Source organism: Moschus berezovskii, chromosome 8 (assembly GCF_049115385.1).
Source record: "Moschus berezovskii isolate FMDL1 chromosome 8, NW_MosBer_1.0, whole genome shotgun sequence".
Classification (NCBI taxonomy): Eukaryota; Metazoa; Chordata; class Mammalia; order Artiodactyla; family Moschidae; genus Moschus; species Moschus berezovskii.
Window position 1 is genome coordinate 101,823,223 of NC_142467.1, and position 67,801 is coordinate 101,891,023.

Below are 67,801 nucleotides of genomic sequence, written 5' to 3' on the forward strand. Positions count from 1 at the left end.
GTGTTCTGGGAAGATCTCTCAGAGGAGATGACATACAAACAGAGAACTAAATGATCAGAAGAGGCCAGCCTTGGGGAGATGTGAGGGAAGGGCATTACAGACTGGGGAACAGCCAGTGCAAAGGCCCTGTGATTGGAAGTAAGTTGAGAATATTTGCGGAACGGAGAGAAGGCCAGTTTTGTTAGATGGGGCTGAGGGAAGTGGAGAGGGATGTGGCTGGACCGGTGGGCAGAGGCTGGACTGGACTACCTTGTAGGCCAGATGAGGAGTGGTGTTTTTCCTAAGAGCTCCAGAGTGCCAGAAACAGGTTTTCCAGCAGGCAGAGGTGGGGTGTGGTGGGGGTGATTTAGGGCTTCCAAGGCCCTGGAGAGGACTGGAAAGAGGCCAGAGGAGGCACAGGGAGGTGTTGGTGTAGTTATCATATTTGGCTGAGTTTATACAGTAAGTCCTTGGTGTCCCTATTTCAAGCCCAGAGTGAAATTTTGTTTCCAGTGCTACCGAAGTCCCCAGTGGATGCCGATAAATACTTACTGAGTAAATGAATGCTGGAAGGTTGGAGTGAGACTTTGGCAGGGTTCCCCAGCTCTATCCAGGGAAGCAGCCTGGAAACCTGGCAGGCAGCAGAGGGCCCTTCCCTGGATAAGGTGGTGGACTGGCTCTCAGCCTTGCTTGGCCCCATCATCCCCATCTGTAAAATGGGTGGGCTGGAGAATTAGAGGAAGATGCAGCAAGGATCATATACATCCAGACTTTATAATTGGTGCTAAGTCGCTTCAGTCATATCTGATTCTTCATGACCTTGTGGACTGTAGTCCCCTCTCCCCACTCTTCTGTCCTTGGGATTCTCCAGGCAAGGATACTGGAATGGGTGGCTATGCCCTCCTCCAGGGGATCTTTCCGATCTGGGCATGGAACCTGCTTCTCTTGTGTATCCTGCATTGACAGTAGGGTTCTTTCCCACTAGCAACACCTGGGAAGCTCATTGAGGGTGATGGGCCTGAGTTTCCTCATATTTAAATCAAAAGCAAAAGAGCTGGTTCAAAGGTTTCTTTAATTCAATGGATAAATATTTGAGGAATTGCCAGGAAACAAGTGTGGCTGCAAAGAGTGAGCAAGGGGAAGAGGTGGGAGAAGAGGCAAGAAGGAAGGTGAAGGGCTTTGTGGGTTGCCGGTAGGACTTTGGCTTTTCCTCTAGGGAAGCTGGGAGTCAAAGAAGGATCTAGGCAGAGGTGGGACATTACCTGACTTAGACATTCCTAGACATCCCTGGGTTGTTGTCGGGAAAAGAGACTATGAGGTCAAGGAAGGAACCCAGGGAACTGACAGGAGGCGACTGCACTGGTCCAGGTGAACGATGATGAAGATGGATTCGGTGGAGATCGTGGAGGGGGGAAGTGGGTGGATTGTAGATAGGTATAATTTCTTTTCCTCCTTTTCCTCTTTCCACCACCACCACCACCGCCGCCGCCGCCTCTGCTGCTGCTGCTAAGTCGCTCCAATCGTGTCCGACTCTGTGCGACCCAATAGACTGCAGCCCACCAGGCTCTCCCGTCCCTAGGATTCTCCAGGCAAGAACACTGGAGTGGGTTGCCATTTCCTTCTCCAATGCATGAAAGTGAAAAACGAAAGTGAAGTCGCTCAGTCGTGTCCGACTCTTAGCGACCCCATGGACTGCAGCCTACCAGGCTCCTCCATCCGTGGGATTTTCCAGGCAAGAGTACTGGAGTGGGGTGCCATTGCCTTCTCCACCACTACCCAGCCCCAAAGAATTGCCCAAAGGGGAAGAGAAAACACCCCGCCCCGATCTCTGGGACCGCGTATACCATGCAAAGCTGCGGGTAACCAAGGTAGCCCTCCCGCGCTCTGGCGGGTCCCAGGAGGGCGCCAAGGCGGAGGAGCGCTCTCTGCCCCGCGCCCAAGGGACCGCAGCTTGGCACAGTCACCGTGTTTGAAAGGGAGTGCCCGTTCTGCCACGAGCCAGGCTGCATGCTCCAGGGACTCCGGAGACCCTGGAGAAGCTCCTCAGAGGTCTCCACCTTCTGCCTCCGACCGGGCACGAGTCTGCACGGTGGAGCGCCACCTGCACGCAGCAGCCCCGAAGAAGAGGCGTGTCCCCATCTTACGGAGGCGAAAACTGAGGATCAGACGCTACAGGGCCCACAGCGAGTCCACGGCAGATTTAGGGTTCAAATCTCTTTACATAACAATGGCAAAAACACTAAAAATCACAGCAGCTAACCTTTGTCCAGAGCTTACTGCGTTCACAGCACTTGGCATGCATTGTCTCATTTCATTTTGTTAACACCTCCAAGGGGTGGGTAGGTCAATCCTGTTTTTTGTTTTTTTTTTTTTACAGATAAGGGGATGTTAGGTTTGGGAGACTCCCCCAAGGCATAGGGTACTGGAATTTGAACCCAAGTCTGCTCAGAGCTTGTCTCCAGCCTGTGGGGGAAGCTCCGGTGCCCTTGAATGACAGTCCATTCCAAGAAAGCCTGAACTTGCAAACACAGGGAGAAAATGAGTTGTTTGTGTTTTTTTGAGAGGAGGTCCCGGGAGGCCCAAAGGCCTCCACCGCTCCCCACTTTAACGTGGCTCGCTCTTTTCCTTTGGGTTCCCGCGCGCTCAATCGGGGGACCCGTAGGAAAAGGGAGAATTCCGAAAGAAGGAAAGGCGAGCGAAGCCGACGGGTCAGCTTCCGCTCGGGAGGGGGGCGCACGGCGGCAGGACCCCGCAGCCCCGGGGGCCGCCGGGAGCCCCGCCCCTCGGCCCCGCCCCCTCCCCGGGCGCCGACCTCGGCGGTCACGTGACCCGGCCCGGCGGCCGCTGGGGCCGGAGGGCGCGGCGCGTGGACTCGGCGGCCAGGCCAGGCGCGGCCCGAGCCGAGCAGGCCGGAGCCGGCCCTGCGCCTTGGGGGGGGGCGCCGCTCCGCGCCCGCCCCCCTCCCCGCCCCTCGCGGGGCGCACGCGCGCTCCTCTCACCGCCCCTCCCTCCGCCCGGGGACCCCTGGCGGGCTGCGTGTGGACATGGCCAGCGACGCTGTGCAGGTAGGCGCACCTGCGTTCGCAGCCGCCCAGCGGCCAGCCGGCGCTGCGGACCCCCGCCCGCGCGCCGCCGGAGCTCCCGGGATCGGGGCAGCCAGGGCGGGCCCCCACCTCCCCCGAGCGCTAGGCGCCCCCTCCCTGGCCGGCGCCGTGGAGCCAGCGCCGTCTCCTCGACAGGTGGAGGGACGCACGGGGGAGGGTAGGGGAACGAGGGGGGTCCTATAGCATCCCCCACTCCGCCCTTCCCTGAGAATTAGCGGGGGCTCAGCGGAGGCTCGACTTCGGGTGTCTGTGGCTAGCTGGGCATCCCGGTGCCAGTCGACCCTGCCGCTTGCTCCGTCTCCCCAGCGTTCGGTTCTCTGGCAGGTGCCGCTCCACCTGAGCAGGTGCCTGGCGCGATGCCCCGGGAAGGGCGCAGGCCACCCGCCCCGTTCCCACTACCCTCCCCCACGCACACAAAGCTCCGGCGGCACCCCCACCTCCGGACTGAGCTTTACGATGGTCGCGACGCTGCAGATTGGCACCTGTTGGCGGAAGTGCCAGAGTCACCTCTTTAGGTCTGGGGACCAGGGACCCACACAGCCACTCGGCTGCCAGGTGGAACCTTATCCCAGGATTCCAGGTGGGGAGTGTCCATGTCAATGAATTGGGGATTCTTTTTTACCTGGAATCCTGCCTGGACTGGGTCACCCCACAACCCACACATCAACACACACAGAGGCACAGGTGACTGACACTGACGTGCCGCCTTGTGGACATCACAGGCTGGGACTCACCTTCCCTGCCTGTGGTGAGCAGGGCCAGAGTGACTGCTGAAACCTCTTGGGGTCAGTGACCCGAATCTGAGACGTGTCCTGTGCCTCTGGTGCCCCCACAGTGCCTCATCAGCCCTCCATCGTCCTGTGGTTGCTGTGTAACTGGGTTCTCATCTCCTTCTGCACCTGCCCCCACATCCCTTTTGTGTCTCCCCGGTGACCCCCTGTCCCCCGCCCCAGTCCTGCTGATGGCCTGCCAGCCTTGCCGAGGAGCTGGGCGTATCTGGTGTTGCCGATCACACAAGGTCAGACCTTGGGGGCTGGGGAGGGCCTGGGTCCCTGCCTCTACCCCTGGGAGGACAGTGTAGGACTCCCCTGGCACATGCATGCATTTGGCATGTAGCAGACATGGCCCGGACGGAGACTGTGATTCCTGGAACGAGGCTGGACCTGCGCCCTGGTCCCCTTTCCCGTCCCCTGCCTGCTCTCTTCCCCCTACGCCCCCACCCCATCCTGGTCATTCCTCTCTCGTGGCTGCTTGGGTCTGCTACCCCTGTCCCTCTGTCTGTCCCAGTGTGTGTGCCTGTCTGTTCTGTGTCCGGCAAACGGATGTCCTGTCCGGATTCCAGAAACGCCCAACGCATTGAAATCTCCGGACATGGGGTCTAGATCCCTCGTCACTCTAGGAAGAGGGAATTTCTGGGAGGTGGACCCTCTGGACCTGGGGTGGGGGAGGCATCTTCTGTTTCTTGGAGGGTGTCGGGGATTCCCCAAGGCCAGGCCAGGCTCCTGATTCATGGGTTCATCTCGTTGGCCCTCAGGTGACCCCTGCCCTGGATAGGAGTGAGTCACCCAAGGAAGGAGAACCTGGGAGGCCCAGCCTCCCTCTCTCCCTTCTCTGCATATTCTCAGCCCTCAGCTGCTGGAGGGGGTGGGGCTGAGGGATCTGGCTCCTCCCCTCCCCTGCCCCCTCCCCTCTTCCCAACCCCGACTCCCCTCATTTGAGCTAGTCCTGCTCCTGGCTGTACCTCTGCTCTGCCTGCTGGGGACAGGGTGGGGCTGGGTGGCCGGTGGGACCTGGTTGATAGCGGGTGGTAGTAGGTGACCCTGGGTGTCAATTCCAGAGCTGTCACTTTCTCACGGTGTGTCCTAGGCCCAGCGCCGTTCCCTCTTTGAGCCTTGGTTTCTGCCATCAAATAAAAAAAAAAAAAAATGTAGCCAAGAGGGTTTTCACGGTGAGGAAGGACGTAGACCAGCTCAGCCCCTTGCAGGTGGGGCTGCTGTGAAATCCTTACCAGTGGTCGTGGTCAGCAGTTCAGGGTGTGAGTCTGTGTCCTTTAATCCAGGGTTTCTAAAGCTCAGCACTATTGACATTTGGGGCTGAATCATTCTTGGAGGTGGAGGCTCTTGTGTTTACAGTGGAATGTCAAGCAGTTTCCATGAACTCAACCCCACAGAGCCTAGTAGCAGCCCCAGTTATGGCAACCAACCCAGAAAGGCTCTGGATATTGCCAACTGCCCTCAGCAGTGAGGTGGGAGTGGTGGCAATCCCCTCTGCCATTGAGAACTGCTGCTGCCATCCCTCTGAGCCTCAGTCTTTTCACCTGTAAAGAGGGAGGGGAAATATGGCAGCTGCTCAGGGTAAAATTGAGGGGTCAGTAGGATCATGGGAGTGATACTTTAGGCCTGAAGTAAATCTTCCCTGGGGGCAGCTGCCCTTGAAGTTGATCGAGAGTGAACCCTGACTTTCCTCATCTCTGAAATGGGGTCTCACTGTGGCGGCAGATAATATACGCGGGACTCTTCTTGCCTGGCTGACAACTAGCTCCGATTCTGGGCACTCTTGTTGGAAACCTCAGTTCTGTCTCCTGCTGGTTGTGGGAGTTTGGGCAAGTTAAGTCACCGCCCCAGGCCTCGGTTTCCTCATCTGGAAAACAGAGTGATAATAGCACCTCCTGGAATGGCATTAGTTGACCTGGAGTGCAGCTTGTAGTAATCACCATGGTTCTTAATAATCATGCCTGAGTGGAGACACTCGCACCCCAGCCCTGCAGAGCTGTCTCCTCATGATGTGGGCCTCAGGGAGGTACCGCAGGGCTGGCCGGGCCCCCAGGTCTCCAAGCTGTGGTCAGCAGCAGCAGGCAGCCGAGCTGAGAAGAAGCCGGAAGTTGGGACAGGAAGGGGGCTGGGCCATTCATGTAAGCACTGTGGGTGTTGGTATATAAGTATATACGGGGGTGGGGGGTGGGCACCTACTGGCCAGCCTGTGGTACCTGCACATGGCTGTAGGTGTATAAGAGTGTGTTGTAGGGAAGCTGTATATGTGGGGAAGGCTGCTGTTCACGTCCACACTAGCGGGCCCGTGTGTGTGTGCGCCTGCTGTGGACACCTTGGGCATCCTCAGGACAGGGAGCAGAGGGGCCACCCCTAGGATGACCCCAGAGAAGCAGACTCAGCCCTCGAGTGGGGGCTGAGAGGAAGGTCCTCTTGATGCCCCAGAGCTGGCCTTCGCAGGGGTTGCTGGGAGTCAGCAGGAAAGAGGAAGTAGCAGGCAAGAGGCCCTGACAGGGCTGAGGTTCAGGAAGAGGGCGGGGCCCTCAGCCGGGACCCAGGATGGCGGAGGCTGATCCCCCTTTGGACCGGGAGCTGGAGGTGGGGGCTGGGGTCCTTGTGGGGGAGGGGCGGCAGAAGAGGACCCCAAGTGGCACAGGCCCTCTCGGTTTTGGACTGAGGGAAGGAGGTGGGGTGCTGGCTTTGGAGTTTTCTGTTTGAAAAATGAAACTGTTTGGGGCCCTTTGGGCTTCCAGGTTGGGGAAATAGAGGAGGAAGGGAACAGTGCTCTTCTCTTTAGGGTCCCAGTTGTAGACGACAAAAGGAGAGGAGATGGCGCTTGGCCCCAGGATCTCCAAGTTTGTGGGTATAGCAGGGAATAGACAGAACCTGTCTCCAGGCCCTCCTAGTTTAGGGGTACAGCAGGGAATAGATGAGGCCTGTCTCTGGGCCCTCTTAATTTGGAGGTACAGCAGGGAATAGAGAAAGCTTGTCTCCACACCCTCCTAGTTTTGGGGTACAGCAGGGAGTAGACGAGGCCTGTCCCTCGGTCCTCCCTAGTCCAAGGGTACAGCCATGAGGAGAAGGAACCTGCTCTTGGAACCCCAACCTTGTGGTTTGGGGGGCACCACAGGCCTGCCCTTGATACTTCCTCATTCGGGGAGCAGCAGAAGGAAGATGAAAGCTGCCCTCAGGCCCTCCTAATGTGGGGCATAAGGGAGCGGAGATGGGGCCTGCCTTTGGGACCTCCTAGTTTAGGGGGGCAGCAGAGGGGAGACGGGGTCTCCCCTCAAAACCTGGTCACTTGGGGGCAACAGAGGGAGACAAAGCCTGTTCTTGGGCCCCCCTAATTTGGGAGGACAGTGGAAGGAGACCTTGGGGACCCCGAGCTGTGGGGACCCAGTGATGGGGCAATGGAATCTGCCCTGCAGGATCCCACTGCATGAGGACAGAGTGGGGGAGACTGAACTGTACCTGTGGTCCTCTTGTCTGAGGGGACAGGCAAGGAGAAGGCCCTGCCCTTGGGACCTCACAGTTTGGAGGTGTCAGGAAGCAGGCACAGGGCCTTTTCTCACCTCCCAGTTTTGGGGGACCATCGGAGGACATGGAGCTGGCCCTGTGTCAGGAGTACCCCCCGCCAGGAGGAGGCTGGGCCAGGCTGGCTGAACGTGGTCTGTACCCCCAGAGTCGCCCTGGCCCCACTGACCCTGCTCCGTCCCCTGCAGAGTGAGCCGCGCAGCTGGTCCCTGCTGGAGCAGCTGGGCCTGGCGGGTGCCGATCTGGCAGCCCCTGGGGTACAGCAGCAGCTGGAGCTGGAGCGGGAGCGTCTGCGGCGGGAGATCCGCAAGGAGCTGAAGCTGAAGGAAGGGGCAGAGAATCTGCGGCGAGCCACCACCGACCTGGGCCGTAACCTGGGCCCCGTGGAGCTGGTGCTGCGTGGCTCCTCACGCAGGCTTGACCTGCTGCACCAGCAGCTGCAGGAGCTGCATGCCCACGTGGTGCTGCCCGACCCTGCGGTGGGCGTGCACGGTAAGCCAGGCTTCCCTGGGGTTGGGGGTGGGGGATGCGGGATTGGGGGCCTCCACTGCCCAGGGCTCACTGACTGTGTCCCAGAGTGAGGCCAGCCAGCCCCTTGCCACTGACCCCCAGGGAGACACACTTGGTCATGGCAGCTTCCAACCTGAAAATGCAGGCGGCTGCTATTACTGCTGACAAGTGCTCAGTCGTGACCAACTCTTTGTGACCCCATGGACTGTAGCCCACTAGGCTCCTCTGTCCAGTGGAATTCCCCAGGCAAGAATACTGGAGTGGGTTGCTGTTTCCTTCTCCAGGGGGGTCTTCACGACCCAGGGTTTGAACCTGCATCTCTTGTGTCTGCTGCATTGGCAGGCAGATTCTTTACCAGTAGTGCCACCTGGGAGGCCCAAATGCAGGTAAACCAAAGGCCAAAACCAACACCCAGGGAAAGGTACACACAGTCACACCCATGCTGGACACCACCAAAGGGCTTACACGGTATCACACAAATATCCAGACTCACAGTCACACCCACACCCAGACAACGCCTAAAGGCTCCAACTGATTAAAAAAAATTTTAATTGTGATTAAAAAAACACATAACAGCACCTGAAAGTATAACAGCATTGTTAGCTGGCTACTATTATTGCTTCTGTTTAGACCCCATGTTTGTGACCCCATGGACAGCAGCCTGCTAGGCCCCTCTGTCCATGGGATTTTTCAGCAAGAATACTGGAATAGGTTGCCATTTCTTTCTCCAGGGAATCTTCCTAACCCAGGGATTGAACCTGCATCTCCTGCTTTACAGGCAGATTCTTTACTACTGAGGCAGCAGGGAAGCCCCTTAATCACCTATATTCCAATATAAAATAAAAAGTTTTGGAAAAAAGCACATTACAGAAAATTTATCATTTTTAAGCATACAGCTCAGTGGTATTGAGTATTTTCACATTTTTGTGCAAGGAATCTATAGAACTTTTTCATCTTACAACTAAAAACGAAGATGTAACACACATCATATCAGTAGCCAGAGACCCTCACACACAGTCACGCCAGCACCCAGACAACTCTAAGGGCCTACCCTGTGGCTCAGCAGTAAAGAAACTGCCTGCAGTGCAGGAGATTTGGGTTCGATCCCTGGGTCGAGAATATTCCCTGGAGAAGGGAACGGTAACCCACTCCAGTATTCTTGGCCTGGGAAATCTCATGGACAGAGGAACCTGGCCATCTACACTCCATGGGTCACTAAAGAGTCGGACATGACTGAGTGACTAAACAACAGCAGCATTATTCTGTGGATACCCAGAGACTTCCATACTGCCAACCAGCACCCAGGTAAATGCACACTCAGTCACACCAACACATACACAAGACCTAAGGACTCACACATCCTCACACCAACCCCCAGAGATTCAGTCACACAGAGCTGCTGTCACAGGTGTTTACCAACCCATAAACAGCCTGAGACTTACACACACAACTGGACAAGACCTGAGACTCAGCACCGCTTAGCCCAACACCCACACACCACTTTGGTGTGTCAATATCTGGAGGCTAACACTATCAGACGGAGAAGGCAGTGGCACCCCACTCCAGTACTCTTGCCTGGAAAATCCCATGGATGGAGGAGCCTGGTAGGCTGCAGACCATGGGGTTGCTAAGAGTCGGAAACGACTGAGTGACTTCACTTTCACTTTTCACTTTCATGCATTGGAGAAGGAAATGGCAACCCACTCCAGTGTTCTTGCCTGGAGAATCCCAGGGATGGGGAGCCTGGTGGGCTGCCATCTATGGGGTCGCACAGAGTCCGACATGACTGGAGCGACTTAGTAGCAGCAGCAGGAGCAGCAGCACTGTCAGATCAACAGTTGGAGATAATGAAAAAGAGTTTAGCCAACACTCAAAAACCTCATCCTGTCACAGCTGTACCCAGAGTCCTTCTGATGGTCATGCCACTCTCTGGAGATTCACACAGAGCTGTGTCAACCTCCAGAGACACACATGGCCAGCTGTTCTCACACTCGGATGCTGTCACACCAGTGCCAGGAGATCTGAATGCACAGTTGTGCTGACAGTTGCAAACGTGCACAGAGTCATCCCCATCACCCAGAATCTCACAAAATCATTCTAACACCTCGCATCTCACAGTTACACTAGCACCTGCAGAGACACACACTCAGTTATGCCAACACCCTGAAGGTCACAGACTTAACCACAGCCACACCCACTGACGCCTATACAATCGTGTACATCGTCAGGGGTATATATACCCTCTCTACAAAGATATGTACAGTCACACCAAGGACTCACACACACCTGTGTTCATTCACACTGGTCCTGCCCCAGCCCTGAAAGGGTTTCCCTATGAGGGCTGGTGGGGAGTGGGCCCTGTGGCCCGTGGCCCCTGGCCCCCAGCTCTTCCTCCTCCCAGGCCCAGGGGTGGATCTTCTCAGCTGGTGCAAAAGCGCCTGGGCAGCTGGAGAGGAGGGCCATGGTGACTCTGCCCCATCCACCCCTCCAGATGCCCCCCAGTCCCCTGGCACAGGCGACTCTGCCTGCTCAGCCACCAACCTGAGCCGCGTAGCTGGTCTGGAGAAGCAGCTGGCCATTGAGCTGAAGGTGAAGCAGGGGGCAGAGAACATGATCCAGACGTACAGCAACGGCAGCACCAAGGTGGGAGCAGCGTTCGTGCACACCCCCCCATGTGCATGTACACCTGCAGGCGTATCACAGGCTGGAACGTGGGATGGGGGGCTGGGTGGTACCTCCATCTGCCCCCAGGAGGCTGGGGCGCTCTGGGTTGGGGACGGAGGGCTGTTGAGTGACTCTGCAGCAGGGTTGGAGTGTGGGCAGCTTGGGTGGGGTCAGATAGGAAACTGGATGACTGTGGGTGATGTCAGATAGACACATGGCAGAGACTGCCCCCCATACTCAGTTACCCCAGAGACAGGGCAGCATGCAGCCTCCCACTGCGGGTGGCATCTCTGACGTGTACACACAGATCAACGCCTGGATGCACACATGTTACTGGTTAGTGGCTCAGTCATGTCCGACTCTGTGCAACCCCATGGACTGTAGCCCAGCAGGCTCCTCTGTCCATAGGATTTTTTAGGCAAGAATACTGGAGTGGGTTGTCATTTCCTCCTCCAGGGGATCTTCCCACCCCAGGGATTGAACTCATGTCTCCTGCGTTGATAGGCGGGTTCTTTACCACTTTGAGCGACCGGGGAAGCCCAGATACACACATACTGTCATCATAATATCTTGACACACCCACGGTCATCACAGCATCTAGAGACATGCAGAGGCACATCCCCACAGAGACACACATGCACTGTCATAACATCTGGATTCACAGCAGTAACAACTCCCAGAAACTCTCAGAGACACACAGTGGCATATCCCCACGGAGACACACGCACACCGTCATAACATCTGGATTCACGGCAGTAACAACTCTCAGAAAAAACGTGGCGGATAACCACCACAGTCACCTCTAGACACGGAGAGACACGCACCATCATAGAACACCAGGACACACAGCACAGGCCAACAGGACACCTCGACGCACAGACACACACACCGTCAGTGTTTCACGCCCAGAGATCAGAGTTGTCACACAGACGTACCCCCAGTTGTACCAACACCAAGTACACAGTCACAAGTTGGCAGCAACACCCAGAGACACTTTACACCCACGGGCAGAGTTAGACCTACAGCTAGAGGCCCAGAGAGCATCCATGCCTGTGAGTGCACACACGAATGTGAATATCGCACAGGAGGACACCGACCAGGCAGGATTTTTCTTAACCTTTTCTTGAGGTGTAATAAATGGACATCAAGTGCGGAAAACCTGGGTACAGCCAGTGAAGTTTTATCTAGGTGCCCAGCGCCCTTACTGGACTGCAGAACCTTTCCTGTCACCCAGAAGTGCCCTCCTGACCCCTTCAGTCAGTACCCAGTCTTCTTTCATCACAGAGTGGCAGTGCCTGGCTTTTTTAACATTTATTTTATTTATTTTTGTTTTTGGCTGCTCTGGGATGTCATTACAGTGCTCAGGCTTTCTATAGTCGTGGAGCGTAGGGGGCCACTCTCTAGTTGCAGGGCATGGGCTTCCTATTGCAGTGGCTTCTCTTGTCATGGAGCACAGGCTCTAGGGTGCACAGGCTCAGTAGTTGTGGCACATGGGCTTAGTTGCCCTGCTGCATGTGGAATCTTCCCGGACAAGGGATTGAACCTGTGTCCCTTGCATTGGCAGCTGGATTCTTAACCACTGGACCACCAGGGAAGTCTAACAGTGCCTGGTTTTGAACATAGCACCAAGTCAATGGAAAAGTCCACCACCAGTTCCTGGCACTTGTACACACATAGGGTCCTTGGCTATGCCCAGTCAACCCTGTAGCTTGAACTGCACACACCAACATCAGGACCCTGCTTCCTGCAACTGCCTACAACTGTCTCACACCCAGTCTCCCTTAGACTCACCCACATGACTACAGGCAATGCTGCGCCCACTGCGGGGAACACTCACACATGCACACCATCCTAACAGCTGACTCAAATACAGTGCCTGCTGGTGCCAGGCACAGTTCTGAGCCCTGCACACAGATTACCTCCTTTAATCCTCAGCCCAGTGGTGGTTGGGGCTATTAGTACACTCCCCTTCCCACAGATGAGCAGACGGACCCAGAGCGGTTGAGCAGCTTGTCCAAAGTCACACAGCTGTTAGGTGGCAGCTGTCAAGATTCACATGCCACAGGCTCCATCTCCCTTCAACACCCAGGAACACATTCTGTCATATCCACACACGAATGCTCTGTCACCCAGAGCCTGCCTGGGGTGGACACCAGGACGGGTGGTCAGACCCCCACCTGCCCAGTCTTTCCCTCACGGCCTGTCTCTGCCATCAGGACCGGAAGCTGCTGCTGACAGCCCAGCAGATGCTGCAAGACAGTAAGACCAAGATAGATATCATCCGCATGCAACTGCGCCGGGCACTGCAGGCCTGCCAGTTGGAGAGCCAGGCGGCCCCCGACGAGGCTCAAGGTGAGTGCATCACCCTGAGACAGCCTCCCCTGCATTCCACCTTGCAGAGTTCAGCTCCCAGCCCCACAAGGGGTCCCTTTCTAAGGCAGGGAGGTAGATGCTGTGACTCACCATGCTAGAATGCATTCCTGACCCTCCCTAGGCCCCAGTTTCCTATTCTGTCCCACTCAAGATTTGCACGTGATCAGTTATTGGCAAACTACAGCTCTTGGACCAAATCTGCTGCTGCCTTTTGTTTGTTTGTTTGTTTTGGAAATACTGAAAGCCCAGCCATGCCTGTTCATTTACTGTCACCTACGGCTGCTTTTGCATTGTGACCGTGGAGCCAAGTAGTGGCAACAGAGCCTTTGGTCCACAAAGACAAAAATATTTACCCTTTGGCTCTTTTTTAAAAAAAACAATTTATTTATTCAAGTTTGGCTGTGCTGGGTCTTCGTTGTGTGAAGGCTTCTTATTGCAGTGGCTTCTTTTATTTTAGAGTTTGGGCTCTTGGACTTCAGTACTTGCAGCTCATGGGCTCTAGATCACAGGCTCAGTGGTTGTGCAGCAGGTGTTTAGTTGGCCTGCAGCATATGGAATCTCCCTGGACCAGGGGTTGAATCCACGTCCCCTGTATTGGCAGGCAGACTCTTAAGCACTAGACCACCAGGGAGGTCCTACCCTTTGGCTCTTGATGGAAAAAATGTGTGGATCCCTGGGCTAGGCAGTTGCCTTGCCGTGTTGGCCCCAGTCATATGAAACTGTGGGTGTCCACAGCATGTGTGTGTTTCCTATGTATCTCAGTGTCTGAATGCCTGAGGACATCTCAACCCAGTTGTCATCCTGAATTTGAGACAGGCTGTATTGTATGCATCAATTCTGCAGGTATCACGTGCAGGGGTGACTGTACTAGTGACGTTTGTCAGTGTTAATGTGGTATTTGCCGTGGGGACCAGAGTTTGTCCACATGCCCCATAACTATGAGAGTTCCTGTGTCACCACGAGAGCGTGTCAGCTGTTGGTAGGTGTTAGTGTGTTTGGGCTGCTCCACCACAGTACCTCAGACTGGGGATGAGAGGGCATGTAAGCAACAGACATTTATCTCACTGTGCTGGGGGCTGAAAGTCCAAGATCAAGGCGCTGGCAGATGCAGCGTCTGGTGAGAGCCCTCTTCCAGATTCATCAATGGCTGCCTCCTTACAGTGTCCTCGCAGTGTAACTTTCGGTGACAGCCTAATCTTGTCCCTGTAAGTGTAAAAGTCTTAACGACCATCTGGGCACATATGACAAACGCCTTGGTGGGCGCCACGCAGCTGTGGGTGAGTGTGACTGTAGGAATGCTTGCGTCTGAGACTAGGTCATCATATAGGACTGTAAGACTGTCCTTGAAATCTACAGCCATGGATAAGCATGACTGTGACCTTGTGTCTGTGGGTGACAGGTTTCCTGCACCTAGGTGACAGTGTATCCTTGTGCCTACCCCCTGTTCCATTGGGTGACTGTGGCTGTGTCCTCTGTTGCGCTGTGGCTGTATCCCTGGGACTTCACTCTGAGCATGAAGCCAGCCTGTTTCGCTGTGACGTGGGTTCTCTGTGTCTATGATTATTGCTCATGCTGCCCTGACTGTATGACATCGTGACAGCATTTCTTTTAAAGATTTTTTTTCAATGTGGACCATTTTTTTGTTCTTAAAAAAAAAATTATTTTTAATTGGAGGATAATTGCTTTACAATATTGTGTTGGTTTCTGCCATGCATCAGCATGAATCAGCCATAGGTATACATATGTCTTCTGCCTCTTGAACCTCCGTCCCACCCCATCCCAACCCCATCCCTCTATGTTGTCATGGAGCGCTGGTTTGAGCTACCTGCGTCATGCAGCAAATTCCCACTGGCTGTATGTGTTACACGTGGTGGTGTCTATACATCAGCGCAACTCTATTCGTCCCACCCTCTCCTTCCCCCACTGTGTCCACAAGTCCTCACTAAATTTGCTACAACACTGCCTCCATTCCATGCCTTGATTGCCCGGCTGTGAGGCCTGTGGGACCCTCACCCCTCAACCAGGGATCAAATCTGTACTGCCTGCACTGGAAGGTGAAGTCCTAACCACTGGACCACCAGGGAAGTCCCATGCTGGCATTTCTTTGCCTGTCCCTGTGCCTTATTTGTGTGGCAGTGTGACTGTGTTGCTGTGATCCTCCCTGGGCTGGAATTAGAGCCCTGTGAGTTTTACCATTGTGTGACTCTGTCCCGACTCAATGGACATGAGTTTGGGTGAACTCCAGGAGTTGGTGATGGACAGGGAGGGAGGCCTGGCGTGCTGCGGTTCATGGGGTCGCAAAGAGTCGGACACAACTGAGCGACTGAACTGACTGACTCTGTCCCATTAGGGTGTTTATGTTTTGTGACTTTCCCTCTGTCCCTGTGACATGTCCTTTTGCTGGGAGTTGACAAGGTGTATAGGGCTTCCCGGGTGGTGCTAGTGGTAAAGAACCTGCCTGCCAGTGTGGGAGATGGAAGAACTGCAGGTTCGATTCCTGGGTTGGGAAGCTCCCCTGGAGAAGGGAATGGCACCCCACTCTAGTATTCTTGCCTGGAGAATCCCATGGACAGAGGAACCTGGTGGGCTGCAGTCCATGGGGTCGCAAAGAGTCAGACACGCCTGAAATGATAGCATGCAGCACAGCACAGACAGGGTACGTCTGTGTCTGTAATATCAGTCTTCCCCATGTGTGGCAGTGTGATGGCATCTTTGTGAGAGTGTGTGGGTACGTGTGTTCCAAGGCCTACACTGGTGACAAAGTGACAATGCCATTGTCACCCTCGGAGTGACAGTCTGATGACATCTATCTGACACTGTTCCTGTTCCTCCAACTATGTTGTATTTCATGGTGTGGGTGGTCACCATTCATTTACTCAGACCCCCACTAGAGGAAATGAGGTATCTTCCAATTTTTTGCTCTTAAAAAAAAGGCTATGAATAACCACGGATAATACATATATCAAGGGAAATTTCCTGGCAGTCCAGTGGTTAGGACTCTGTACTTCCACTGCAGGGGAGAGGGGTGCAATTCAATTCCTAGTCAGGGAACTAAGATCCCACATGCTGCATGGTATGGCCAAACAAAAGCAAAAACAACATATATCAAGTGCAAAGTTGTTTCTATGGGATAAAGTACCTGAACTGGGATTGCTAAATCAAAAGGTAGATACATTTATAATTCTGACAAATCACCAAACTGCCTCCATTGGAAAGCAGCTTGTGTTCCCATCAGCAACGTATCTGTTCCTAAGTGTGTGTTTTATTGTCATTTATTTGGCTGCATCGAGTCTCAGTTGTGGCACACAGGATCTTCATTGCATCATGCGGGATCTTTCCTTGCGGGGCAGACTCTCTAGTTGTGGTGGGCAGGCTCAGTAGTTGCGGGGACATGGGCTTAGTTGCTCCGGAGCATGTGGGATCTTAGTTCCCTCACCAGGAATCGAACCTTCATCCACTGCAGTGAAAGGCAGATTCTTAACCGCTGGGCCACCGGGGAAGTTCCCTAAGTATGTGTTAATTGTGTGTCTGTATATAATACTGCCCCTGGGTGGCAGCTTAACTACATCCCTGGGACTGGCTCTGTGGGTGATGGTGTCTGGATAAAAGAGTGACAGCATCCGGGTGCATGTGTGGCTGTCTGCCCGTGGGTGACAGTGTGACTGTCCCCATGACCCCCTACCTTGGGAGGGAGTGATGCTTGTTGATGGCTATCTGTCTCTGGCCAGTGACTGTTCCTACAGATGGCTGCATGTCTCTAGAACCAGGATAGTTGGACCCGGGGCTCAGGCTGGCCTCACTGCCTCGTGTCTCACGCCCACAGGGAGTCCGGACCTGGGGGCAGTGGAGCTGCGCATCGAGGAGCTGCGTCACCACTTCCGAGTGGAGCACGCGGTGGCCGAGGGCGCCAAGAACGTGCTGCGCTTGCTCAGCGCCGCCAAGGCTCCGGACCGCAAAGCCGTCAGCGAGGTGAGGGGCGGGGCGTCGACCCGGAGAGGTGGGGCTTCAGCAAGGGGTGGGGGCTTATTTTTCATGTCGGACCCAGATGATTTGAGGGCTCGGGATTCCGGGGAGGAGCTCCGGCTTCCGGGGAGGAGCTCCAGGTGGGACTTAGCCTTAGTCGGGGAGGGGCGTGCCGGATCCCGCCCCCAGCCCGGCCAGGCTTCTCCCACCTCAGGCCCAGGAGAAGCTGACCGAGTCCAACCAGAAGCTGGGGCTGCTTCGGGAGGCGCTGGAGCGGCGGCTTGGGGAGCTGCCCGCTGACCACCCGAAGGGGCGGCTGCTGCGTGAGGAGCTCGCCGCGGCTTCATCTGCAGCCTTTAGTGCCCGCCTGACCGGGCCCTTCCCCGCCACGCACTACAGCACCCTGAGCAAGCCTGCACCACTCACAGGTGGGTCCCGACACCTCCCCGTCCTCCCCCGCTCCCGCCCCAAATCAGGACCCCACCCTCGTAGCTCTAGACTCCTGCCCCTCTGGCCCCCAGCCCCAAGACCCGCAACTGGGATCTTCATTCTCCCCAGTCCTGGACTCCCATCCCACTGTCCCCTCCCTCTCCATTCACCCCAACCCTGTAGCCCTGGGCCCCATTTCTCTATGCCAAACAGACCCATGGACACTAGACTTCCCAGCCCACCTTGCGCTCCCAGAGACTCTTGCCCGTGTCTCTCCGTCCTTGATCCCTGGGTCGGGAAGATCCCCTGGAGATGGAAATGGCAACCCACTCTACTATTCTTGACTGGGAAATTCCGTGGACAGAGGGGCCTGGTAGTCTGTAGTCCATGAGGTCGCAAAAGTGTCAGACACAACTGAGTGACTAAACAACAACAGCAACAACAGCCCCATCCTCACTTTCCCCACCCCTCCCTGAAGGGCCCTGTCTTCTCTCTCCAGCCAGAGTCCCCGATTTCAGTCTCATAGTCCCTCACTCTCAGCACCCTCAATCCTGAACCTCTGACCCCCACCACCAGACTAGCCAACCCCTTTCTTCTTAGATCCGTCAGCCACTACCTCCCCAGACCAGTCCTACCATAGACTCCAGCCCCAGTGTCAGACCTCAGACTAGCCTACCGAATCCTACCCTGGACCCCCCAGTCATATCTGGCTTACCACCACCTGGACCTCCAGCTTACACTCTGAACTGCTCTTCTGTCACTAAACCTCAGCGTCTAGAGCCCTTCCCCAGACTGCCCCACCCCTCCCCCTTGTCCCATTTCTCTCTTCTGGGCACCGCCATCTCTACAGCAGACCCCCACCCCGATTGTCCCTCACCAGCTCCCACTTGTTCTCTGGCCACTTCTGCACATGCCCTCTTCACCTGCGCCTGCTCCCCTCGTCCTGCCCCAGAGGTACCCACCCCATGAGCCTGCCCCTCTCTCAGGGACCCTGGAGGTGCGTGTGGTGGGCTGCAGAGACCTTCCAGAGACCATCCCTTGGAACCCTTCACCTTCGGTGGGGGGCCCTGGGACCCCTGACAGCCGCACCCCCTTCCTGAGCCGCCCAGCCCGAGGTCTTTACAGCCGAACCGGAAGCCTCAGTGGCAGGAGCAGCCTCAAAGCGGAAGCCGAGAACACCAGTGAGTGGCACTGATGTCCGGGAGGCATGAGGTGGGGTAGGCTGGGGGTGGTCCCTGATTCCCCACATTGGTCACATTCTGAGAAAGGGGTTCATCACACTTATTAGGATGGCTCCTGTAAGATAGAACAAGATAAAATAACAGGTGTTAGGGAGGATGTGGAGGAGCTGGAAGGCTTCTGCACTGCTGGTGGGAATGTAAAATTGTGTGACCACCATGCAAAGCAGCATGGCAGGTCCTCAAATAATGAAACAGAATCACCTTAGATCCAGTATTCCTGCTTCTGAATAAATGCTCAAAAGAGTTGGAAGCCAGATCTCAGAGAGATTTTGATACACACCCATGTTCATAGCAGCATTATTCACAGTGGTCAAAAGGCAGAAGCAACCCAGTGTCTGTTGATGGATGAATGGATAAACAAATTGTGGTCCATCCACACAGTGGATTCCAGAGAAGTCTATTCTATAGAAATGGATTCTATTCTGTAGAAATACATCTATAACGATGGTAAATTTTATGTTATGAGTTGTACCACAATGTGAAAAGAAGTGAATACACACATTTAAAAGTATGAGTAAAAGAAGAATAACACTAAAGTAACTGCCTATGTCACCACCACCCAGGTCAAGAAATAGAATTCTCTGGATTTTTCAGCCTTAAAGGACATTCTGAAACATGCTACAGCATGGATGAACTTAAGTACATAAGTGAAATAAACCAGTTGTAAAATGACAAGTGGGCTTCCCTGGTGGCTCAGTGGTAAAGAATCTGCCTGCTGGTGCAGGAGACACGAGTTTAATCCCAGTGCAGGGACCCTGGAGGTGGGTGTGGTGGGCTGGAGTCAGGAAGATTCCCCGAAGAAGAAAATGACAACCCACTCCAGTATCCTTGCCTGGGAAATCCCATGGACAGAGAAGCCTGGTGGGCTACAGTCCATGGGGTCGCAAAAGAGTCGGATACGACTTAGCAACTGAGCATGAGGACTTCTTGTCTTTTCGTTGCTGTTTAGTCACTAAGTTGTGTCCGACTCTTTTGCAACCCTGTGACCTGTAGCCCGCCAGACTCCTCTGTCCGTGGGATTTCCCAGGCAAGAAAACTGGAGCAAGTTGCCATTTCCTTCTCTGAGGGATCTTCCCAAGCCAGGGATTGAATCCCTGTGTTCAACCCATGTACCTGCGCCTCCTGCATTGGCAGGCAAATTCTTCACCACTGAGCCACCCAGGAAGCCAACAAGTAGTGTAGGATTCTACTTATACATTCATAGAGATGGAAAGAATGGTTGCTAGTGGTTGATGGGGAGGGGAAAATGGAGAGTTATTGATTACTGGGGACAGAGTTTCAGTTGGGAAAGATGAAGAGTTCTGGAGATGATGGTGGTGACGATTACACAACAGTGTAAAAGTAGTTGGTACCACTGAACTGTGTACTTGAAAATGATAATGATGGTAACTTTTATGTTATGTGAGTTTTAACCACAATGTGAAAAGAAACGAATTCTCACATGTCAAAGTATGAATAAAAGAAGAATAACAATAGAGTAACCGCCTATGTTACCACCACCCAGGTCAAGAAATAGAATTCTCTGGAAGCCCTCTCATGCCCCCTCCTCAATGCCAGCCCCTTCCTCTGCCCTAGAGGTAGCTACTCTCCTCACTCTTACTGCTATCATCTCCTCGCTTTGCTTTGTGGTTTTAGCACCCATGTTCCATCTCAAAGCAGCGCAGTTTAATTTGCCTGTGTTTGAACTGCACATATGTGGAATCATACAGAATGTATTCCATGGTAACGGCTTTTTTTATTCAACATTGTGTGGGAGATTTATTCATACCGTTGCATGAAATTATACTTCATTCATTTTTAGCCCGGTTTAATTGTCTTAGACTGAGCCATATGAAATTGCTGTCTTTTTTTTTTTTTTTTAGGTAAAAAATAGTTGAATATAAGAGATTTCATGGTTTAGTTAATAACCCTATATTACCATTTATATGTTAATTCATAGGTGTTTCTAGTTTAGAGCTGTTAGGTAAGCATTATATTTATGCATCTCCCAATGTATACTTGCTGGCATTTTTTTGGATTGAATACATAAGAATATATTGCTGGAATTTTTATATAGAATAAAAGTAAATTTGGATCCCTGCCTCATACCACACACCAAAATCAACTGGAGATGGATTGAAGGGCTTAACGTGAAAGGCAGGACTGTAGAGCTTGGTCATATAGCATAGCAGAATATAATAGGGGAAGAGAGGATTTTCTTATTAATAAGATATGACAGGTTACTCTCCTCCCTAGAATCTCCTGACACCCTCCCCTCACCCCTGTTCCAGATGAGGTGAGCACTGTGCTCAAGCTGGATAACACAGTGGTGGGACAGACATCCTGGAAGCCATGTGGCCCCAGTGCCTGGGACCAGAGCTTTACCCTGGAACTGGAGAGGGTGAGTTAGATTGGGGAGTGAGAGAGCTGGAGGAGGAGGGGCCTGGGGCCTCAGGCACCCCAAGTGACAGCCCTCTTCTTCCCTGAGGCACGGGAACTGGAGTTGGCTGTGTTCTGGCGGGACCAGCGGGGCCTGTGTGCCCTCAAATTCCTGAAGTTGGAGGATTTCTTGGACAACGAGAGGCATGAGGTGCAGCTGGACATGGAACCTCAGGGCTGCCTGGTGGCTGAGGTACAGCCTGACCCCCATCCTAAGAAAATGCTTTCTTTTTTTGGCCGTGCTGGGTCTTTGTCACTGCTTAGGCTACTCTCGAGTTGCGGCACATGTGGATTTCTAATTGCATTGGCTTTTCTTGTTGTGGAACACATGCTCTAGGGTGCATGGGCTTCAGTAATTGCAGGACATGGGCTCAATAGTTGCAGCTCCTGGGCTCCAGAACACATGCTTAGCAGTTGTGGCACACGGGCTTAGTTGCCCTGCGGCATGTAGGATCTTCCCGGACCAGGGATCGAACTTGTGTCTCCTGCCTTGGCAGGCAGATTCTTCACCGCCAAGCCACCAGGAAAGCCCAGAAAACTGCTTTTAGTGTCTCTTTCTCCTGGTTTTCTAGAAGGGGAAGATGTGTTTTCCCCTTAGTCTCTGAACCTTGATAGGAAAGTACATTTAATTAGTCCCATGATGCGTGACTAAAGTTGGGATTGGTTTCATTCTGAAACAAGATATTAAAAAAAGAAGAATAGCAAAATGTTGTCCAGCCAGAAAAGAAAAGCAAAACCAAGCAACGTATTATGGGGATTGCTATGAGAACCACAGTCAAGCAGAGACTCCTTCCCCAGTGCCGTCAGGGTTAGGGTCCTCATTAGAGGAGCCTGCCCCTGACCCCTGGCACTGTGGACATTTGGGCTGGATAATTCTTGGTGGCAAGACTGCTCTATGTACTGTGGGGTGCTGAGTCACATCCCCGGTCCCCACCCACAGGATGCTAGTAGCAACCCCGCACAAGTTGTGACAACTAAAAATGCCTCCAGACATGGCCAGTGTTCCGATTGAGAGCCCATAGTCTAAATGACATTCCTAACTGACCCCTTGTCGGATGGCCAAGCCCTGTCCTAAGTGCTGTGCTGGCGCTGACTTATAAATCCTCACAAGAACCCATGCAAGGGGGACCATTACTAGTTATGTTTGACAGAGGAAGAAACAGACACAGAGAAAGAAAGTCACTGGCCCCCTCATTTAACCAGAACTATTCTCAGAAATTCTTTAAATTTGCCCCTAAAATACTTATGTACCCTGTTTTATGTCTTGGGCTGAACAGGAAGTTTGTTTGGGTTTTCTCATAAGATCTTATAGAAACTTGAAAAAACTTTTTGGTCAATCCAATACACACACACACGTAGATGAATTGCTTCCCTGGTAGCTCAGATAGTAAAGAATCTGCCTGCCATGCAGGAGATCTGTATTCAATCCCTGGGTCGGGAAGATCCCCTGGAGAAAAAAATGGCAACCCATTCCAGTATTCTTGCCTGGAGAGTTCTATGGGCAGAGGAGCCAATGGGTTACAGTCCACGGGGTCACAAAGAGTCAGACACGACTGAGTGACTGACACTTTCATTTCACGTGTGCGCATGCATGCATGTGTGTGTGTGTGTGTGTATGCACACATATGTATGTATTTATGTATAGATATATCTCCCCATGTCCTTGACCCTAGGGGCAAATTCTGTCTTTTTTTTTTCATTTTGCTACTTGCTTGGATTTTTTAAAAATTTATTATTTACTTTGGCCGTGCTGGGTCTTCATTGCGGCTCTCGGGCTTCTTTAGTTGTGGCGCCTGGGCTCTAGAGTGCTTGGGTTCAGTCGTTGCAATTTGTAGACTTGATTGCCATATGTGGGATCTTTGTTTCCTGACCAGGGATCGAACTGGGCCCCCTGCATTGAGAGTGTGGAGTCTTATCCTCTAGACCACCAGGAAAGTCCCCACCACTTACTTAGATATTTAAATACCAGTTTTCTTTGCAAAAAGATCAGACCATATGAAAAAGAAACAGAATTCCCAGTGTATGCGTGCTAAGTCGTTTCAGTCATATCCTACTCTGTGATGCTTTGGACTGTAGCCCACCAGGCTCCTTTGTCCATGGGATTCTCCAGCCAAGAATACTGGAATGTGTTGCCATGCCCTCCTCCAGGAAATCTTCCTGACCCAGGGATCAAACCTGCATCTCTTATGTCTCCAGCATTGGCAGGCGGGTTCTTTACCACTAGCTCAAGCTCGAAAACCCTAGTATAAAAAATTCCCAGTGTGCAGTATTAAAAAAAATACAGCTGTATAACTAATTCTGTCTTCAGGAATGGGATAAATATCAAGAGAGTCGTTGGGTTCAAGTGAGTTTAAAGATTAACCTGAAAGAAGCTTTTCCTTGGCTGTGAAAGTCATTCACTTGTGTCTGACTCTCTGTGACCCCATGGACTATACGGTCCATGGAATTCTCCAGGCCAGAATACTGGAGTGGGTACTTGTCCCTTCTCTAGTGGATCTTCCCGACCCAGGAGTCGAACCAAGGTCTCCTGCATTGCAGGTGGATTCTTTACCAGCTGAGCTACCAGGGAAGCCTACAGAGACAAAAAATCTATATTACTCTTAAGTTTTCACTAGAAAATGCTTTCAAAATTTTAAAACATTAGTCACTTTTCACTAATTTCTAAATTATTTACTAATTCCTAAAAATATCTAGAAAAATTCTTGAAATAGTCAAGGGCTATCTTACTTACTATCTGGGTGAAAATTCTTACATGATCTCAATACCCAGGACCAAGAAGGAAAGGAACAGAGAAGAGCTGACTTCAGACGGCAGGACCATGAAATTATTCTTCTGTTAGGAAGACTGTCCAAAGCCCAAGTGGACAGTAGTGGTGGGTGGCCCAGGGGTAAGAATTCTGAGGCAGTCCTGCTTGTCTTCAAGATTTACTTATTATTCTTTTTAAGAAAGATTGTTGTTTCTTTTAAAAAAAATGTTATTTTTATTTTTGTCTTGGCTGAGTCTTTGTCGCTCGGGCTTTTCTCTAGTTGTGGTGGGCGGGCTTCTCATTGCCGTGGCTTCTCTAGTGACGGAGCACGGGCTCTGGAGCACAGGCTCAGTAGTTGTGGCTCACGGGCTTAGCTGCTCGGCGGCATGTGGGATCTGCCTGGGTCGGCAACTGAACCTGTGTCTCCTGCATTGGCAGGCGGATTCTTTACCACCAGGGAAGTCCCCAAGGTTTACTTCAGTTCAGTTCACTTCAGTCGCTCAGTCGTGTCCGACTCTTACAACCTTCTATTTTGTTCTCCCCAAAGCACTATCCTGTAGAACCTTCTGCAGTTCTGTTGTCGATGAGCCTACAATAGTTGAGTTCTGTCGCAGATGGAATTGTTCCATGTCTGTGTCCTCCTATATAGTAGCTGCTAGCCACTTGAAGTCTGGCTAGTGTGACTGGGGGACTGACATTTTCAGTCAGCTTACATTTTACTTCATTTCAGTAGCCACACGTGGCTAGAGGTGACCAGATCGGGGACACCCATAAAGTCACACGGTTCTGTGACTTTGGCACCTTCCAGAAGATGTGGTGCAGTTGGGAGAATTCCACAAGACCAGTGGTTTCCCCACATGAGTGGACACCAGCATCATCACCTGGAAGGCTTGCTAGAAAACACATGCTGGGCTCCACCCCCAGGGTTTCTGATTCAGTGGGTCCAGGGTGGGTGGAGGTGCTGAGAATCTCCCATTTCCAGCAGGTTCCCAGGTAATGCTGGTGATGCTGGTCTGTGAGCACAGGTAGGGAGGCGGGACGCTAGAGGAAGGGTAGCTCCCATTTGCCGGAGTCGTCCGTAGGTCTTATTGAATCAGAGCTGCTCCCCACCCCTAGAAGAGGGCTTGCTTGCCTGCTTCTTGCTTTTCCAGGGTGACTTTCAAGAGGTGGTCCTGTCAAAGGATGGATTGGCTTTGTGACCCCTTAATACGCTGCATGGTACTCTGTGGTTGGACGCGATGCCACAGTAACTGGAATCCCGGAAACGTATGGGTGTGCACGCCTATGACCCTGAGGCTTCCCCCAGTGAGATGCTAGAGGTGGGCCAGGGTCCTCACTCCAGCCCCTCCCCTCAGGTAACCTTCCGCAACCCTGTCATTGAGAGGATCCCCCGGCTCCGACGACAGAAGAAGATCTTCTCCAAGCAGCAAGGTGAGGGGATGAACCGGGGCAGGGCAAAGACCAGGGGTGCCAGGCGTGTCATGGAGGCTAATGTCCACACCCCCCCACCCCTCCCCAGGGAAGGCATTTCAGCGCGCTAGACAGATGAACATCGACGTCGCCACTTGGGTACGGCTGCTCCGCAGGCTCATCCCCAACGCCACGGCCACCGGTACCTTCAGCCCAGGGGCTTCACCAGGACCTGAGGCTCGGTCCATGGGGTAAGCGGGGGGCAGGGCCCTGGGAGGCCCACTGTCCCTGGCTGCTTTCCCGGGCGCCAGGTCTTAGATGCGCCCTCCTTCCTTGTGCTGCAGCGACATATCTGTGGAGAAGCTGAACCTTGGGGCTGAGACAGACAGCTCACCCCAGAAGAGCTCTCTGGGTCCTCCTTCCAGCCCATCCAGTCTGGTGAGCACCCCCTTGACCCAGCTCAAGTTCCAGGCTCTCGCCAGGAACTTCCTTGGTCACACAGCACATCTCTGCCAGAGCTAGGGTCTCATTTTCTATCCCAGATAAAAACATGAGCTTGGGAGCCAGGCCACCTGGGTCCCACTCCTGCTCTGTTGCCTCTTATCAGTGTGACCCTCGCCAAGCCGCTTCACCTCTTGGTGCTTAGCACACCACCCTGTAGAACGATCAAGTTTAAAACTCATGTCGATGACAGGAGTCAAGTTAGCGGTTTCCTCCGGGCAGTTTCTTGACAGGAGGGCGGACTCAGGAGAGCCTGCCAGCGTGATGAAAGTATTCTGAAGCTTGATCTAGGTCAGAGGGCAGTACACTTTTTCTGAAGGACCATATCGTCAGTATCTTCAGCTTTGTGGGTCAGACGGGTCACAGTGATGACTCGTCAATACTGCTCTCATAGAAAGCAGCAACACGTGATAGAGACACGGAGGGGTGCGGCTATGCACTGGGAAAGCCTTCCTGAGTGTCATATCCCTTTCAGGAATCATGAAGTGTTTTTCTTTGATTTTTCTCCTCAGCCCTTTAAAAACATAAAAATGGTTCTTAGCTTACAGACTGTACAAAACACGGAGTTTACCAACCCCTGGTCTAGCTCACAGGCATCTGGGTAGACACATATGTAAGAGCTGGTCCCATTACCCATCCCACTGAATGCATTTTGTACCTCATTTTCTAAAAAATGGCAGCAATAATAACATATGCTTCATGGCATTAAATGAGATCATTAAATAGATGAGTTTGGCAAAAAAAAAAAATCCAAAAGTTGAATAACACTGAATGCTGGAGAGGATGTGGGAGAACAGGCAGGCAGTCAGTGGGAGGCATGTGAATCACTACATCTCCTTGGGAGGGCAAGCTGGTTGAGTTAAAAATGGGTATTATCTTGACCCCGACGTTCCACTCCTGGACATCTGTGATGGCCATTCATACACATACACAAAAAAATGCTTGAATGGGTATAAAATCCATCTAGAAAGGTACCCGTGATATCATTAACAGAAGCTGGCTCTGGGGAGAGCAGCTGGGGCAGGTAAAACTGTCTTTCCTACTGTATACCTGTTTGCACTGGTTGAACCTTTAAAACTGTCTCTATAGTGGGGAATGAAGAACCAGTAGGTAAATTTTCTCCCACTTAAATTTAATTTTGATTCTTCATTATATATGCATATGATGTAAAGCATTAGGTTGTTCCATAAGGCTGTTAGCAATAAAGGCAATAAGTTAGAAGTATTGGAGCTTCAGCAACAGTCCTCCCAATGACTGTTCAGGGTTGATTTCTTTTAGCATTGACTGGTTTGATCTCCTTGCTGTCCAAGGGACTCTCAAGAGTCTTTTCTAGCACCACAGTTCAAAGGCATCTGTTATGCAGGGCTCAGCCTTCCGTATGGTCCAGCTCTCACATCTGTACATGACTCTTGGAAAACCCATAGCTTTGACTATACAGACGAGAGGTCAGATTGGAGATGGGTCATATCCATTGTGGTTATGGGTTATTGTACTCTGACCTCCTCTCTCTGTCACAGAGTTCTCCGATCCAGGCAACTACTACCACTCCTGAGCTGCCTTCAGAGACCCAGGAGACCCCAGGCCCCACGCTGTGCAGGTGACACCCCTCCCCTGGCCACCACCCACCACCCCTGCCCACTGTCCCTTTCTCACCAGCCCCGTCTTTCTGCAGCCCTCTGAGGAAGTCACCCCTGACCCTCGAGGATTTCAAGTTCCTGGCAGTGCTGGGCCGGGGTCACTTTGGGAAGGTGAGGTATGGGGGTTAAGGAGTTGGGGGGCTGGGGGTCCACACCCCCAGGTCCTTGGCCTGGCCGCTAAGGCCACCCCTGTGACAAATGTGGTTTCAGGTGCTGCTCTCCGAATTCCGGCCCAGCGGGGAGCTGTTCGCCATCAAGGCTTTGAAGAAAGGGGACATTGTGGCTCGAGATGAGGTGGAGAGGTGGGGAGCCTGCTCATGCCCTCTGAGAACGTCAGTCTTCTCTTCTGGGAAGTGGGAGACAGAGCACTCCCTTCCTGGGAGTTGCTGTGAGAATGATTCATAACAATCATTCCTGCTTACTAAGCTAGTTGTCGTTGAGTTGCTAAGTCGTGTCTGACTCTTTTGTGACCCCGTGTAGCCCACCACGGAGAAGGCAACGGCAACCCACTCCAGTACTCTTGCCTAGCAAATCCCATGGATGGAGGAGCCTGGTAGGCTGCAGTCCATGGGGTTGCTAAGAGTCGGACACGACTGAGCGACTTCACTTTCACTTTTCACTTTCATGCATTGGAGAAGGCAATGGCAACCCACTCCAGTGTTCTTGCCTGGAGAATCCCAGGGACGGGGGAGCCTGGTGGGCTACCGTCTATGGGGTCACACAGAGTCGGACACGACTGGAGCGACTTAGCAGCAGCAGCAGCAGTAGCCCATCAGGCTCCTCTGTCCATGGGATTTCCCAGGCAAGAATACTGGAGTGGGTTGCCACTTCCTTCTCCAGGGGAATCTTCCCGACCCAGGGATCGAACCCGGGTCTCCTGCATCGCAGGTAGTCTCTTGCATTGCAGGCATATTCTTTTACCGACTGAGCCACCAGTATTTAAGGACTCTTAGCAAGCACCCATCATGTCCTTTACATTGAGTAGCTCGGTCCTCACAACAGCTCTAAGAGGTCAACACTGTTATGGTCCCAATTGTGATGGCAGAGAGAGATCGAGCAGATTACCCAAAGTCACATAGCCAGTAAGCAGCAGGCCTGGGACTTGAACTTAGGGACTCGGGTTCTGAAGCCTGTGCTGTTAATGGTGCCATGTACTGCCTCTGCTTTGGGGTCAGGACCCCGAGTTCAAATCCTACCTCTGCTACAGGTGTGCATAGAAACCTTAGAGTGGTCACTTTATCCTCTGAACCTCAGCCTCCCCATCTGTAAAAGGGGAGTAATAATTCCTTTCTTGCAGCGTTGCCGGGTGGAGTCAATGGAAGGATGCCTCTAGATCATTCTGCAGAGTGCCTTGCGCCCTGTAAATGCCCAGTAGAGGCACTGAGATAGTCCCAGTCTTCTTGACATCCTTTTATTAACCAGGAATTCAACTTAGACAGGCTTAAGCAAATAGAGGAATTTATTGCTCTGGATCAGAAAAGCCCAGGGGCGTACTGCCTTCAGGCATGGCTGTATCCAGGTGCTCAGTTGATGTCTCTCACTTCTGCTTTTATCTGTGTGGGCTTTGCTTGTACTCCCCTCCTGGGGTCAGAGATACCTCCTACTTTAGCACTTTAAGGCTCATCTGCTGGCTTTGGCCCTTCTCCCTTATTCATTCCAGCAGAAATCTTGAGTTTGAATCCATTGGCTTGGCTTGCCCATTCATGAACCAATTCCTGGCCTGGGAGATGGGGTGCTCTGAAGGGAAGTAACGGTTCCCCTGGTGGTTTCCCAAAAGGAAGTCAGGGGACTGTTACTAGGACAGTGGGTGGATTCTGGGTGCCTCTTGAGCAGGTTCAGACGCATTAAGCAACTTGCCCAAGTGTGCACAGCCTTTCAAGGCCTTTGAGCAAACATCTGATGACTGAAGACTAGGGAATGACGGGAGTCGGGTAGTGAGCTGCTGCATTCTCTGACCTCCATCCCGCTCCCCGCTGCCCTGCCCAGCCTGATGTGTGAGAAGCGGATCTTGGCAGCTGTGACCAACGCGGGACACCCCTTTCTGGTGAACCTGTTTGGCTGTTTCCAGACACCAGAGCACGTGTGCTTCGTGATGGAGTACTCAGCTGGCGGGGACCTGATGCTGCACATCCACAGTGATGTGTTCTCGGAGCCCCGTGCTGTGTGAGCCTGGCACCCTGCCTCCCCACACCTCCTGGAGTTATGGGGGACTGTGTGGGGCTTTTGACGATGTGGGAGCCTTCTGTGACCCTCCTACCTTGCCTGGAGACCCGGCTCCCTCATACCAGCCTCTCTCTGCAGCTTTTATTCGGCCTGTGTGGTGCTGGGGCTGCAGTTTCTCCACGAACACAAGATTGTCTACAGGTGTGTGCATGTGTGTGTGTGTGTGTGTGTGTGTGTGCGCGCGCGTGCGCGTTCATGCCTGTGGGCTCGTGCATACATGCACATACCCGCTCTGCCCACTGGGGGGCCCTCAGGCTTCAGGCAGAACCCACATCCCCACTCATCCCTCCTTACATTCTTCCACCCCTTCTCACAGGGACCTGAAGTTGGACAATTTGCTTCTGGACACCGAGGGCTATGTCAAGATTGCAGACTTTGGCCTCTGCAAGGAGGGTGAGGGGTGGGGTTCGGGTCTGCGGGGCTGACTTTGGGGGTTCAGACAGAGAGGGGAGGTAATGGAGTCCCCCAGCCCCACCTGGCTTACCCCTACTGGGTTCCTAGGGCTGGCTGTCTAGCCCACCCCATGCTGGGCTGGGCTAGAGCTGTGACCTCTGCCATAACCTCGCGTGGCCTTGCTGCCCCCCCCCCCCAGGGATGGGCTATGGGGACCGGACCAGCACTTTCTGTGGGACCCCAGAGTTCCTGGCGCCTGAGGTGCTGACGGACACATCGTACACTCGGGCGGTGGACTGGTGGGGACTGGGCGTGTTGCTCTATGAGATGCTGGTTGGTGAGGTGAGATCCCAGGCAGCTCCACCCTACCTGTCCCTGGTAACCTATGTATGTGCTGGTGAGGTGGGAGGGTTGTTGTTTAATCACTAAGTTATGCCCAACTCTGTGACACTGTGGACTGTAGCCTGCCAAGCTCCTCTGCCCATGGGATTTTCCAGGCAAGAACACAGGAGTGGGTTGCCATTTCCTTCTCCAGGGAATCTTCTGACCCAGAGCGAACCCACGTCTCCTGCATTGGCAGGCGGGTTCTTTGCCGCTGATCCAGTAGGGGGAGGGTGTCAGATTCACCCTCCACTAGGGCTGTCTGATTGAGGACAGGTAGCTCTGCCTCCTTGGCCTCAGTTTCTGCATCTGTAAATTGGGGCCCTTCCCCTCCCAAGTGAGCCGTATCAAAGTACAGCTGGAGCCCTGGGTGAATGGAACCAGGTGCGGTATGGTCAGAGGGGCCTAATTCATCCAAGCTCTCCTTGTCCCAGTCCCCATTCCCAGGGGACGATGAGGAGGAGGTATTTGACAGCATCGTCAACGATGAGGTTCGCTACCCCCGCTTCCTGTCCGCTGAAGCCATCGGCATTATGCGCAGGGTAAGGACCCCCGCCCAACTCCGGGTGAGCCAGGGGAAGTGACCCTGGGGCTGGGAAGGGGAACACTGACACGGAACTCCCTCTACCCAGCTGCTGCGGAGGAATCCAGAGCGGAGGTTGGGATCCAGCGAGAGGGACGCGGAGGATGTGAAAAAACAGCCTTTCTTCAGGGTGAAGTCTCCCACCCCCAGGACCCATTCCCCCATGCCCAAGACCTAGTGGCTTCACTTCCAACGTTGTTACCTCCCCTCAACACTCACCTGCCTTTGCTTCCTCCCATTTACCCCCACTGACCTTCCTACACACACCCAAGTTAACTGCAGGCTGGCCTGTTGGGAAGCACTGCTCTGTGTATGAGCCCAGCCGCCCCCGCCCCTCCATACACTTACACCCTAACCCTTCCTGAGCCCCCAGCATGCCCCTGGCACCTCTGTCGTGTGACTCTATGTTGAATCTCAAAGAACCAGACTCAGGTCGCAAGGAGTAGACCCTCCTACGGTCTGCGATCCTCCCCTGGTGACCTCTCCCCCTTCTCACCCTGCAGACCCTGGGCTGGGATGCCCTGCTGGCCCGGCGCCTGCCGCCACCTTTCGTACCCACGCTGGCTGGTCGCACTGATGTCAGCAACTTCGATGAGGAATTCACAGGGGAGGCCCCCACGCTGAGCCCACCCCGCGACGCACGGCCCCTCACGGCCACAGAACAGGCGGCCTTCCGGGACTTCGACTTTGTGGCCGGGGGCTGCTAGCCCCCTCCCCCGCCCCTGCCATCACCGAGCTGTTAGTAGTTTTTAAAAAGGCCTTTGGGGTTTGCCCCATCCATGCATCCTCCGTTTCTTTTTGTGCACAGTGATGATGGGGGTAGGGCAGAGTGCTTGGAGGTGGGAAGAGTTGGGAAGGGAAGCAGTGGGTGACTGGCGGTGTAGGGAGTGATGGGGAGATCCCCTGGATTATGGTGGGGGGGTCATATGAAGAGGGGCCAAGGGATGGTGGAGACTCAGGCCTGTGACTGGTGGAGAGCCTAGGTGGGCTGCGATGGGAGAGGGTTCAGAGTTGTGTAGAGGAATTAGAGGCCCGTGATGGGGTGTGGCTTGTGGGTAGGGACTTGGGGTTGTGTTGGGCAAGCTCAGGGCCACAGAGCGAATGGTTGTGGGAGTCATTCCTGATGGCAGCAGGGGCGACTAGCGCCCCCCAACCCTCTTGCTCTGCTCCCAGCGCAGCCCCCGCCCCAGGACTGCGACCATGGCGTTTTGCGCATGCTCCCACGACTCCCGCTCTGAGTCTCTATGCCCCCGCGTGGCAAGTTCAAAAACTGCACACCCCGGGGGCGTACACAGCGCCTCAGCCGCCTCCCCGCGGCCACCAGGGTGCTGCAGCCGGGACAGGACCCACCGCCCTGGGCTTGTCCGCAAAACGATTTCATCCCCCGAAGTCTCTGCGCTGCGGAACTGAGGTCGGTCCCGGGTGGTCTGGCTTAGACGCCGGGCCTTCCTAAAAGGAACTGAGGCCACTGTGCAGAGAACTGCGCAGCGAGCTGGCCTCCCAAGTGCTCCTGGTTAGGCCCAGCCCTGCATGGCTGCCCTTGGCGCCTGCCCTTGAAGGCAGCAGGCGAAGCAGTTGGCGAAGCACTGCTTGGCGTAGCAAGATGTACACCCAGGGGTCCAGAATCTGGTTCCACGAGGCGAGGCGCACGGCCAAAAACAGCGGCCGCTGCAGGGAGCTGGAGCCCCAGCCTGCGACAGCCAGCACCACCACCACCTGCGGGAAAAGGTGGTATGAGCAGTGGGGCGGTGTAAGAAAAGGGCTCTGGGGAAGGGTAGGGTTGGGATGGGTGGGAGCGAGCTGGGAAGTAAGGGGGCTGTGAGGAGGGACGCAGTGTGAAAGTAAGTAGGAGTCTAATTGAGAAGGAGCTGTGGAAAGGGAGGAAAGCGGGGCCTTACAGAGCATGGCAGAAGCAAAGGCCTTCATTGGGTGTATGCTCAGGCGAGAAGTCCCAGATATCCCAAAGGACAGAGGGTGGAAAAGAGGCTTCCCTGGTGGCTCAGTGGTAAAGAGTCTGCTTGCCAATGCAGGAGACGCGGGTTCGATCCCTGGTCTGAAAAGACTGCCCACATGCCAACTGGGAGGCCAAGCCAGAGCACCACAACTGCTGAGCCTGTGCTCTGGAGCCTGGAAGCTGCAACTGTTGAGCCCACATGCCTCTACTACTGAAGCCCGTGAATCCTAGAGCCCGTTCCGGGCAATAAGACACTGGGCAAGAGAAGCCCGTGCGCCACAACGAGAGAAAAAGCCCGAGAAGCAACCAACACCCAGCACAGCCAAAAATAAAATTATAGGAAGAAAAGGAAAGAGGTGGTGATGCTAGAAGGGAGCTAGGGAATGAAGGCACTTAGGAGGGTGGGGTTGGAAGGGGAGGCTTGCCTGGATCCGGTGAACTATACAGACCCCAGGAAGGAGTAAGACAAGGAACCTAGAAAGAGTGGGACGTCAGAGGGAGAGAGCAAAGGGTGGACTCTGGCAGGTGGGGGCAAGAGGGCAGAGCCCTGGCTGGGTCAGGGAGAAAGGACTCAGGATGGAAAAGGGTGGGAGGGCTCACGGAGGGCGTGGGAAGGAGCTGGGTTGGAGTGGACCTGTGCGCCCCTCACCAGCAGGGGGCTCCAGCAGATACACGACACCATCATGATGCCTACGAGCTGGCCCACCATCTCCACGTCGTGGGCGCGGGTTCTGCGCGAGGAGCCGCGGCCCGGAGAGCCGCCCGGGCCGGCGGAGGCCGAAGCGACGGACGAGGCGGACGAAGCGGAGGCCGAGCGGGGTCCGCGCCCTCCCCAGTGACGGCGGCTGTCGGGGCCTCCTCCGGCTGGGAAGTGCCGTCGAGAGCGGCGGCGCCGCCAACGGGCGCGCAGCAGGGCCAGGCCGCTGAGCGTGTTGCACAGGAGCGCGGCGAGCAACGAAGCCAAGCCAAGGCCGGCGAAGAGGCCGGCGAGCAGCGCCTGGCGCCAGCCTCCCGCCGGGCCCAGCCCGATGAAGCACCACGTGCCGGGGTACTGCAGCTCATAGCGGCCTACGCGCGCCAGCGGCAGCAGCGCCACGGCCAAGGCCACGGCGGCCAGCGCTGCCAGAGCCAGCCGCGCACGGGCCACCGAGACACGGGCCGCGTGCAGCAGCGGCCGCGTGACGCCCACGCAGCGCTCCACGGCCATGCCGCAGCCCAGCAGCAGCGGGCACAGGCCGAAGAAGACCATGCAGCCGCCCAGGAAGTGGCAGGCGCCGCCGGCAGGCGCGCGCCCCGCCGCATACAGGCGCAGCACCAGCGCACCCGGGATCACGTGGCCCGCCAGGTCGGTGGCCAGCAGGCTGGCGACGAACAGCAGGAAGGTGGCTGCTGAGCGGCGGCGCCGCAGACGGCCCGCGGCCTGCGCCAGAAGCCCCAGCGCCAGCACGTTGGACACGGCGCCCAGCGTCATGGAGAAGATGGGCAGCGCGGGCGATGTGCCAGCCAGGCCCAGCGGTGGTCCGGCGGACGTGTTGGGGGACCCGGGTGCCGTGCACGTGGTCGCCTCGCCCGCCAGGCTCAGGTTGAGGGGCCCGCAGGGGCTCATGTCAGGTGCTGGGCGTGGGGCTGGGAAGAGGGGAGGAGGGGAAGGTGAAGTCCCGCCGTTGGCCTGGGACCAACTGGTTTTCCCCTCCCACATCATCCCGACCCATTTGACTCCATGAGTTCTCTTAGGGACCCTGTACCCATGGCAACTAAATGACTCTGACTGCCCCACGCCTGATCCAGTTTTCTCCTCTGCTGCCCCCATCAGCCGACCTCTCGCTCCCGGCCCCAGTCGGCCCTCACTGCACGCCTTCTCTGATCATCAGGGCTCACCTAGCTTCAATCCACCTGTCTCCAACCCCACTTCTGAGCCTTACCCACCCACCTGACACCCACCTTCCATTCTGACACCACCACAAATTCCTGGCCCCCCAGCCCTCTCTGATAACTATAAACCCATTTCCGATCCCAGGGCCCCACCTGACCTCACTGCCCCGTCTCTGACCATCACCATGTCCCCTTTACTCCAGTTCCACTCTACATGCTCACAGCCCTGCCTCTCCCACCATGGGCACATCGCTCCTCACCACACTTTCCCCCGGGCCATATCCCTGTCCCCTCAACCCCCATCTTTGTCCCCATAGCTCCATTTCTGTCCTCAAGGCCACGTCTCTGTGACACAGACCCGTCCCTTTGGAACCTCTGGCCTGTCCTCAGAACCCCAGCCCTGTGCCCCACACTCCCATTGCTGAGCTTCCCTGCTGTCTCCCACCCAGGCCCTACCTCTGACCACTGCTGCCACCCCGATTGCCCAGTTTCCTCCTGCTGGCTCCCCGTTCCCTGCCCCAGAGGCCTCAAGGCTGACCCATCACCATCCATTCCTTGATACCCCCTGGAGAGGGCTGAGAGGGCAGAACTGCTAGGTCTTCTGGAAAGAGAGGCTGGACAGAGGATAAGATCAACTAGGACAGACCGATGGGCTGTACACAGGAAGCACGGGCTGGGGGAGCCCCGTCCTTCCATGCCTGCCTCCCCCACTGACGGTCCTCGGGCCCAAGCCTTCTTACCCGGTGCTGCCTCGGACACAGGGTCCCCATCGCCTGCCGTTTGGCCCCTGCTGCCCCGCTGCTCCACTGCCCAGCTGCACCCCAGTCTGCTGCGCCCGAGCTCTCCGGCAGACCGTTCCCTCCCCCTCCCTCCCTCCTGGGGCGGCTCCTCCGCTCCCTGCCTCCTCCCGCTGCCCACTCCAGCCTCCAGGGGCCGTTCCACTCTGTGTATGCCTTCGGGGGACCTGGGTTGGCAGGGACCACCGCCCCCCCACACTCCTGGCAATGGTCAGGGACCATTCCCAGACCTTAGCTCCCCTCCCGAGGAAGTGGGGGCCTCCAGGAAGTTGGCCTGTCCTCCCTGCCCCATGACCCTCTTCCCCTGGTGGACAGGAGCAGCCCCCTTCCCCACCCCCCAGGCGTGGGCCTCTTGCCTGCCTCATTAATAAAGCAGATAAAATCTAAACACTGGAAAATGTGAGTGTCGCTCAGGGCAGGCGGGGGCGGCTTAGGGGGGGTGCCGCTATCCCCACCAGGGCTGCGAGGTGGGAGAGTGAGCCCTGAGTGGAGCCAGCGGCAGCCCTTTGCCCTGCCAGAGCCTTCCTGGATGCTGGGTGGGTGGTGGTGGGCAGAGCCCTGGGTGGACCAGTTTGGATCAGGCCCAGCTGGCCTAGGAGATCCGCCCATTATTTACACAGGGGCTTAAAGCCCAGGCGTGCAGCCAGTCGTCCCCCAGGAAGGGAGAGGGAGGAGGCCGAAGTGGGTAGGGAGACCAGGAGGTGTGGTGACCGATAGGCGGTCTCCTAGATCCTGCTTTAGGACGTGGTCCCAAGTCACACACAGCCACACCTGTGGGAACACAGCTGCATCCTCACCTCCTGCCCCAAGAAGTAGAATCACATCCCTGAGGGGCACATGCGCGTACACACACACACACAGAGTCTCACACCCAAACATGCACAATTGTATCCCTTAACATTTCAAGACCCCGCCACCATCATGGCCTGTTTCCAGCCCAGCAGCAGCCACGTTCCTCAGACCCTTGGCGTCAGCCACTGTCACCCTGAGACAGTGTCACCCCCAACACCTGAGACACACCCAGGTTACAGACTCCAACACCCTGAAATACAGGCCCCTGAGAAAGGGGCCATCACACCGCTTGTTACTGAGTCACTAAGTTGTGTCTGACTCTTTTGCAACTCCACGGACTGTAGCCCGCCAGGCTCCTCTGTCCATGGGATTTCCCAGGCAAGAATACCAGAGTGGGTTGCCGTTTCTTTGGCCATGGCATCTTCTGGACCCAGGGATCGAACCCCCATCTCATATATTGGAGGTGGATTCTTTACAGAGCCGCCTGGGAAGTCCGTCACAGCCCCTAGTGCCATCAAACAGTCTGACCCAGCACCCTGAGCAGTGCACACAGTCGCTAACACTGACAGAGCCCCCTGGCCACACCCCAAACTGCCCAGAGATGCCCCCAACAGTCCAAGACAGGCCCCACAGGAACACACTGCCTATGCCTGAGACATAAGGAGTGGAAACCCCCTAGATACCCCAAGATCTAGCCGGTCACACCCCTAGTAACAGCAACACCCAGAGAAACCCGTGTACGGCACTGGACACCCCAAGATGAAGTCACACAGCCACACTCCACACAGAAGCCCTGCCAGTTACACACACCCTGGAGTGTAGACAGCTGTCACACCCTATTCTCTCAACAGTCACAAACCACCAACACTGAAAGAGACAGTCCTACCCCTCCCAACACCCAGCCTCACCCCTTCACAACCGGAGCAATTAACACAGACACACAAAGTGCGCACAGGTGACCAGGGATTCCTGGCGTTATCCCTTTCCCGCACCCTCCCCCAGGACCCATTGCCTGCACGTTGGAAACAGGGAGCAGGCAGGCTCACACCTTGCCTCTCAGCTCGCCCCCAAACATTCCTGTGGGGACCACTGGCTGGGTTCCCCTTGCTTCAATCCTTGCTCTTCCCTCCAGATCTGGCGAGGGTCCCCCCTCCATCCTCAAGGATGAAGTAGGTTGTCAAAACAAGCACTCCAGGTTTATTACATCCAGCACAGAAGTATGGTGTGTGCTGAATGCTGGCAGACCCCACACATCTGAGTCAGCCTGGGCAGAGCAGGGGGCGTGGGGAGGGTGAGGGTGCAACGCCGAGCCGTGAGGTGGGCTCCTCCCCATCAGCACTGACTGGGGCAGGCTGAGAACCTATCTTCAGTTCACTTCATCTTTCTTTCTCCATGCCTTCTGGCCCCGACAGCAAAGAACCTGCCTGCAGTGCAGAAGACTGGGGTTGGATCCCTGGGTCGGCCACCCACTCCAGTATTCCTGCCTGGGGAATTCCATGGACAGAGGAGCCTGGCGGGCTATACAGTCCACGGGGTGGCAATGAGTTGGACAGGACTGAGCGAGTAACACTTTCACTTTCTGGCCTGGGGGCTCTCCGGCCCACTGGGTCAGAACAGACAAGGGCCCACTGCCTCTTGCCCGCTGTTCACATCAGGCCAGAGGGCGGCGGGAAGCTTTGTTCGAGAGGGAGCAAGATTTGCACCCTGAGTAGGCGAAGAAGCTCCAGCCTTGCCTGGAAGCCTGGTGGCTTGCAGCCAAAAGCCTCATCAGGCGGAACGGGTGGGAGGGGGCGGGTGGCTAGGGCCAGCTCCTAATTCAATTTGGAGCCCGAAGAGGATGGATTTCAGCTGCTACATTCTTTCCCAGCCCCGACCCACCCTCCTCTCCCACCCTGAAGCCGCCACACAGATCCAACAGCAGATAGATTCTTTATGTTCCAGACAGCAAATTCAGGTACAAAAGCCCACTGCCATCATCCCTCCCTCCTGCCCCTTCGGTCTGGGGCTGAGCTGAGGGAGACACGAGGGGGCAGGGGAGGGAGGGAGTTGGGGGGGTTTCACAGCAGATTAGTGTTTCAAATGCGGAGGTAACAGACTCCACAGTGAGGGGGCTCCTTTGGGGAGACGGGGGTGGGGGTGGGGTGGTGAAAGAGGAGGGTATTATTGCATTTGCTGAGCGGGGGACAGACCCCCCTCCTGCATTCCCTGCATCAGGAAACTAGGGAGGTCACGACCCCCAAACAGAACCCGAGGCCCCAGGGAGATAGGAGGGACCAGTTTGGCAGCTGAGGCGGAAAGTATTGGGGGCGGGGGAGGGGGGGTGGCCACCCAATCTGGCTGGTCCCTCTCCGCCACTGTGCCTGACCCTGGCTGAGGTAGGTGGGGAGGAGGGCGGGGGTGGGGGGCTGGGCGCCCCAGCCAGGCTGGGAACTGCCAAAGGGGTGGTACCGATTGGAGGAGGGGCAGAGGCCCGGCCCCACCTCCGCTCGCATCATCTCCGGGCTACTGACGCTGGGGTACGGCTACAGTGTCTCCGCCCCAGAGGCTCCCACCGGGCCTGGCCCAAGTCATCTCGAGGTCCAGCAGAAGGCCTAGTAGCGGCCAACCTTGGCGTCCCCGATGGCCCCCCAGACGTCAAAGACAAACTCATCCGGGAAGGCGAAGTCACCCAGCCGTTCATCCAGGGCCTCAGCCAGCTCGTCCGGGTTCCTTTTGTCCTTTCCAAGCTCCACCATGGTGGCCGCTGGAGGGGGAAGGACGGGGGAGCAGAATGGAGGCACAGATGACAGAGAGGTTCAGGGTAGACTCAGCCCCACAGGACCTATACGCAGCTTCCTCCCACACTCCCAGCCATCCCAGACCCTGATGACCTCCTCCTCACTCACCCAACTCTGTGTCCCTGATGCCCATGTAACTCTCCAACAGGTCATCCACCTTCTCAATGGCCTTCTCCTCAAAGGCTGAAGGCTGGGGGTGGGAAGAGGGACGACGACATAATAATGTGAGTATACCTGTAATTATACTGAGCGCAATTTTTTTTTTAACCCCACTTTTGATATAGAAACCCATGGTTCTTCCTCATGACAACCCCAAAAGTGGCAGTATTATTAGCCCCATTTCACAGATTAGGAAACTGAGGTCTACTTGCCCAAGGAAAGTCCCAGAGCTGGGAGATGGCAGAGGTAGATGGACATCAGTGCCCAGAGACCCTCAGCTAAGAGTGATGCTGCCACCTAGGAATTTCACAGGGAAATGGTGGTGGAGGGAGGGGGAGTGGGGAGGCACTGAGGCCCAGCTGGAACACTCACCAGATCCTCTACTGTGGCTGGACCCCGGGATCGGAGCCGGAGGGTCCCTCGGCCAGTGCCCAGCTGGGGACCAGAGCCAGGGCGGCCACCCCCTGAACGCATGCTGATCATGTCTGTGGGAGATAGGGGGAAGGGGTGAGGACTGGAGGAGCCCAGTTCCAGCATGTTCTGGGCAGAAACCCAGACATCCCGGCCTCAGACCACCCTCCACCTTCTCCAAGCTTCTGGAGGCTTTGGGGATGTTGGGGGCTGAGGTGACCCCAGGAGGGCAGGTCTCCTGACTCTGGCTTGGCCGGGGTGTAGGAGGCGCAGCCAGGGGCTAGGAATGGAAAAGGGCTGGGAGGCTGGAGGGGACCACTCCTGTTCCCAGGGGATGGAGGGACAGGAAGGGGATGGGTCCGGGTCTCTAGCTACTTTCCCCAAGGCCAAGGAGGTTTAGCTGCTGGGCAGTAGACTAGACCTATCTGCCTGGGGAAGGGTTTTAGAGTCCCCCACCCCCACGCCAGGGACCTTGAGCCCATTCCTGAGAGTTAATGAACCTGGACAAAAAAGTAGGGGGGCTGGCACAGGGCAGCCAAGCCTGGCTTCTTGGGGCTAGGGGGTTGGTCAGGTTGGGGGTGCTTGGCTAGGCTAATGGCTCCTGGAAGCTGGGTGTGGGGGCAACTTCCTCCTTGCCTCCATCCTCTTCCTGAGCTGGGCAGAGAGCCAACACCTTCTGCCAGCAGAAGGGTGGGGCTGCCCCACCCCCTTTCCCACCCGTTACCACCAGCTGGGTTTGGGCACCACCTGATGGTGGCCCTTGGTACTGCAGGTGGGAGCCAGGGGTGGGGGGTGGTGTGGTTGGGGGTGGGTAGGCGGCAGCCCCTCACCAAAGGCTTTTCGAGGCTCTGTGAGCTTCAGTGTGAAGGTGCGGCCTCGGGGCAGCTCCTTGAGCAGCCGGGCCACCTCGTAGTGCCGGCAGCCCAGCAGGCTCTGTCCGTTGATGGCCTCGATCATGTCACCCACACTGATGAGCTGGATGTGATCGATCACGCTGCCCTCCTTAATGCGCTGTGGGGAGAGGAGCTGTCAGCCCCTGTGGCTCCACCCTTGGGTCCTACCGTCATAGGCTAGGCCTTTCCCTCCAGACTCTGGGTGCCCCATCCCCAGGTACCTTGATGAAGGCATAGCCAGCCCCATTGTCTGTGATGGTGAGCCCCAATGCCTCCTCCGACTTGAACACCTCCACTTCCTTGCGCTGCCCCTTGACGTGGGCAAAGATGAAGTCCTCCAGCCCTATCTGCCCCCCCAGAAGCTTGTCCATGTCCACTTTGTGGGTGTTGAGGGTGCAGAACATCACCTGCAGGAGTGGGAGACATTCAACCCTCACCTCTGTCCAATGCCCTTTGCCAAATGCTACCTGAGGGGGAAGGAAGGGGCACTGGGAAGGGCCCGGAGGTATCCCTTCCAGTGCCTGACCACCCCAGAGCTCAGTCAAGGCCCCCACTAGGATGTGAGCTCTGCTAGGGCTGGGTTTCTGTCTTAGAAAAATCTCCCTACTGGTTCCAGGGCATAGAACCTGGCATGCAGTGGGTGATCAGAAAATGATTTTGGAATGAATGAAGGGGCCACAGATACCCATCCTGCCTACTGAGACCCCTGCATCTACTTCCTACAAGATCCCACTGTTACCCTCCTTACTTCCTCCATTCCTTTGGCCCCTGAAATCCTTAGGGTCGGACCTCCCAATGAATCACAGCAGGGTGAATCTTGCATCTGACCTCCAGCTCCCACAATCCGCTGGGCTACAAACCCCTCATCCAGCCCTGGCTGTCCATTCCCACAATCCACTGGGGCTGAGGCCTCCCTGTGCTGATAGGAACTCAGCATCCAGTCCTGGTCTCCAGTTACCCACAATACATTGGGCTGCAGGTCTCTTAATGCATGCCAGACTGGGACTCAGTATCCAGCTGTGGACACCAGTCCCCATAATCCACTGGGGCACAAGCCTCACAACGCCTGATGGGAATGCTGCTTCCTTCTATGGCCTCCAGGTTGCCACAAACCAGTGGGGTGCAGGCCTCCCGATGCCTGATGAAACTCAGCATCCAGTCCTGCCTCCAGTTCCCCATAATTCACTGGGGTAAAGCCTCAGTATTGCAGCTTCAGCACCTGAGCCATAGCTCACAAACAGGATGTACGCTCTGGCCTCTCTCTAGCTCACCATCAGGGAACCCTGGTGCCCAGCTCCCCAGTGGGTACCTCGGCAGCTGGCAGCCGGAAGGCCTCGGCAATCTTGCCATACAGCTCCTTGACGTTGGTGAATCCCTCGATGCGGCCAGTGGGACTGCCATGGGCCAGCTGGGTGTGGAACACGAGGCGGGGCCGCAGGGCGGGGGGAGGGGGGGGCAAGCCCATTTGGGGGCCCCCTGCCCCACCTCCACCCAGGGGCCCTGGCTCCCCCACGCCCAGCCCACCACGGCCTGGCTCAGCCTCCTCATTTTCCACCAGAGGTGGCGCCTTTTTCCGCCGCCCCAGTCCTAGTGGCATGAGCAGCGAGAAGAGGGGGCGCGCCCAGGAAATCTGCAGGACAGGAAAAGGTGCTCAGGTCCTGGGTTGTAGCCTCAGGCCGCCTTGCCCCTACAGGCCCAATAAAATTATTCAGAGAACAGGCTGGCTTCAGTTCAAAATTGGGTCCCAGCTCAGAGGCAGGCAATCACCCAGTCAGATGACTGGCCAGAGGGAACCTGGAAAAAATGTCTCACTAAAAAAGGATGACACTCTCTCTAGTCCCTCATGTGTGCCTATTCACACTCTTTTTCCTCCTAATAAATACTTTGTTTCACTTAAAAAGAAAAAAAAACCTGGTCCTAGCACTTACACACCTGCGCGGAAATAATAATATCAGCTAATATCTACTATAACTGCGAACTGCTCTGTGATCTTACTTTATCCTCACATCACATCATGGGGACCATATTATTGTCCTGACGTGATTACATGATGTACCATAATATGTGATTATGCCCATTTAAGAGATGAGAAAATGGAGGCTCACAGTCTACGTTTCTCTATTTCTCTATTGGTTGTAATCATTAGTGCTGTGCACAAAAAATTGCTGACTCTTCCCTTTCAAAGTATGTAAGCAGATGGCATTCCTGGCCTCTTTATGACTGGGTAAGCATATGACCAGTTCTGGACAATGAGTTGTGAGAGGAAGTGACATGTGACATTTCTGGGCTGAAGCATTTAATTAATGGAGCAAGAACCTCCACAGATCTAATTTTCCCGGTAGGGTGACCAGCCACATTTGATGTGGTGGCAGTCCATCAGGCCAGGCTCTGAGTGACTACAATGAACGAAACCCCCACACTAAGCTGCAATGGACATGCAGCAGGAACAAAAAATAAACCATTGTAGAGCATGACTGCTAAGATTCTGGGGGATGTTTTTTACTGCAGCAAAACCTATCCTGACTGATACACTTTTTTTCTTTCCTCTCCCTCCACTCTATTTTTCTATCTCTCTTCCTCCCTCCCTCCAAACAAATATGTTTTGGGCACTAACTATATTCCATGCACCATTGTAGATATTGCCTTCAATAAGCTAAGCAAGGTCCCACATTTCCTTACCCAGAGTAAATAAGCAGTCTGTGATGAAGGATTAATGGATGAAGACAACAATCTTATATGGATAAGTTCTAAGAGTTTACAAATACACATACGTGTGTATATGTGTGTGTATATATATATATACCATGGGTGTATGTGTTTAAGTGGATACATGCATGTGTGTGTGTATGTTTTTAAAAGCTTTAATTAGGGAATTCCCTGGCAGTCCAGTGGTTAAAGACTCAGCATGGGTTCAATCCCTGGTTGGGTAACTAAGATCCCACAAGCATGTGGTGCAGTAAAAAAAAAAAAAAAAGCTTTATTTAATAATTCAAAGCTGTAATTAATAGTTTCATAAAAGTTTGCTAAATAGTGTACCTGCGAAGGTAAGAGAGAATCTCCGTGAATAACTCAAGCACATTACTGAACCACTGAGCAAAATGTATGCTGCAAATATTAAAATAACTTCAATTATGTAAAAAAAAGACAAGCAGTAGGGTCCCTGACTAGGGCCATCATGAGCAGTTGCACAGGTTGTTCACTGTGCAAAAGCACCAGACCCAGGGCTGCATTTTTTGAATTCACTCCTAGTTGCTGCAGAGGTTAGCTAGCTGGGGCTCTGTCCATGTTGTCCAGAAGCATACAGTTCAGAGAAGATGTACAGTGAGCAAGCAAATGTGTAAATATTCAATATAATTTCTAAGAGTGCTATAAAGACAATAAAACAAGTTTTACAGACAAGGTCACAGAGGACCTGCCTCTCTGAGGAGACAAAGCTAAGACTTGAAAGACAGGAGGAAATATCCATAGGAGGATATGAGGCAAGAACATTCAGGCAGAGAGAACAGCTAGTGCAAAGGGCCTGAGGTGGGGATTTACTTGACATGTTTGAGGTTCAGCAAGGAGGCCTGTGTGGTTCAACCCCAAGTAAGAGGGACAGTGGGAAAAGGTGAGGACAGAGACATAAAAAGCAGAGACATCACTTTGCCGACAAAGGTCCGTCTAGTCAAAGCTCTGGTTTTTCCAGTGGTCATGTATGGATGTGAGAGCTGGACTATCAAGAAAGCTGAGCACCAAAGAATTGATGCTTTTGGTGGTGTTGGAGAAGACTCTTGAGAGTACATTGGACTGCAAGGAGAGCAAACCTGTCAATCCTAAAGGGAATCAGTCCTGAATATTCACTGGAAGGACTGATGCTGAAGCTGAAACTCCAATACTTTGGCCACCTGATGCGAAGAACTGACTCGTTTGAAAAGACCCTGATGCTGGGAAAGACTTAAGGTAGGAGGAGAAGGGGACGACAGAGGATGAGATAGTTGGATAGCATCACCGACTCGATGGACATGAGTTTGCGCAAGCTCTGGGAGTTGGTGATGGACAGGGAGGCCTGGCGTGCTGCAGTCCATGGGGTTGCAAAGAGTCGGACACAACTGAGTGACTGAACTGAACTGAACTGAGAGAGGTAACGGGCAGACTGTGCAGGGCCCTGTGGGCCAGAGGCAGAACTTGGGCTTTTAATCCGAGTGAAATGGCAGTCATAGAAGATTCTGAGCAGATTCACAATTAAGCTAGAGACCAGTGTGGCTAGAGTGGAGTGAGCAATGGGAGAATATGAAGAGGGAAGGTAAAAGAGGTGATGGAGGGGGACTTCCCTGGTGGTCCAGTGGCTAAGACTTCATGCTCCCAATGCAGGGGGCCCAGGTTCGATCCCCAGTCAGGCAAATAGATCCCACATGCCGAAACTAAGGGTTTGCATGCCAAAACTAGAGATCCTGAGTGCCGCAACTAAGACCTGGTGTAGCCAAATGATAAATATTAAAAAAAAAAAAAAAAGAAGCAATGGAGGTCAACTGTATAGGCCTTTATAGACCAGGAAAGAGTTCATGTTTAAGTCACATGTCCAAAGTCACAGAAACTGGCCCCAACCCTTAGGTCTGACTCCCAAGCCCAAGTTCATCACAGTGATACTGTCCCCTAGGCGATTCAGTCTCCCTGGGTCTCAGATGCCTGACCTGTAAATGGGGACGTTCCATCCACCTGGCCAGGTTGTGCTAAGGATCAGCTTATACCAAATTATATTTTTCTACGTAAAGGGGACTTCTTGCTCCCTCCTTTCTGATCACCTCTTTCCTAGGGCTGTCCTGGATTCGGTAGAGCCCCTGAACTGTACCCATTTTCAATCATTCATCTGTTCTCCAACACCTCCTCTAACGTCACCTGGTCCAGTCCCAGCAACACTCACCTAGAGCTTCTCAGGGGGCTCAGCGGTAAAGAATTCCCCTGCCAATGCAGGATATATGGGTTTGATCCCTGGGCTCAGAAGATCCCACATGCCATGGAGCAACTCAGCCCATGCATCACAACTGCTGAGCCCCTATGCCACAGCTATCGAAGCCCACGTGTCCTAGAGCCCACGTTCCACAACAACAGAAAACATAACGCCTGTGCGCTACAACTAGAGAAGGCCCCAGTGCAGCAATGAAGCCCCAGAGCGACCATAAATAAATAAATCTTAAAAACAACTCACCTAGACAACTGCAGCTGCCTTCTCTGAGTCTCCCGGCTTCCGCCCTTGCCCCCAATGGTCTCTCGTTAATACAGCAGCCAGAGTGATCCTGTGAAACATAAGTCAGGTCACATTTGTCCTCGCTCCAACCCCTCCCAGGGCTCCTACCTCACTTGGAGTAAAAGTCATTGTCTTCCCCTTGGCCCATGGGCCCCAAAGGACCAGCCCATATCACCCATATGCCCTTACCTCCTGCCTCTGTCCCCCTCGCTCATTCCCTGCAGACACAAGGGCCTCCTCCCTGTTCTTTCAACACACTAGATGAAGTTCAACCTCAGGGCCTTTGCACTGGCTGTGCCCGCTGGTAGCCACACAACTCACTCTCTTTCCTCTTTCAGGTGGAAGCCAAGCTTCATTCATTTAGCTTGTTCATTGTCTGTTTTCCAAAAAGGGCAGGGAACTTTGCCTGTCTTACTCATTCCTCTATTAGCTCAGAGAACAGGGCCTGGCACAGGGCAGCTGCTTACTAAATGCTTGTGGAATTAATGAATGGATGAATTAATGAATCTAATATTCACCAGCCCACCAGTCTCTGTGCCCAGTTTTGGGGAGACGAAGCACAGCCCATAGCATCTGCCCTCAGTAGGATCTTGTCTCCCCAGCAACAGTATAAGTCCTATTTCTGGGGTCCCTTATTCCTTGCTTCCCAGCATAATTCTGGACACAAAGTAGGTGCTTCATTTAACCACAAAGACACTGAGATTTTGTTTTTCACTCCCCTTCTAATCGGTGATACTAAACAACATTTAAAACATTTGAAACCATTTGGATTTACCCTTTTGTAAACTGTCTATTTAAGTCTTTGACCATTTTTAAAAACCGCATTTTTTTTCTTGCCATGCCACGTGGCTCATGGGATCTTAGTTCCCTGACCAGACATTGAATCCCAGCCCTCAAGAGTGAATGAGCAGAGTCCTAATCACTGAACCACCAGGGAATTCTCTAAAAGCATATGGTCTGTTTTTAATTGCAATGCTTAGTCTTTTTCTTATTGATTTGTGGGAACTCTTTATATATTTTAGATACTAGAAATAAAATACATTCTGAACGAGTAAACCAGTACTGCTCTGTCAAGTTATTTCACTATACTCACTTAATGATGCTACCAAAAACAACAAAAAACCCCATATCATCACCATCCCAGGCTCCCCTCCTACCACTCCCCATACATCTTAGCAGAATGCAAAGAACATAAACATTAAACCTGGATTCGCCACTTATTAGCTGTGCAACCCTGGGCAAATGTCTTAACCTTTCTGAGTTCCAAAGAAATCATACATGTGTTTGGAACAGTTCCTGGCACACAATAATAGTTCCACAAATGCTGGTGACAATTACTACTATTTTTATCTGTATCATCTTTAGTCAGCTGCCAAGATTCAAACTCCCTCCTTTTTCTAGGGCCCCTACATCCTCCTCACCAACTCCCAACTTCCTTACTCTGCCTACACTTGATGCCCTGGTTCAGGCTGGCTTCATGTCTTACCCAGGACAGGGAAATAATGGTGGTAAGGAAAGTGGGTGATTTATTAATTTGTTTTCCAGGCCAGAAGAGGCAGAATGGCCTGGGTTCAAATCCCACCGCTGTCACTTACCAGCTGAGTGGCTGTGGGCAAGTCACTTCACTTGACGGGGCTTCAGTTTCCTCATCTGAAAAATGGGCAGAATTACTGTCTCTCAGAGTGCTTATGGGAATCCAAAGAGTTTATGCAAGTAACTCAATTAGCACTTTGCCTGACATTTGATTTAAGAAAGTTATTATTACTCTCACTGTTATTACTGCCTCTTCCCTGCTCTGCCCAGGAACATCCCAGTCCTCTCTGCCTGTCAAGGCCTATTCCTGGCCACCTCCTCCAAGCAGCCTCCCCGGCTTGTCCCTGCCTGTTACAACCACCCCTGTGGTCCAGACAACTCAGGCCCATGGACTTAATTACATGCTGTTCTGGCAGAACTCTTGTCTTCCAGTCTTAGGCTGTTATTTAACTTCATGTCTCTATTTTAAAACATAAACCAGATTGTGTTGCTCCCCAGCCTCAAATCTTACATCGGTTTCCCACGTGATGGAAGAAAAGCTCTGAACTCCTTAATGTGACCCACAGATCCCCGCAGAATCACACTCTGGGTTCTCTCCTGCCCTGGCCATACCATGCCAAGCTTGGCCCAGCCTCAGAGCCTTTGCCTTGGCTATGCCCCCTACCTGATCCTTATAAGGCTGGCTTCTTTTCGTCATTCAGATCTTGGTTCCAAAGTTACCTCCTCCGAGATCCCCCTTTCTTACAGATTCTACCATGCCACTCCCTCATATTTTATTCATAGCATTTATCAACCTCGGCAAGTGTTTTATTTACTTGTTATTAACAACTTGTTTGTTGCCTGTTCCCCCCGCCCATTAGAATGGCAGCTGCCCAAGAGCAGGGATTTCTGTTGTGGTCACTACTGTATCCTCTATGCCAGGAACAGTACCTGGCCTTTGGTGGTGGTGGCAGTGGTTTAGTTGCTAAGTTGTGTCCAACTCTTGCGACGGCCACCAGGCTCCTCTGTCCATGGGATTTCCAGGCTAGAATACTGGAGTGGGTTGCCATTTCCTTCTCCAGGGGATCTTCTTGACCCAGGGAGCAAACCTGTGTCTCCTGCACTGGCAGGAAGATTCTTTACCACTGAGCCACCAGGGAAGCCCACCTGGCACATAGTAGATGCTTAATAAATATGTACAGAACGAATGAATCATGTTTCTTATGCCTTCATTCTGACTACTCTCCAAGCCCCCCTATCCTCAGAACATGCCTACTGTACAGTTTCAAAACTGCCACCTCCCCACCACAGTCCCAGTATCCCCCTAAACTTGAACACAGGTATGGAGAAAATGAGCTTCAATTCAGCCAGTGGCACTGAGTAGGCTGGCTGGAATCCCACATCCCTACCCTCTCTTCACTGGGAAGGGCCCGGAACTTAACAAGCCTACAGCCACACAGAGCTGCAATGGGAGGAGCAGGAAATGGAGAAGGGGGTTCCTGAGAGCTCACACAAGCTAGGGGAGGGGACACCACGCCCATGCTCCCCTTTTCAGCAGTGTATTGCTTGGAAGAGGAGGGCAGGAGGCCTCTGAATCAGTCTTGAAAAACCGGCTCATGGGTGTTTCCAGGGAGAACGCCTACTGTCCGGGGCCCAGGCCTCCCCAGGGGCCCAGCAGCCACAGGACCCCAGTGGTCCCCGCCACCCACCTATCTCTCCCACAGATGTCACTCTCTTCTCAGGACCCAGTATTCTGGCCTTGCTTTTCCAGCTTTGGGGAAAAGGGACACTGGGGCAGCTTCCTGTCTGAGCAGCTGGTGAAAGAGAAGACCAGCAGGTGTGCCCCAGATGGCTGTCTGGTTGGAGGGAATGGAGTGGGAGGAGCTGGTCAGAAGCACCTGAGCCCTGAAGCCACTGGATACCTAGTATAGTGGCGGAGATTCCAGTTCTGGACTCTGGGGCATGGGTTTGAGTCCCAGATCTGCCACTTACTCGCTGTGTGACCTTAGGCAAGACACTCCACCTCTCTGGGTCTGCTGCTTCACCTCTGAAAGAAGTAACAGCAACTTCCATGAGGAGTGATTCAATGATCCGCATGGTAAATACCTGACACGGAAGTGTTCAATGAATGCTAGCCCGGGTGATTTTTTTCATTATTACAATCGGGACCTCGGTCCTCCCAAGGCGCACCCCGCCTCCTCCCCAGGCCCTGGACGATTGGGACAAGGCCAGCTTCGGGGACTTGCCCGAAATACCGACCCTGCGCCTGTCCCCACCGGGACGGGAACTCTCCAGAGATGCAGGGGGCTGGGGTGAGGCTGCAGATGCCATCCCGGAGCCGGGAGGCGTTCACCCCTGACCTTAGGGGGAAGGAAGGCGGCCCTCCGGGAAGGGGACTCAGACGTTCCCACCCCCCCCCCCCGTCCCTCCACCCCGCTCAGCATAGACCTCCAGCCGCGTCCATAGGGCCGGCCCCACCCCGCAGGATAGGCCGAATCCCCGCGGGTCCGCGATCTCGCGGGTCTGCTCCGGGGTCCCCGCCAGCGGCCGCGATGGACCCCCCTCCCCCCCCGCCTTGCAGGGTATACTCACCTGCGCCTCCTTAGCCGCCGCCGCCCAGCTCGCCCAGCTCGGCCCTCCGCAAACTCTGGCCCGGGCCTCTCCCGCAGCCACCGCCAGGGGGCGGGGCTGGCGCCCACATCTGGCCAATCAGAAGCGGCCGCCAGGCTCTCGCGGCCAATCCACCCCACGCCGCCCCCTTCGGGTGGAACCCGAAGGAAACATTCCAGAGGGATCCCTGCGCTTCACTCGATTCTTCACGACACCTCCCCCGCGCCGCGGAGCGTTGGACCTTCCCGCCCCTCCTAAGCCGCGGCGGGCTGTACCACCGCGAGGCTGCAAAAGGGGGAGCTGAGGCCGAGCCCGAGCCAATCTCTGGGAGGAATGAGGCCAGCGGCCAATGGGAAGCTGGGGCCCCCGGACCACGTGTTCTTGGCTAAGTGTCCGTGTGGGGTGCTGTGGGTGCTAAGAGGCGGGGGACTAGTCGTGGAAGTCAGGTGACCGATACTGAGTTTGGAGGTGGGGGGGAAAGGATACAAACTTCCAAAGTCCAGAAAAGGGAGCCCTTTAGGATACCCGGAGGGAGCCTAGGGCGGTCCCTAATCCAGTCCTCCACTCGGCCTGCCCATGCCCCAGCTCGGCCATCCTCAGGGCGGATAAAAAGATGTATTCATTCTGAGCGGGTGGGCGGGGGACTGAGATGAATAGGGAGGGTCCCGCGCGTCCGGCGTCCTGGATGGACCATGGACAAGGGCATTCATTCATTCATTTACTCATCAAATATTTAAGGCGCTCCTGCTCCGTGCCAGGCTGTGTCCTATCTCAACAGACACGTCTACGAGTAAGCTGAATGAATGTGCTCTTGGTAATGGGAACAGGGCACGCAAAGGCTTGGAGGGCGGACAGAGAGATACAGCACACTTTAGGAGAGTGCAATAGCAACTGCTAACTGCTACTGCTAAGTCACTTCAGTCGTGTCCGACTCTGTGTGATCCCATAGACGGAAGCCCACCAGGCTCCCCCTTCCCTGGGATTCTCCAGGCAAGAACAGTGGAGTGGGTTGCCATTTCCTTCTCCAATGGTGAAAGTGAAAAGTGAAAGTGAAGTCGCTCAGTCGTGTCCGACCCTTAGCGACCCCACGGACTGCAGCCTACCAGGCTCCTTCATCCATGGGATTTTCTAGGCAATAGTACTGGAGTGACTTGCGATTGCCTTCTCCGGTGCAATAGCAAAGGAGCTTGCAAAGCAGCTAGCAAAGCATCTTTAGGTTGCAGTGGAACGAAAGACAAGGGCAAAACGGTCTGTTTGCTTGCTGGTTGACCAGCGAATATTTATTGAGCACATATTATGTGCTAGATTACAAAGGATACGCAGCCAACCCAAGTCTCAGCCCTCAGGGAGCTGACATTCACGAGTCTGTCTCCTTCATCTCTGTTGACCCTCCGTCCCCCACCCTCCAGTCCTGAGAATGGCACAGAGCAGGGTTTCAGTATCCATGTGTGGATGAAAGAACTAGGTAATCTCACCATCTCCAGGTTTGGCTTGTAACTGGGATTTCTTAGGCAGAAGCAGGTACAAGAAACAAAGACACAAATGCACCTTTCCCAGGCCAGAACAAACCTAGACAGCATATTTAAAAAAAGCAAAGACATCACTTTGCCAACAAAGGTCTGTATAGTCAAAGCTGTGGTTTTTCCAGTTGTCATGTAGAGATGTGAAAGTTGGGCCATAAAGAAGGCTGAGCATCGAATAAGTGATGCTTTCGAACTGTGGTACTGGAGAAGACTCTTGAGAGTCCGTTGGACAGCAAGGAGATCGAATCAGTCAATTCTAAAGGAAATCAACCCTGGATACTCATGCAAGGACTGAAGCTCTACCTTTGGCTACCTGATGCGAACAGCCGATTCACTGGAAAGACCCTGATGCTGGGGAAGACTGAGGGCAGGAGGAGAAGGGGGCGACAGAACATGAGATGGTTAGATGGCATCACTGACTCAGTGGACATGATTTTGAGCAAATCATGATTTTGATTATCTCACTATTGGGAGAGAGTGAAGCACAGGGAAGCCTGGCATGCTGCAGTTCATGGGGTTGCAAGGAGTCAGCTACTATTTAGTGAATGAACAGGCCAGGACAGTCAGTTCCCAGGACAGATGAGACTTCCTTGTTCTAGGAACAACCCAGCCACTCGGACAGCAGGGGCCAGATCAGGGATTCACTGTGTGATCTGGGAGTTGTAGTTCTTGGAGACTTCAACTGTTCAAGCCTCATGGAATGAGTCTTTGCAGTTCCCTGGGTGAGCTGCTGCACATTCCAGCTGGGCTAGGGCCTGTAGAGCAGTAAAGTGAAGGGGAGAGTGGGCCCTGAGCTGTTGCTGAGGGCTGCCCGGCCAGCCCCACCCAGCTGGCAAATACTGAAACTGCTGTGGCAGCGGGCACAGCTATTGTCCTTCTCTTCCTGTTCTGCTGACCTCTGCCACCCCCACTGAGCGATTGATTGCCTCTGGCTAGGCCTGTGCCCTCTGTGGGACTGTGTCCACTGTGCAGCTTGTGCCTGACATCTGAGCTGCTTCCTTCTACACACCTGGAGAGATGGTATGTGAGACATGGGGACAACAGAGTCCTGAGCAGAATCCACCTGAAGCCACCTGTTGACTGATGAGGAAGTGCCCAGGGAGGGGTGAGCAACTTGCCCAAGGGCACAGACCAACACTGGGTATCTCCTTCCTTCTTGATTTTATAGCTCAAGAGGTTGGGAGGCCCAGCTGGCGAGGAGCTCAGATTTTTTTTTAATATTTATTTTAAATTGGAGGACAATTGCTTTACAATGTTGTGTTGGTTTCTGCTGTCCAGCAATCAGCCATAAGCATACATCAGTCCTCTTCCTCTGAGCCTCCCTCCCTCCCACCCCCATCCCACCCATCGAGGTCATCACAGAGCACCGAGCTGAGCTCCCTGTGCTACACAGCTGCTTCCCACTGGCTGTCTGTTTTACGCGTGGTAGTGCATATGTGTCTGCCGTCTATGGGGCTGTACAGAGTCGGACACAACTGAAGCGACTTAGCAGCAGCAGTGCATATGTGTCAGAGTTTCTCTCTCAGTTTGTCCCCCATGCCCCTGTCAGGATCTCAGATTTGAATGCTACCTCTACCCTTGTGTGTGGGGTGTTGGGGGTGGAGTTCTGGAATGCCAACTAATAGATGAAGAAGGAAAGATCAGGTTAGAAAAGCACCCTTTTTCATCCACCAGAGGAATGATTGATTCAGACAGTTCTTTGTTAAATGGGGCAGTAGATATTCACTGTCAAAGAACCAGCTCACATATCACTTTTTAATTTCAGTGGAGAAAAAGTCACCTTGGAAAAGGTGCAGTGGAGAAAGCTGGCAGTCACCACCTTATCCAAGTGATTAAAAAGATATGACCACTGATGGAATAGGCTGTCCTCACTGTTGCTACTGTGACACATCACTCAGAAAGACACATCACCTGCGAAGAACTTGGTGCTGCCCAGAGTGTTTACCCTGAATCTGATTCTTGTTGTTCAGTCGCTCAGTTGTGTCCGGCTCTTTGTAACCCCCTGGACTGCAGCACGCCAGACTTCTCTGTCCTTCACCTTCTCCCAGAGTTTGCTCAAATGAATTACTAGGAAAAAAAACAACAACCACAGACACAACCTGATGGAGGGACATTCTTTAAAAAACAAAATGGTCTGGACTCTTCAAACAGATCCATGTCGTGAAAGGCAAAAGCAATCCATTAATTAAATAAGTAAATGACTGGTAAATGGTTCTAGGTTGAAGGAGACAAAAGATAGAAGACAACAAAAATCAGTGTTTGATTCTTGATTGGGTCATTGATAACAATTTCAAAAATTGGTAAGAGTTATGATGGATATTCTTGGGATAATCTAGGATATTTGAATGTTGCCTGAATATTAGATAATAACACCATGAAGTGAAGTGAAGTGAAGTCGCTCAGTCGTGTCCGACTCTTTGTGACCCTCATGGACTGTAGCCTACCAGGTTCCTTGGTCCATGGGATTTTCCAGGCGAGAGTACTGGAGTGGGTTGCCATTTCCTTCTCCAGGGGATCTTCCCAACCCAGGGATCGAACCTAGGTCTCCCACATTGTAGGCAAACGCTTTTACCATCTGAGCTACAAGTGTGAGTGTTGTGTTGTGGTTACACAAGAGAATATTCTTATTCTTAGGACATACACACTGAATTGCTTGTGTGCTAAGTCACTTTAGTCATGTCCACAACTCTTTGCGACCCCATGAACTGTGGTCTGCCAGACTGATCTGTCCATGGGATTCTCCAGGCAAGAATAGTGGAGTGAATTTCCATGCCCTCCTCCAGAGCATCTTCCCGACCCAGGGATTGAAACTGGGTCTCTTACATCTCCTTCATCGGCAGGCAGATTCTTTACTGCTAGCGCCACCTGGGAAGTCCAAACACTGAATTACTAAGTGTTAAATTCATGATGCCTGCAACTGTCACATGGTTCAGAAAAAATTATACAGGTATAAAACATTTTAAATATAATATTATAATATTGTATACATCCCTATGAACATATAGGGAGATAGAGAAAGCAAATGTAACAAAATATTCCAGGAGAGTGGAATATGGGTATCACTTTACTATTCCTGTAAGTTTTCTAAGCTTTGAAATTAAAAAAAAATTATTTGTTTTTGGCTGCACTGGGTCTTGTTGTTGTGCACGGGCTTTCTCTAGTTGTGGCAAGTGGGGGCTACTCTATTTGTGATATTCAGGCTTCCGTTCATGGGATTGCAAAGAGTCAGACATGACTGAGCGAATAAGCACAGCACAGGCTTCTCATTGCAGTGGATTCTCTTGTTGCAGAGCATCGGCTGTAGGGTACACGGGCTTCAGTGTTTGTGGCTCGGAGGCTCTAGAGTGCAGGCTTAGTAGTTGTGGTCCACGAGTTTAGTTGCTCATCAGCATTTGGGATCTTCCTGGGTCAGGGATCAAACTGTCATCCCTTGCATTGCAAGGCAGATACTTAACCACTAGACCACTGGGAAGCCCTAGCTTTGAAAATTTTAAAATAAATAACTGAAACGAATATTCCTACTCCCCTCCCATCCCCAAAGGCAACCTTCCAATGGGTTTATAAATAAAGAAATATTTTAGAAATAAACGACAACTCCTAAAACAGTAGGGCAACTTTCTGGAGGGACAATGGGCAGGTCTCCTTTCAAAATACATCTTCAGTCACTACCCACCACTTCCTTGGCCCCCACCTCATCCAGCCCCAACCAATTTCTCCCTGATCTCCCGACTCCACCCTGGATCACGCACCCCCCCAGTCTATTCCCCCCACGGCAGCCAGAGGGCACCTGTGAGCACCCAAGTCTGATCCCATTCTTTCGCTGCTGATGACCCCCACCAAGAGGCCGTGTGCCCTTGAAATACTTCAGTGAAATATTTCATCTGGAGTCAGGCCTAGCCACACTGATGTCCAGCATTATTTTCCCAAGGAAAGTTGGGCCCCCATTGAGACAAACCACCCAGACCTCAACTCCAATTTCTGGATAAAAGCAGATCATGCCATGTCTCTCCTGACTCAAACTCTTTAAACTGGCTTCTCCTCTGCCTCAGGCATGTGGGCCTGTCTCAGCAGGGCCCTGACTCTGGGCCTGTCTCATTCCTGGGCACACCCCACCGTACTCTCTCCTGCTGTCTCTGCCCCGCCTGCACCAGACCTCCAGGGCCTCATGTTCTTCAGCTCAGACCTGCTTTATGCATGCCGTTGGTCTTCCTTGGAGCTTTATCCATGGGGCTGCTGCTCCAATGGCCTATCTCTCCCTGACAAGTTCCTGTACCTTGGATGGTGTGCCCAGGACTTGCCACGCATGGGTCCTCTCTCCAAGCTCTCTGGTGATGGGAAGTACGATATTTTGCCCACTACAGTCGGTTGCATAGTGGACCCTGAGAAGACATGCCTGTGTGCCTGAATCTGTGACTATAACCTTATTTGGCATCAGGGTCTTGCAGAAGTAATTAAATAAATTGAGGATCTCAAGATGAGATCATCCTGGATTTAAAAGGGCCCTGAATCCAATGTGTTCTTTGAAAGAGACAGAAAAGAAGATACAGAGGGCTTCCCTGGTGGTCCAGTGGTTAGGAGTCTGCCTGCTAATGCAGGGGACACGGGTTTGATCCCTGGTTTGGGAAGATTTCACATGCCGAAGAGCAACTAAGTCTGAATGCCCCAAAGTTTGAGCTCCACAACAAGAGAAGCCACTGCAATGGAAAGCCCACGCTTGCTGCAACTAGAGAAAGCCCATGAGCAGCAATGAAGACTCAGAGCAGCCATAAATAAACATTAAAAAAAATAAGAAAACACAGAGACAGGAAGGGGAGATGGCTTCTTGTGAAGATAGAGGCAGAGATTGGAGTGATGTAGCCACAAGCTAAGGAAGGCCAAGGATTGTTGGCAGCCCCCGGGAACTGGGAGAGGTGCTCTGAAGGAGCCTAAAGCAGGAGGCAACCCTACTGAGACCTTAGTTTTGGCCCTGTGGTTGCCTGAACTGCAAGAGAATAAATCCTGTTGTTTTAGGCCTCCTGGTTCGTCATACTTTGTCACAGCAGCCACAGGAAACTAAAACAGAAGTGTCTGTTTCCTGGAAGACTATGAGCTCCATGAGTTCCCCCCAACTACTTTGTTTGCCTCTCGCTGGATCCCCTGGGGCTAGTGAGCTGGCCCTCAGGAACTGTGCCTAATGACTAATGCATGAATCATGTTGTAGGAACAGGATCCTAGGAAAGAGGGGCTTTCCTGGAGTCAGACAGAATATTCATTTCTTCCAGGTGGGAATTGGAGGCAGTGGGGTGTGGGGGACCCCTTTCTTGGTGGAACCACCAGCAGACCTCAGGGCTGGGTTGTTCTTCCTTGTCACACTCCCTGACATGAGCAGTGACAGGGCAAATGTTGCAGGTCCTCTTGTCTGAATCACTTTGTCACTCATACTCTTTCAATAAACATTCAGAGGGGCAGCTCTTGGTCAAGTGCTACCCTGGATACCAGCAATGCGACAATTATTAGGGCATGGTAGTTGACCTTGGACTTTCCAGGTAGTTCAGTGGTAAAGAATCCACCTGTAAATGCAGGAGACATGGGTTCGATCCCTGGGTAGGGATGATGTTCTGGAGAAGGAAATGGCAACCCACTCCAGTATTCTTTCCTGGAAAACCCCCAGAGGAGCCTGGCAGTCACAAAGAGTGACTTCTTTGGGGTCTCAAAGTGTCAGACACAGTGATCTCAAGGAAACTGGGGTTGCTCAGGAGGAGAATCTTCTGAAGTGTTCCTGGGGCTCTCTCCTCTCTTCATGACAAAGAGGAAAATCATCTGAGTAATCAGAGTTTCAGAACTCGGAAGAAATCAGACACCACCACGCTCCTCTCTGCCACCAAGCATGGAATCAGCAGACTGTGAAAGAATTCTCAGGTTTGTGTGGGGGGAACATGTACTTTAAGGAGTAGATTTTAATAGAAAATAGATGCTTATTGCTTGTGTTATGCTAGTTGGAAAGAGGTTGGTGCGTTCAAATTTCAAGAGACTGATCATATATATAGCTCAGGGACTTTTAGTTGTTATATAATCAAATGACTCTCTCCCCTTCCCACCCCCACCTCCTGAAGAAATATTAAGACAGAACAAAACCCCAAATCTTTGCAAGCTCCTGCCTCCCTCAGAAAAAGTCAAAAGTCTCTAGTGGCCCACAGGCCCTGTACTGTCTGCCTTTGCCTCACACTCACCCCTCATTTACTCTGGTTCAGCCTCATTGGACTCCTGGCTGTTCCTTAAAAAAAAAATTTTTTTTTGGCTGTGCAGGATCTTTCGTTGTTGTCATGGTATGTGGGATCTAATTCCCTCACCAGGGATGGAACCCAGACCCCCTGCATTGAGAGTCCCCTGGCTGTTCCTTAAACTCAGGCTTCTGCTTCAGCGCCTTTGCACAGGCTGTTTCCTCTGGAAAGTCCTTCCCTCAGTATCCACATGGCTCTCCTCTTATTTCCTTCAACACTTTGTTCAAATGTTGCCTTCAGGGTGAGGCATTCACTGACCGTGTCACTTAAAAACTGCACCCAACACCCATGGACAGAGGAGCCTAGTGGGCTGCAGTCCATGGGGTCACAAAGAGCTGGACACAACCGAGCAACTAAGCACACAGCATAACACTCTCTACCTACTTGTTCCATATTTCTCTATCACGCTCTGCTGCTGCTGCTGCTCAGTCATGTCCAACTCTTTGCGACCCTATGGATAGCCCACTAGGCTCCTCTGTCCATGGGATTACCCAGGCAAGAGTACTGGAGTATGTTGCCATTTCCTCCTAGAGGGGATCTTCCTGACCCAGTGATTGAACCCCAGTCTCCCACATTTCAGGCAGATTCTTTACTGTCTAAGCCACCAGGGAAGCCCTCTTTACCACTAGCACCACCATTTATTTTTGGTTTTATTCTTTCTCACCCCATGTGACTGTCAGCTCTGCAAAGGCAGGAATTTTTGCCAGTTTTGTCTAATACTGTGTCCTCAGCACCAGGAGCAGGACTGGACAGGGACTTCCCTAGTGGTCTAATGGTTGGGAATCCACCTCCCATTGCAGAGGGTGCAGGTTCAATCCCCAGTTGGGGTAATAAGGTCCCACATGCCTCAGGGTGTGGCCAAAAATAAAAAAATAATGAAAAAAGAACAGGACTGGACACACTGGAGGCATTCAATAAATGTTTATTGAATGGACAATGCTTATTACATATCAGGCATTATGCTGTGTTCTGCAATAATTAACAGCTAATGAGAATAACCAATACTTAAGGAAACCTGACTCTGATGCTGGGAAGGATTGGGGGTGGGAGGAGAAGGGGACATGAGTTGAGTGAACTCCGGGAGTTGGTAATGGACAGGGAGGCCTGGCGTGCTATGATTCATGGGGTCGCAGAGAGTCGGACACGACTGAGCGACTGAACTGAATTGAAGGAAACCTGGGGCAAAATTTTCCCGAAGTTCCTTAGTATTCAGTTCAGTTCACTCAAACTCATGTCCATCGAGTCGGTGATGCCATCCAGCCATCTCATTCCCTGTCGTCCCCTTCTCCTCCCGCCCCCAATCCCTCCCAGCATCAGAGTCTTTTCCAGTGAGTCAACTCATCGCATGAGGTGGCCAAAGTATTGGAGTTTCAGCTTTAGCATCAGTCCTTCCAATGAACACCCAGGATTGATCTTTAGAACGGACAGTAGGACCTCATGTTAATTCACAATTGTCCTATGCTGGGCCTGTGTCAAATTCTCAGAGGTAGCTGTCTGAGTTGTGGCCCTGGGGTTGTGAGAAGGTGGGAGTGGCTATGCCTAGTCTTGTTTCACATAAGAGGAAATGGTGGCTGAGAGGTTTGTCATTTGTCCAGGGGAATGCAGTGAGCAGAACTTGAACTCAGCATGGTCACCGTTCAGAAGCCAAGTTCTTTGTTTAAATGTTTATTTGTCTGCAACTGGTCTTGTCACATGTGGGATCTAGTTCCCTGACCAGGGATGGAACCCAGGCCCCCTCAATTGGGAGTTCAAAGTCTTAGTCACTGGACTATCAGGAAGTCCCAGGAAACCAGGTTCTTAATGCCATGTTCTTTTGCCTTCCCAGCGCCCTGCCTTGCCCAGTTTTCACCACACCTCTATGAAGTCTGTATCTTCAATAGCCCTGTTTTCAAAGGAGGCCACTGAGACTCAGAGAAGCAAAGTCACTTGCCCAAGAACACACACAGCAGCAGAGTGACAGAGCTGGGACTCAAACCCAGTCTGCTCAGTCCTAGGGCCTGATGTTCCACTGCTGGTGTCAAGCGAGGAGGTTGTGACCAAACAGCATGGGAGTGAGTCTGCTTTTTCTTTTTGGCTGCATTGCATGGCTTGTGGGATTTTAGTTCCGACCAGGTATTGAACCCACGTTCTTGGCAGTGAGAGCACAGAGCCCAAACCACTGGATCAGCAGAGAATTCCCGGAGTGAGCCTTCTCAAGTGGGTGAGGGCCAGGGTGGAGTTGTGGGTCTCAGGGGCTTGCCTGGGGATTTGGTTCCTGGAGCTTAGCCAAGAGCACAGACCCAAAAGACTGTGGACATACCTCAGAAGTTTCTTTGGAGTGGGCTGAGAAACTTTTTCACATTAGGATACAGTAACTGACACACTTTGACAGCTAAGGTCCGTCTAGTCAAGGCAATGGTTTTTCCCGTGGTCATGTATGGATGTGCGAGTTGGACTGTGAAGAAAGCTGATCACCGAAGAATCGATGCGTTTGAACTGTGGTGTTGGAGAAGACTCTTGAGAGTCCCTTATACTGCAAGGAGATCCAACCAGTCCATTCTAAAGGAGATCAATCCTGGGTGTTCATTGGAAGGACTGATGCTAAAGCTGAAACTGCAATACTTTGGCCACTTCATGTGACGAGTTGACTCACTGGAAAAGACTCTGATACTAGGAAAGGTTGGGAGCGGGAGGAGAAGGGGACGACAGAGAATGAGATGGCTGGATGGCATCGCTGACTCTGTGGACATGAGTTTGAGTGTACTCCGGGAGTTGGTGATGGACAGGGAGGCCTGGCGTGCTGTGATTCATGGGGTCGCGGAGAGTCGGACACGACTGAGCGACTGAACTGAACTGAACTGACACACTGCACTTGTTCTGTGTCAGGCTCTGTTGTGTGCTTCTGGTATCTATACCTGAAAATCCTCACAACCATAGAAGTACAATTTTTGTGCTTATTCTACAGTTGAAAAAACTGAGGCACAGAGAAGTCAAGTCACTTGCTCAAGGTCACACAGCTACAAAGTGGTTGAGTTGAGATTCAAACCTGGAAGCAGGAGCAATGATAGAGGAGAGATAGGAGCCACCAAACATGAAACTAGATCTTCACACCCACCTGCACGTGTCTGGCAGAATCAACATATGGAAAAACAGAAGAGAGGAAGCTATTTCTGTATGTGAGAGAAAAGAAAAGAGGGGGGGGACGGGCAGAACATACAGTATGTACCACTTGTGTAAAAAAAGAAGAGTCTTCATGTAACGTCGCAGAAGGAAAGGCACAGGAGAAACTGGGAAAATTTTCCTGGCGGTGGACTCAAAAGCAGGATGGGAGGGAGAATTTTTAACTCTATATGCCCTTACAAATTCAGTACTGTGATTTCGTAGCCAAAAATCGAAACTGAAAATTTAGAAATTATATTTATGCTTACATAAACAGATTGTCTCTAGGAGGTAGCACAAAAAAACATTCTTAAAAGAGGAAAAAAAATTTTCTAATGCCATGGCTTGTCTACAGTGGTCCTGAGGAAGGAGGGGACTTGACTATTCACCACAGGCTGAACGTGAATTTTTGTTTTCTACTGTTTGAATCATGGAAAAATGCAGCACTCCTGGTGTGATGGATAAAGATACTGTGCTTAGTCGCTCAGTTGTGTCCAACTCTTTGCGACCCCATGAGGTGGGTGCAAAACAGAGGCAGCTCCCCTCACAGTTGTGGAAGGAGCAAACTCCGAAATGTGGTCAGATAGGCATCGTGGGAAAATAAATTCATTAGAGGGAAGCTGAGGGAGTGAGGGGAGAAGCCAGCTTGCAGACAAACCAAACACCTGACACACACGTGCCCACAGGTCCGGTGTGGGCAAAGGCTGTGCATCTGAGGGACAGGCCTCTGTTTACTAGGGTCCTTGTCATTTTCCTGAAGAGTGACACTGTCCCATCCACCACCACAGGAAAGTTCTTTCTCCAAGTTACCAGGATTGTGTGTGACACACTAAAGCTTTGTGCACATTTGTGCCCACAGCCCTTAGATAAGAACCCCATACAGACCAGCTATGTTAATGAGGGAGGCTGGGGCAGGGGGATGGCAGCTCAAGGAGGTCTGTGACCCCAGTTGAGGCCAGGGCCAATTCTGCAGTAAATATCATTCCTTATCCTGGAAGTGGTGATAGGGTCCCTTTTGGCTCTAATACTCCACGGGTCACCTCTGAACGAGGATGGCCTCTCTGGGCTCAAAGAAGCTACTCCTCCAAGAGACCCATGGCTTAGGTTTGGGTGAAAAGCCCTCTAAGATCTGTGCTGTCCAATAGTCACTGCTAGCCACCAGGGGTGGGTGCTGAGCACTTGAAATGTGCTTGTAGCTACTAAGCAACTTGTGTTCTGTTGAATCTTAAAGAATTTGTTTTAAAAAAGAACACTTCCATCGCTGAAGAAGGTTCTCTGGGACAGCATTGCCCTTAGATTGCTTCCAGTGGTTAAACTGTTTCAGTGGGAAGGGAAAGCCCTCCAAGGTTGATGTTAAATATGGTTATTGAAGTTTCTACATCCAGATATCTTATAGCAAAATGGCAATGAGGTTTTTGGCCTGTGTAATTACTTACCTTATAATAAAACAAGTTCCTTAAAAAAAATTACAAAGTAAAAGCAATTTCAGTGGCCTGCAAATAAAGGGAGGGCAGGAAATAGGTCCTAACCAGGGTGGGGTGGCCCTGGGCTGGAATCCTAATCTGGTTTGGCCAGGGCCTTCCTGACATCAGCTTGTTCTAGCAAGAAAGCAGGGGGTGGGGGGCGGGTGGAGATTAAGAGAGTAGGGCACACACTTCCCCTTGGCCCCAGCAACCAGATCTTGCAAGACTGGGAGAGGATCTGTTTAACTTTGGCCCCAACCTTCACCAAAAAACGAGCTCTGAATCCACTGGGCTCTTCCGATGCCTAGATCCAGTCCGGCGGGTTTCTCTCGTTAACCCCACATTTAGGTCAGGAGGGCAACTTCTCTCCCTTGCAGAGGACTCCTACCTCCTGCCTGCCACTCCCTCCCACCCACCCTGGCTGCCTTTGGAGGGCTGCCCCTACCCCACCCCATCCCTTCAGCAGAACCCTCAAACAAGAGTCGCAGGACCGCTCCCCTGAGGTTTAGCATCAGTCTTTAATGCTGTCATGCTGCACATTGACAAGTCACACGCTTTGGTCTTGTGTTGGCAGTGGCAACTTACAATGAGTCTAAAAGTCTGAGCACCAGACTGACCTGCAAGGAACAAATACTTGTTCCAGAACCCCCCACTCCCACCAGGTTCTTTCTCAGTTCCATCATGGCCCTATACAGAGCAGCAGCTGCTGTGGACCGGTTTTGTCTGACCGCACACAAACTTTACACAGAATTATAAAAACATATTTACAGACGTTCCACAGTGCTCCTGTAATCAGAAGCAAAGACCCTTTTATCAAAAGGGATTATAACTAGGGCTGTGCAAAATTCAAAAGGATGAGATCCTTTTGAGAGAGTCCAGAGTCCATTGAACAAAAAAATGACCTGGGTCACGGGGAAATCCCAGGTGTGCCAAAAGATTGCCTCACAGCAAAGGAAGGTGAAGATCTCTGTCTGGGAGCCTGGGGTCAAGACTCCAGCCAAGGCCCCCGACCCTTGAGGGAGAGGCAGCTGCACAAGTTACTCAGTGAAGGCCGGCTCCCTTGGTCCTGCTGGAACAAGGGAGGTATTGCTTGTGGGAGCTGGCCAGGCAGTTCAGCAACCAGAGTTGAGATTTTCAATTTGAGATGGCAAAAGAGAAGACGGGATTTCTTAGGGGAAGTGCAAGATGGGGGAGACAAATACAGAATAAAACACAAACTGATCACACAATAGAAACTGAGGAGTGTACAGTGTCTGGTAACCATGAAGGCAGGTCCACACCACAGGACGTCTGCAAGCGGAGGGACTACAACATGGGGATCAAGTCCAGCTGTGGGTTTGCGATCTGCCTCTCCCCCTGGGCAGGGCCTGGAGAGGGAGGAGGGGGGTGCTGCCCACCCAGGAGGGCTGCAAGGACCCAGTGGGGCAGACTGCACTGCCTTTGCCTGCTGTTCCCACCACCTGACGCCCTACCGCTCGAAAAACAACTTTAGTCTAGTGCACGACTTTGAAAGATTGTAATATATTCTCTGGAAAACATTGAGCAGTATGAAAGCCCTCCCTGGGCCCTCCCGCCCTCTCGCGGGTCCACAGCTGGTAGAACGGTCCGGAAATCCTTGAGCTCTGGAAAGGTCCCTGGTCAGTCCTTGGGGAACACGGGTTGACTATATCGGAAGAACCTGCTCAAGAACGGTTCTTGATGTCTGGGGAATCCTTTCAGGGAAGATCACTTCAAACTCAATAATGAGGTCCCCGCGTTTCTCGGGCGTTTTGGGGAGAGGGAGGCCTTCTCCAGGAACTTTTCGCCGCATGCCAGGCCTGATGACATCTTTGAACACAACGGGTATGGTCCTGCCGTCCAGAGTGGGGACATTCACTGTACAGCCACACAGAGCCTTGGAAAGCAAAGGGACAGCATTAGAAAGAGTAGCTTAGAAAGCTCACATCTTGCCCAGAGGCTGCTGACTGGAGAGTAAGTGCCATCAGGCCTCTGCAGCTAAGACCCTGCCTTAAGATCTACCCAGGTCACCAGCACAGAATCTCCGGAAAAACAGAGCCCTGGACAGTCTTGTCGCCATTGCACTGTCCAAGCCTAGCCCACATCAAGTGCCCAGAAACATCTATCAAGCAAACACTGAACAGCATCACAAAGCAGCTTCTCCCTCCCCAAACGCTGCCCTGCCTAGTGCCTTACCTCCCGAAGGCTGATCCTGGCTGGATAAATGACATCAGAGCCATCTCTCTTAAAGATATTGTGTGGCTTGTCCTTTAAAACAAAGACAATATCGGCTGGAATGTTGTTGGAAGTCTGGTCTCCTTCCTTGGGGAAGGTGATTTTGGTCCCTTCTTTCCACCCCCGCTTCACTTCGATGGTCAAGATTTTGTCTTCATTGCGAATGCTCTTTCCGTCGGGGTTCAGCCGCTTATGAGAGATTTTCATCTTCTTGGTACAGCCGCTGTAGATCTCTTCAAGTGAGACCCTAAGGTCATGGGTGACGGGGGGATCTTGTTTCTTTCGGGTGGGCTCTTGGGCAGGGCGGGAACGGCCAAAGTTCATGTTGGTGAAGCCACCCATGCCCATGGGGAAGCCAGAGAACGGATCATCGATGTCCATGCCTTCCTCCCCGTTCCGCTGCCCAAAAAAGGTGTCAAAGGGATTTCGGCCACCGAAGAACTCAGCAAACATGGCATGAGGGTCTCCATGGAATGTGTAGCTGAAGGAAGTACCGTTAGTACCGCCGCTGCTCCCGCCGCTGGGGCCACTGCCCTTCAGGCCTGAAAAGCCAAAGCAGAAGAAATCAGACGGCGGGCTAGGAACTTAACTCTACAGGAACTTTCCTTCAAGGTAAAAAGCTTAGGAGCCATTGGGGGAGGAATTTTTTTTTGCTTGTTAGGGAAGAACAAGGAGTAACTCCAAGCTTTTTTACCTCCCACTTGCAGCAGCAGAAACATAACCCCCACCCACTTATGGCAGGTAGTTCACTGTGGCAAGAAAATGGTGAAGGGTTCAAGCTTTCAGATGGGCATCTCTTGGGGCCACCCAGGTCCTCACGTCTGAATAACTCATTCCTCTTGCACGGTTACAATTAGTACGAAAAACTCACTAAGAGATCCAATGAAAAATGCTTAACCCCGTATCAGTTTTCACTAAATGCTTACTCTTAAATTCCCTACTGCTAGAGACATGTGGGAGAATAAAACGAACGTGAAACTGCAAATGCAGACTTTCAAATTCTCGCACCCTGGCACTAACTGCCCCCATTCTCACATAATAAGCCGCTTCTTCCTGAGGACCAAGCCCAGCAACCTGCCTGAGTCATCAATGGGCGACAGGACAAGAAAGCTTCTTTCTTTTTCCCTGCACCTTGACGGCCGACTAGGTAAGCACTTTACAAGGATTACCTCACTCCACCCTCGGAGAGGCGCGGGAGGTCGCCCGGCGCTAATTGGCATCTCATTTGCATGCTCACTACTCGCAGCCTGTGCCCAGGGCTCAGTCAGAGGCCCTGCCCTGAACCCCGGGGCGGCAGAGCCTCCCACCTCACCCAGGTGAGCCCGGGCTCCCTGCGCCAGCAGCTAAACTAAGCCTCGGAATCCTCTCCTTCCGCACCCGCACCCCCGGACCGATCGCGGACGTGGGTGGAGGCGAGGGCCCAGGGAGGGGCAGCCCCAGACATACTAGAAGCTTCCGAACGAGCAGCACGGCCAGGGCCCCTCCTCCCATCGGGCGGCCGCCAATCCGAGGGCGGAGGCCCTTGTGGCCAGAAGGCGGGGGCTGCTTCAACCCCAGGGTCCGGAGCGCCCCCAGGAGATGCTGCAGCGAGGCCGCGCTGCCTCGGTTTCTCCGCCTGTCAAACGGCGAGGGCGCGCCCCCGGCTGCGCGCGCGCACGCACCTTCCTCCCCGTAGCGGTCGAAGATCTCGCGCTTGCGCGGGTCGCTGAGCACGTCGTAGGCCTCGGCGATCTCCTTGAACTTCTCCTCAGCGCCGGGCTCCTTGTTCTTGTCCGGGTGGTAACGCAGCGCCTGACGGCGGTACGCCCTCTTGATCTCCTCGTCCGACGCACCGCGGGCCAGGCCCAGCGTCTGGTAATAGTCCTTTCCCATTGCCCCCGCCTGCGGCCCACCACCTAGCTGTCGCCGTCCCCCGGCTCCGCCACCGCCCCGTCCCGGACTCTATATACCCGTCCGGCGGAAGCTTCCAGAGCCCGCCAGCCCCCTCCAGAACCTTCCGCCCCGCCCCCCACGCGGCTTTGGCCAATCCCCGTCGTCCAGGCTGCGACGCGCGACATCCGGGGCGGGGCCGCGGCGCCAACGGCCGCCTGCGCGCGGCCACGCCCCCTCCCGGGCAACGCTTCCCAGCGGCGCTCGCCCCGGTCGACGGAGGCCCCGCCCACCCTCCGCGGGCACCAATAGCGACCATGTTTTTTATTGCTTCCTGCAACCAGGCCGGCCTTGCGGCCCGCCTCCTGTCTGGGTCAATAGGTTACGACGCGCTACTCCAGGAAGGGGCGTTCATTCAGTTCAGTTCTGTTCAGCCGCTCATTTATGTCCCACTTTGTGGGACTTCACTGCAGCGCGCCAGGCTTCCCTGTCCATCGCCAACTCCCGAAGCTTGCTCTAACTCATGTCCCATTGAGTGGTTGATGCCACCCAACCATCTCATTCTCCATTGTCCCTTTCTCCTCCTGCTTTCAATCTTTCTCAGCATCAGGGTCTTTTCCAGCGGTCAGTGCTTCGCATCAGGTGGCCAAAGTATTGGAGCTTCGGCATCAGTCCTTCCGATGAACATTCAGTACTGATTTTCTTTAGGATTGACTGGTTTGATCTTCTTGCAGTCCAAGGGACTCTCGCGTTTTCTCCAACACCACAGTTCAAAAGCATCAGTTCTTCCGTGCTCAACTTTCTTTATGGTCCAACTCTCACATGCATACATGACTACTGGAAAAATCATAGTTTTGACCAGATGGACCTTTGTCGGCAAAGTAATGTCTCTGCTTTTTAATATACTGTCTAGGTTGGTCATAGCTTTTCTTCCAAGGAGCAAGTGTCTTTTAATTTCATGGCTGCAGCCACCATTTGCAGTGATTTTTAGAGCCCAAGAAAATAAAGTTTGTCACTATTTCCATTGTTTCCCTATTAGCCCCTTCACTAGCAGATGCAAATATGCCTGCCCCTATCTCACAGGGCCAGGAATGAGTTCCTGCCAGGTGTCTCCGGGCGGTGGGAGTTGCCTAATTTTCCCCAGCCCCAGATACCCGCTTCCTTCTGGAAATAAAAATAGTCACCCGCCCTGTTGTACCAACTCTGTGCATGCTCAGTCATATCCAACTCTTTGCGAGGAGAATGCAGGTGGGAGCTCCAGTACTATCTGCGTCCTCAGTCATAAAAGACTCTGCAAAGCGAGGTGAGCACTGGGAGCCAACATTCACCTCCCTGCAGAAGACCCTGCAGAGGTCTTCTCAGTCCAGCCCTTCAAGCCTCTCACTTTACCATTTTCTCAAGAACACCTGCCACTGAAATCTGAAATTGTTCCTTGATTTTCATGTTAAAAGTCTCCCCC

General features: G+C 53.2%; 4 protein-coding genes across 9 annotated transcripts; 1 reads left to right on the forward strand and 3 right to left on the reverse strand.

The window, feature by feature from the left end:
* Window positions 1–2,810: 2,810 nt before the first annotated feature.
* Window positions 2,811–31,640, forward strand: PKN1 (protein kinase N1). Of its 2 annotated transcripts, none has more exons than XM_055429692.2 (22): window positions 2,811–3,044; window positions 7,573–7,876; window positions 10,386–10,537; window positions 12,775–12,910; window positions 16,755–16,900; window positions 17,109–17,322; window positions 18,310–18,504; window positions 20,835–20,944; window positions 21,032–21,175; window positions 25,084–25,159; window positions 25,248–25,389; window positions 25,483–25,576; window positions 27,157–27,236; window positions 27,312–27,387; window positions 27,487–27,578; window positions 29,263–29,439; window positions 29,578–29,640; window positions 29,816–29,892; window positions 30,092–30,234; window positions 30,708–30,815; window positions 30,906–30,986; window positions 31,360–31,640. In XM_055429692.2, the coding sequence occupies exons 1-22, from the start codon at window positions 3,024–3,026 to the stop codon at window positions 31,561–31,563; spliced, it is 2,835 nt and encodes a 944-aa protein (XP_055285667.2). In that variant the 5' UTR covers window positions 2,811–3,023; the 3' UTR covers window positions 31,564–31,640. The 2 variants fall into 2 exon arrangements, with proteins under 2 accessions (XP_055285667.2, XP_055285666.2); XM_055429691.2 differs by lacking the exon at window positions 2,811–3,044 and adding an exon at window positions 6,337–6,448.
* Window positions 31,641–31,773: 133 nt separating this feature from the next.
* PTGER1 (prostaglandin E receptor 1) lies at window positions 31,774–34,416 on the reverse strand. Its single transcript, XM_055429693.2, has 2 exons — window positions 33,460–34,416; window positions 31,774–32,572 (listed from the first exon to the last, which is right to left on the reverse strand). The coding sequence occupies exons 1-2, from the start codon at window positions 34,414–34,416 to the stop codon at window positions 32,306–32,308; spliced, it is 1,224 nt and encodes a 407-aa protein (XP_055285668.2). The 3' UTR covers window positions 31,774–32,305.
* Window positions 34,417–38,184: 3,768 nt separating this feature from the next.
* On the reverse strand, window positions 38,185–50,082 carry GIPC1 (GIPC PDZ domain containing family member 1). 5 transcript variants are annotated; one of them, XM_055430596.2, is made up of 10 exons: window positions 49,840–50,078; window positions 49,240–49,294; window positions 47,331–47,385; window positions 45,697–45,784; window positions 41,821–42,141; window positions 40,733–40,918; window positions 40,449–40,629; window positions 39,580–39,692; window positions 39,157–39,238; window positions 38,185–39,014 (listed from the first exon to the last, which is right to left on the reverse strand). In XM_055430596.2, the coding sequence occupies exons 5-10, from the start codon at window positions 42,106–42,108 to the stop codon at window positions 38,863–38,865; spliced, it is 1,002 nt and encodes a 333-aa protein (XP_055286571.1). In that variant the 5' UTR covers window positions 42,109–42,141; window positions 45,697–45,784; window positions 47,331–47,385; window positions 49,240–49,294; window positions 49,840–50,078; the 3' UTR covers window positions 38,185–38,862. The 5 variants fall into 5 exon arrangements, with proteins under 5 accessions (XP_055286571.1, XP_055286575.1, XP_055286574.1 ...); XM_055430600.2 differs by lacking the exon at window positions 45,697–45,784 and having other exon boundaries at window positions 49,840–50,079; XM_055430599.2 differs by lacking the exon at window positions 49,240–49,294.
* A 12,658-nt stretch (window positions 50,083–62,740) lies between these two features.
* Window positions 62,741–66,412, reverse strand: DNAJB1 (DnaJ heat shock protein family (Hsp40) member B1). Its single transcript, XM_055430502.2, has 3 exons — window positions 66,135–66,412; window positions 64,435–65,015; window positions 62,741–64,135 (listed from the first exon to the last, which is right to left on the reverse strand). Exons 1-3 carry the CDS (start codon window positions 66,343–66,345, stop codon window positions 63,905–63,907), a joined length of 1,023 nt encoding a protein of 340 aa, XP_055286477.1. The 5' UTR covers window positions 66,346–66,412; the 3' UTR covers window positions 62,741–63,904.
* Between the last annotated feature and the right edge of the window lie 1,389 nt (window positions 66,413–67,801).

Excerpts from the sequence above, each read along its gene's own strand:
- PKN1 (XM_055429691.2), top strand. The coding sequence starts at position 6,410 with ATGGCGGAGGCTGATCCCCCTTTGGACCGGGAGCTGGAG. Across the intron at positions 29,641-29,815 it reads GAACACAAGATTGTCTACAG|GGACCTGAAGTTGGACAATT; the intron begins GTGTGTGCATGT and ends CCCTTCTCACAG. Across the intron at positions 30,235-30,707 it reads ATGAGATGCTGGTTGGTGAG|TCCCCATTCCCAGGGGACGA; the intron begins GTGAGATCCCAG and ends TCCTTGTCCCAG.
- PTGER1 (XM_055429693.2), bottom strand. The coding sequence starts at position 34,416 with ATGAGCCCCTGCGGGCCCCTCAACCTGAGCCTGGCGGGCGAGGCGACC. Across the intron at positions 32,573-33,459 it reads TCTGCTGGAGCCCCCTGCTG|GTGGTGGTGGTGCTGGCTGT; the intron begins GTGAGGGGCGCA and ends CTTTTCCCGCAG.
- GIPC1 (XM_088839099.1), bottom strand. The coding sequence starts at position 49,344 with ATGCGGATCATTGAATCACTCCTCATGGAAGTTGCTGTTACTTCTTTC. Across the intron at positions 39,239-39,579 it reads CAGCCACAGTAGAGGATCTG|CCTTCAGCCTTTGAGGAGAA; the intron begins GTGAGTGTTCCA and ends TCCCACCCCCAG. Across the intron at positions 39,015-39,156 it reads CATCAGGGACACAGAGTTGG|CGGCCACCATGGTGGAGCTT; the intron begins GTGAGTGAGGAG and ends TTCCCCCTCCAG.
- DNAJB1 (XM_055430502.2), bottom strand. The coding sequence starts at position 66,345 with ATGGGAAAGGACTATTACCAGACGCTGGGCCTGGCCCGCGGTGCGTCG. Across the intron at positions 65,016-66,134 it reads CGACCGCTACGGGGAGGAAG|GCCTGAAGGGCAGTGGCCCC; the intron begins GTGCGTGCGCGC and ends TTGGCTTTTCAG. Across the intron at positions 64,136-64,434 it reads CCAGGATCAGCCTTCGGGAG|GCTCTGTGTGGCTGTACAGT; the intron begins GTAAGGCACTAG and ends TTGCTTTCCAAG.